At 41.8% G+C, this 57,472-nt stretch overlaps 1 protein-coding gene across 3 annotated transcripts; it reads left to right on the top strand.

Moving 5' to 3' along the window:
• The first annotated feature begins 2,489 nt into the window (after positions 1-2,489).
• Positions 2,490-55,397, top strand: FBXO15 (F-box protein 15). 3 transcript variants are annotated; one of them, XM_075125335.1, is made up of 11 exons: positions 2,890-2,906; positions 4,661-4,692; positions 19,214-19,333; positions 21,554-21,658; positions 24,904-25,146; positions 25,557-25,766; positions 29,706-29,835; positions 30,675-30,757; positions 33,591-33,736; positions 39,255-39,379; positions 44,652-54,366. In XM_075125335.1, the coding sequence occupies exons 3-11, from the start codon at positions 19,239-19,241 to the stop codon at positions 44,919-44,921; spliced, it is 1,407 nt and encodes a 468-aa protein (XP_074981436.1). In that variant the 5' UTR covers positions 2,890-2,906; positions 4,661-4,692; positions 19,214-19,238; the 3' UTR covers positions 44,922-54,366. The 3 variants fall into 3 exon arrangements, with proteins under 3 accessions (XP_074981435.1, XP_048696072.2, XP_074981436.1); XM_075125334.1 differs by lacking the exons at positions 4,661-4,692; positions 44,652-54,366 and adding an exon at positions 54,829-55,397 and having other exon boundaries at positions 2,490-2,906; XM_048840115.2 differs by lacking the exon at positions 4,661-4,692 and having other exon boundaries at positions 2,504-2,906.
• Positions 55,398-57,472: the final 2,075 nt, after the last annotated feature.

The raw sequence follows: 57,472 nt of genomic DNA, 5'->3' as shown, positions 1-57,472 counted from the left end.
TTGTGGTCAGCATGTACATAAAACTCATACACAATCATGTACATATTTATTAATTAAACTCAGTCAGTAAATAACTGTAGAAAGCCACCACTCAAAAACAGCTGTAAAGATTTTACTCAAACTTTCTAGGAAAATTCACACTCAACAGGAATTTGTTTAAAGAAGTTCTGAGCAATGAAAAAGCAGGAGTCATAATGACAGCTGGAATTCAGTCACAACTTTAGTCTCTGCTGCCTCTAGCATGGACGCTATAATGATGATAATAAAAACAATAACAGAATTTTACTTTAAAACATCTTTAAGAATCTATGCTATCCCGTTCGATAAACAGAGTTGCAATCCTTTATGTCCAAACGGACATATTGAGATGGTGTGTCCAAATGGACTATTGAGATGGTGGCTCATTGTTTATAAATTCTTTGTAATATTAGATGTATTTTAATATTTTCTTTAGGCCCTATCTACATAAAACTTTCATTGGAGTTTATATCCAGTGCTTAATAACCAATAATACCTACCATCTTTATAGTGCTTTACATTTTCAAAGCACTTTACAGCCTTGCTGTTAAACTCAGTTGGAAGTCCCATGTAGATGGGACTTTTGGTGCAAAATTTGAATCCAAACTTCTCCAAAATTTGGGGGTTGTGACAAAGTCAGTCTTGACAGACATAAAAGAGCAGTCCTGTTGGATTCTGGGAAGTGGGCTAAAGGACCTCTCGCCCCCTCCCAGGATGAGGTGAAGCAGGTACCCTGCCACAGGGTGTTCAGATGCCGAGTTTTGGTTTACTCCAATATAGCGATGAGGGGACATCTCTAAATTTGGATTCTGGGCTTTCAGTGAATCTATCTCCAGTTAGGTGTAGTGATAAGAACTACATTTCACCTTACATAATAATATATTGGCTTTATACGTATGTCTCCTTCTACTGGGTGAGTGCAATGACTATACTAACCTATTATCCCTCACACTTCTACTTCTGCCAAATAACCTCACACTGAATTTACTCCCTGCTGGTGGCTGTAGTAGGTAGTGCCTGTCTGAATATTACCACGGTTACCCTGAGATCCCTATGTATTTATGTATACAGCTCCATAAGTTCCCTTCTCTGTTACAAATGTAATGGTTTTCTTTGGTCCAGTCTGTATCATGTACCTAGCACACTTTAGGTTGCTGTATAAATAAGTTAAGAAGATCACCAAAACCAATAATAATATACTAATAAAAATACTTTGGTGGTCACAAAACCACAACCCCCAGCATGGTTCTTATGGAGGTACCAATTGCAGCTCGGTAGCTTAGGAGTTTTGCACTTAAAGCTGACATTCAACCCTTTTGTAATGTATAAAAATTATACATTACTCTTTTACTCAATTACTCTTTGAAAATAGGTTGCATTTCTGAGAATTTACAAGTAAACCCACTAATTAGTTTAGGAATTCAAATTAATAAAAAGTTGGGTCTTTTAAAAATTAACTATATGTCAAACTGATTTTTTTTGGTCCCAGATTAGCTCAATAACAATACACAGATGCTTCAAACTCCCCACACAGTTTAAATTCACAGAAATCTTATGCGTAGGCCTCTTTTGGTGGGTTTTAAAGGACTGATAATAATTTTTTCCCAATTAGTCTTCACAAGTGCAAATTTCTCCTTCAGCAGAGGCTGAACAATAAAGTTCTGCTACAGAGAATTCCACCCAGAGCTGCCCTCTTTCAAAACGACTGCCATCTCCCATTGTTCTCAATGAGCCTGAAGTCACCCGTTTTCCTCAAGTGGCCATTCTTAATAGCACTGGGCTCTATGCCTCCTAAAGGGTGTGCGGAAAACAATCTTTCCTGGTTTTACTCTCATCAGAACAAATGGCCAGTTTGAAAGAGGGCACTTCTTTGGGGGTTTCTCTGAAGGAGAAGTTTGATGCAGCAGCCTTTGCAGACAAGCTTTCAGTGATGAAAATGGCAAAAATGAGTCGACCCTTATTAATCCTATATTCTTCTTTCCAAAAACTATCCATTGCACCGAATCTGCTCCAAAGGGATGACAGGAAAGAGGGGGAAACTGGTGTGTGTGTAGGACAATGTGGGGTGTCGTAGGGAGAGGGAGTTGGGCTGTGCGTGTGTACCCAGCCGAATATGGGGTGCAGATGGGAAACTGGTGGTTGTGCATGCTGTGGAAAGTAGAGGATAGGAGGGAGGAGGAGTTGAGGAAGCATGAGCAGGGGAGCATAGAGATGCCCGAGGCAGTGGGCATTTGGGGGAAGCAATGGTGGGAGCACTGAACTGGGTTCTGGAGAAGAGTTCAATAAGCTTGGGGAATGCGCTTATCCTTTTGTTGCCCTCCACGGGGGTGACTGAATCCAGGGATGTTTTAGGGTGCAGTTGTGGGTGGAGGCCCTCTGCACTGGACTGCAACCCTTACGGAGCGTGGCGCTCATTACCACATACAACCCGAGACTGGGGCCTTCTCTGGGCTGAAATTTGGTGTGTGTGTGTGTGTGTATGGGGGGCATCTGAACGCCTGTAACCAGCTGTGCGTGGGTGGAAGAGCCTGGGCTGCAACCAGCAACCTCAGACTAGGGAGAGGCCGCAGCGGCCCGGTCGGCTGCAGCGACCTCCTGCCCAGCTGCGACTCCGCCGGCGCGTGGCGGCGGCACCGGGAAGGCCAGGCAGAGGCAACACCACACGGGCGGGCTTGTTGCCGGGCCGCTTGGAACGCTGGGCCGGGGCGTTCGGGTTCCGGTGTCACCATGGCGACCGGACGCGGCTGGATCCTGCAGCAGCACGGCCTGGGGCTGGCGTGGGCAGCGGCTGCTCCCCAGCGCCTGGCGCCGCCCGCCCTCCCCAGCCGGAGCTTCCTGTCCTCCGCGGCTCCTCCTCCGGGCCCGGACCGCGGCAGCTTCGCCCTCAGGTAACCCCCGGCTGAGCGGCACTCGGGTTCCCTCAGCACCGGTGCCAGGCGACCTGGGCGCAGAGCCGAGTCAGGCGAGTCCCTCTACCTCCAGACGCCGCGTTTAATTGTGCTGCGGTGCCCATGCAGTCAGGCCTGCTCTCGATCTTCCCCCTGGCCGAGGTTGCTCATGGGAGCGTTGACTCGGAACCCTAACGATGGCGCCCCCACGATTGCACTCGTGCCCGATGTGCAAGGGGAAGGAGAGCTGCAAAGTCTGCTGCGAGTGGCAGCTTGTAGATCTACTTCACCTATGGGCAGAGCTTGGGAAAGTGTGGCCACTTCTTATTTCTCCCCAGACGGGTCAGTGCCACCCACTGTGGAGTGTGACCTGATCCCAGCCCCTGTTCCCAGGGTTTGTCTGCTGCACTCACTTGCTGCCTAGTTTGGACCCATTACTGCAACTGCATAGAAAAGTTTTAGGGAAGTAAGTGCATGGGAGGGACTCCCATAGGATGGTCAAAAGGAGAACAATGCCCTTCTTATTTCTCCTCCCAGTCATTGTGACACTGACTGTACTGCTTCAGAATCCTAATAGGTCATGCATTGGTCTTGCTGCCCATGTTGTGCCTTGGGCCATTTTGAAACCAAAGCTTCATCAGGGGCTAGGACACCACAGGTCAATGAGGGATAGGCAGCAGTGGTTAATCAATCTTTAGTGAAAAAGCTTTTTAGAAAGGAATAAAGGAGGAAGCTAGAGCTGGTATTTTTGGGTCTGGTAGTCTAAGGTTTGTAAAACTAGTGAAGCAGAATTGCTGGATCTTGTGGTTTCATCATGAATCTCTCAATGTATGCTGTTTTCTTAAAGTCATAGCTCCTGGAGTCATGCAATTATGTGAAAATTTATAGTTTCCAGACATAACTGGTCTGTAGAAAAGCTTGAAAACATGAACTTTAAAGACTCAAAAACAGAAGCAAATAAATCTCTTCCATAGTCCCCATCCAAAAGTAATTTTAAAAAATGTGATGATTTGGAAAGGCCTGACTTGTGATTTTTTGATCCCTGGGGGCTAGCAATACAAGTGAAGAAAGTGTACTGGCTGCGGCTGCTTACTGTTGGGAATTATTGTCTTTTTTCATGTTAGTCAAAACTATCTTGGTTGGTACCGGTATCTCCAATAATTGAGGACCCAATCCTACAAACACTCACATGCATAAATGGTTGCGGGACTGAGCCTTAATATTGCAAGTCTCATTGACTCATAGACTATAAGGTCAGAAGGGACCATCGAGATGGTCTAGTGAATAAATACCTCCTGCACAAGTCACGCCTCTTTTCTTATGTGTTCAAATCTTTCTGGATTATTCTCTCTCAAGGTATTTTTCATGTTTGTTCATTGCACAAAGATATTTTGTTTGTTTTTGGTTTGAAAGCTTGAGCAAAATTCCGTGAACTGTTTTTGGGTTATGGAAAATGAAACTCTCTTTTCTATTAAAGAAAATTGCTAAAACCACTCTTATAAATGCCTGTAGCAAAAATGGCAGAAGTTTGAAACTATGCATGGATTTTGTACTCAAAGAAGATGTGCTTTTGTCTGGTTTGATTTAACAAAATATGGCTATTTGAAAATTTCATGCTGAGATTATGACATATTTATTTAAAGTCTTTCCTGTGGCACTAATTACTGTAGCATCTGAGTGCTTCACAAACTTATTATTATTTTTTCCTTTCTCAAGGGAATATTGCAAAGATGATATCATTATCTATTTTGCAGATGGGGAAACTGAATCATAGAGGACCATAAGGGTATGTGACACTTCAGTTGTGAAAGTGATCTTGAATAAAATGTAGGGGGAATAAAGTGTCTTGAACCTTGTGTAGTTATTTATTTCTCTGTAAAGTAGTTGTAAAAAGCTAACAAATCAAAATTATCCACTCCTACTGTCGGAGGTGTTTAATTTAGAAGGGGTGTAAAGGACTAAACAAGGTGAAAGGCCAAGCAGATTGCAAAAAAGATGTATTCACTTCACACAGAGAATATATTGTTATTCCTGATTTAAATATGTATTTGATGTAATTCTCTCCTTCCTACTTCCCATAATTGCAGCTTTCCATTACAGGCAAATGTAGGTCCAAGAAAGTTGTCCACATGGAAAGCCAAGGCAGTGTAATCAAACCATTTCTGAAGCAGGTTCAGGATGACTGCTGCTGGTCACATAAGTGTTGCTAAGGAACACCTCAGCTTCTATATGGTTGGGGCGCTATCTTAGATGGGACATTGTAGTCAAGAGGGCCGCCAGAAGAGGCATGTATAGTTTCATATTAAATTGTTGAGTAAGAAAGGGAGTAAAGTACATTCTAAGGTTATATATAAATAATATGAAGTGGGGAAGAGGCTGTGAGGTTATGTCCAATTAGTTTAATTAATTTATATTGGAAAAACAGAAGAGGATCTGGGTCAGGTAAGGGCATGGGGTAGGACTTCAAATTCCTCTGGCCCTGAAAGACCTTATTCCGGGCCTGGGTGGTGAGAACTTTGGATGGAATACCTCTAAGGGAAAACCCAGGGTGTTGTAGGAAGTGATACTGGTGATTTAGTAGGTGATACTTGAGAGAGAGTTGCCTTTGAACAAAAGGCTTCAGAATGGGTTACTTCAGGTACCGGAAGTCTTTGGCATGTGGCCCGCCAGTGTAAGCCCCCTGGCGGGCTGGGCCGGTTTGTTTACCTGCCGCATCTGCAGATTCGGCCAATCGCGGCTCCCACTGGCCCCAGCGGTTTGCCTCTCCAGGCCAATGGGGGCTGCGGGATGTACTGGCCGCTGCTTCCCGCAGCCCCCATTGGCCTGGAGCGGCGAACCATGGCCAGTGGGAGCTGTGATCGGCCGAACTGCGGACGTGGCAGGTAAACGAACCTGGCGGGCCGTGTGCCAAAGGTTGCCGATCCCTGGGTTACTTGGTTGCTAGAGGTGCCATTCTTGGATGTGATATAAAACTGCAGTGTCTCCAGGATGCCAAGCCAGTTTAAATGCATAAATCCAGGTTCTGTGCTGCAGATATAAAGATAGTATGATGTAACTGTTGTACTGATGTAACTGTTGTACTGCATGAGACAGGAGCCTCAGGCAAGGCCAGTTCAAACAAATTTGGGGGCCCCCGCAAAACAAATAAGCACCAAAAAACAAATTCACCACCACACCCTGAGGAACTTTCAAAAAAGTAACTTGATAAAGGCCTTTGTCTGCCAGGCTCGAGATTTGATGAGTGACTTTCTCCCTCCACCTGTCCAGACTCGCGTGCCACACAAATTGCATTGGTTTGAGTCCCAGGGGTTGAAAAAGAAGAGAATACGTACTGTGTTCAGAACTTGCGCATGTGTTTGTGAGAGCTGGGGATATAGCAGATGGAGGTTTCCTGTTAAACAGAAGGTGTGGAAAACACTGCAAGTTTGGTAGAATTATTTGAACCAGCCATCGTCTCTGGTATCCTGCTGTGGACTTTGCAATCTTTTTTTGCTCAGTGTCGCTCTATTTTGTTTATTTCTTCCCTCCTCCTAAGATAAAAAGGGTCACTGTTATGGTTTGATGGCTAGCCTAACATTTGACTTTTGTTGTTGTTGTTGTTGTAGAAGAGTTCACAACATTGTCTTGGCCATACTTGTAAATAATATTTTATTTGTACTAAGAAAATAAGAACAGCCATAGTGGCTCAGACTAAAGATCCATCTAGCCCAGTATCTTACCTTCCAACAGTGGCCAATGCCAGGTACCCCAGAGGGAATGAACAGAACAGGTAATCATTAAGTGATCCATCCTGTCGCCCATTCCCAGCTTCTGGTAAACGGAGGTTAGGGGCTAATAGCCTTTGATGGACCTATCCCTCCATGAATTTATCTAGTTCTTTTTTTAATCCTGTTATAGTCTTGGCCTTCACAACATCCTCTGACAAAGAGTTCCACAGGTTGACTGTGCGTTGTGTGGAAAAAATACTTCCTTTTGTTTGTTTTAAACCTGCTGCCTATTAATTTCATTTGGTGACCCCTAGTTCTTATGTTCTGAGGAGTAAATAACACGTCCTTATTTACTTTCTCCACACCAGTCATTATTTTATAGACCTCGTATCCCCCCTTAGTCGTCTCTTTTCCAAGCTGAAAAGTCCCAGTCTTATTCATTTCTCCTCATACGGGAGCCGTTCCATACCCCTAATAATTTTTGTTGCCCTTTTTTGAACCTTTTCCAATTCCATTATATCTTTTTTGAGATGGGGTGACCACATCTCCACGCAGTATTCAAGATGTGGGCATACCATGGATTTATATAGAGGCAACATAATATTTTCTGTCTTATTATCTATCCCTTTCTTAATGATTCCCAACATTCTGTTCCCTTTTTTGACTGCCGCTGCACATTGGGTGGTTGTTTTCAGAGAACTATCCACAATGACTCCAAGATCTCTTTCTTGAGTGGTAGGGAACAGCCAATTTAGACCCCATTGTTTTATATGTATAGTTGGGGTTATGTTTTCCAATGTGCATTACTTTGCATTTATCAACATTGAATTTCATCTGCCATTTTGTTGCCCAGTCACCCGGTTTTGAGAGATCCTTTTGTAGCTCTTCGCAGTCTGTAATTTTGTATCATCTGCAAATTTTGCCACCTTACTGTTTACCCCTTTTTCCAGATCATTTATGAATATATTGAATAAGACTGGGACCAGTACAGACCTCTGGGGGAACACCATTATTTACCTCTCTCCATTCTGAAAATTGACCATTTATTCCTACCCTTTGTTTCCTATCTTTTAACCAGTTACCAATCCATCAGAGAACCTTCCCTCTTATCCCATGACAGCTTACTTTGCATAAGAGTCTTTGGTGAGGGACCTTGTCAAAGGCTTTCTGAAAATCTAATTACACTATATTCACTGGATCCCCCTTGTCCACAGGCTTGACCCCCCTCAAAGAATTCTAGTAGATTGGTGAGGCATGATTTCCCTTTACAAAAACGGTGTTGACTCTTCCCCAACAAATTATGTTCATCTATGTGTCTGACAATTTTGTTCTGTACTATAGTTTCAACCAGTTTGGCCGATACTGAAGTCAGGCTTACCGGCCTGTAATTGCTGGGATCACCTCTGGAGCCCTTTTAAAAAATTGGTGTCACATTTGCTATCCTCCAGTCATTTGGTACAGAAGCTGGTTTAAATGATAGGTTACAGACTACAGTTAATAGTTCTGCAATTTCACATTTTAGTTCCTTCAGAACTCTTGGGTCAATACCATCTGGTCCTAGTGACTTATTGCTGTTTAATTTATCAATTTGTTCCAAAACCTCCTCTAATGATACCTCAATCTGGGACAGTTCCTCAGATCTGTCACCTAAAAAGAATGGCTCAGATTTGGGAATCTCCCTCGCATCCTCAGCCGTGAAGACCGATGCAAAGAATTCATTTAGTTTCTCTGCAATGGCCTTATCGTCCTTGAGTGCTCCTTTAGCATCTCGATCGTCCAGTGGCCCCACTGGTTGTTGAGCAGGCTTCCTGCTTCTGATATACTTACAATTTTTTTTTGCTATTACTTTTTGAGCCTTTGGCTAGCTGTTCTTGAAATTTTTTTTTGGTCTTTCTAAGGAGTTGAGTACTTAATGTTGTTACATTCCTAAATAGCTAAGAGGCATAGTGGAGGCAAGAAATCCAGAAGGGGGAGTAGGGGAGACTACATATGCCAAAGCCCTGGAAGTAAATTCTAGTAGTCAGAAAAAGTGAGCTTCTCACTTCCTGCATCACTGCTTATGACATTTCAGCTGGTAAGAGTGAAAGAATGACAGCAGGGGCAAATGTGTGTGACAATTGTCAAGTATGCTTAATGTTAAACAAGACTTAAAGTCAATGGCACTTCTAAAAAAAACAAACTGCCAAAACTGCACTGAACTTGTTATGCAGCAGTAAAGTTGCGCAGTTAAAGTTACGAAGTCTGGACGTGTAAATCGTAACTGGATAAAATGCTATTAAATTATTTATTTCTTCGGTATTGTTTTTCTCAAAGTGCTGTTTGCTGTGATATTTGGGACAAGCTTTCTCCTTTCTGTTTGGCCTGATTCATTCAGCAATGACAGAGTCCAGTGTGTTTGACATCAGAGGCCATCTCCATGAAATTTTTCACAAACGATAGATTGTGGCATTACTGAATGAACTGTACAGGAAAAGAATGGGAAAGAGAAATCTGAGTGAACAGAAGCTTAACTGGTATTTACCAATGGAAGTATGGGAAACAAAGGAAAAGATACGTGAGTTAAACAAGATTTCCCATAATAATTGCTAACAGACACGCTGCGACCCATTCCTTCCCCATTTCCAATGAAGGTAAACTCCAAACATCGAATACTGGAATCTCCAAAATTAATATCTAGTCCCGTATCCAACATTCACATTCTGTGACATTTATAAAATTGAGGTTTGCCAAGTTCAACCAGGTGCATGATTGCTAAGATAAGGAAGGAGGGAATAGCTTAGGTGGGGACAGGAGAAAGGCGAAGCATGGGCCCCCTGTGTTCTGTTTTATACCCTCAGTCCAATGTTCAGGCATGTCCGGGGTGGGCATTGCTGAGTCCCTAGGCAAGGTTGAGCAATTCCCCTGGTGTGGCCTTATGCAGGTGAGTCATTGAATTGTAGCTCCCTTGCAGGACAATGGCTGTTAATGGTTGTTTGACACCCACCCGGGTGTTGGTTACTTTCCTTGGCATTATCTCTGGAGAGCTCTGGGCACTTCCCAAACCCACAGCATATTTGTGGGCACGTCTACACTGGCAGAGTTACAGCGCTGGCAGTTACAGCGCCGCTCAGAGAGCGCTGAAGGGGAACCGCTGTTGTGTGTTCACACTGTCAGCTGCCTGTGCAATAGCGTGTTCACACTCGTGGCACTTGCAGCAGTATTCAGAGCGCAGCTATCCCACAGAGCTCCTTTTTCTCTTCTGCCACTAAGACTTGTGGGAAGGCAGAGAGGGTTGCGGGGCATTCTGGGTCCTGTTCCAATGCCCCGTGAAACATTGCTTCGCTTCCCAGCAATCCCTGTGCTTCCATCCGCATTTGGTGCCATCTTTCAACAGTTTGTGTACTGTGCGCCGCGCCTCTCATGGATCCTGAACTGAATGGATCCTGAACTGCTAACCAGTATGCTCCTCGCTCTGACCAACACATCATGAGTGGCAGTGGAGTTATTCCTTAAACTACAAAGTCAAGAAGAGTGCAACATTGATCTCGCCACGCGTAGTAGCTATGACACGAGATTGCTTGTGGCATTCATGGAGGTGCTGACCAGAGTAGAATCCCGCTTTTGGGCTTGGGAAACAAGCACTGAGTGGTGGGATCACATCGTGATGCACGTCTGGGGTAACAAGCAGAGGCTGCAAAACTTTTGGATGTGGAAAGCCACATTCATGGGGCTGTGTGATGAGCTTGCCCCAGCCCTCCAGCGCAAGGACACGAGAATGAGAGCTTCCCTGTCGTTGGAGAAGTGCGTGGCGATTGCACTGTGGAAGCTGGCTACTCCAGACTGCTTCCGATCGGTCGCTAATCAGTTCGGAATGGAAAAGTTGACCATTGGGCTTGTGTTGACGGAAGTGTGCAGGGCCATTAATCGCATTCTGCTCCGAAAGACCGTGACTCTGGGCAACGTGTGTGGCACTGTAGATGGCTTTGCACAAATGGGCTTCCCTAACTGCGCAGGGGCAATAGATAGCACGCGTATTCCAATTCTGGCATCAGATCACCTAGCCACCGCGTACATTAATCGCAAGGGGTATTTCTCAATGTTTCTCCAGGCGCTTGTGGATCACCGTGGTCGTTTCACAGACATTAACGTTGGCTGGTTCGAAAAGGTGCATGACACATTTTTCGGAACACTTGCCTGTTCAGGAAGCTGCAAGCAGGGACTTTCTTCCTGGACCAGAAGATCACCATAGGGAAAGTCTAAATACCCATTGTGATCCTGGGAGACCCCGCCTACCCCTTAATGCTGTGGCTTATGAAGCCATACAAGGAGCAACTTGACAGCAACAAGGAGCGGTTCAACAACAGGCTGAGCAAGTGCAAAATGACTGCTAAGTGTGCTTTTGGCCATTTAAAAGCCTGTTGGTGCTGCCTCTATGGGAAGCTGGACCTGGCTGATGACAATATTCCTATGCTTACAGCTGCGTGATGTACGCTCCATAATATTTGTGAAGGGAAGGGTGAAAGCTTCACTCAGGGCTGGATCGCAGAGGCTCAGCGCCTGGAGGCTGCATATGAACAGCCTGAGACCAGGGCTATTAGAGGAGCGCAGAGCGGGGCCATAAGGATCAGGGATGCTTTGAGGCAGGAATTTGAAGCTGAAAGCTAGTAATATTTGGGATTGCAGTGCTTGTAATGCTAGGAGGTGATTGGTGCACATGGTGCAATAAATGGTTTAACATAATTTTATGTTGCTTTGCAGTGCTCTTTTTGCTTTCAATTAATAGAATAAAGATTGCTTTCAAACAACCACAATTCTTTTATTAAAAGACAACAACCAGGGTAGAGTCAAACAAAAAAAACCCATCAGCAGTGAGGGGGATGAGGGAAGGGAAGGTCCCAGGCAGCTAAAGATTTGTATATGTCCAGGGATCATATCCAGCCTTCTCCTTTGGAGTACAATATAGCGAGTGCTGTGCTTCAGCAGGACCAAACTGCAGAGGGACGCGTGTTGAGTGCAGTGGGTACTGCGAGTCCACAGGGCTGGACTGTGATGGGGCAGGAGTGGAATGCAGCGGGTACAGACTGGAGCCAGGAAGTTGATAAGAGTGTGTTGGCAGTGTCTGAGGGGCGCATGGGAAAGAGTTTTGTTACAGTGGCTGCAGGGGAGGGTGGGCGCAGAGCTGCTCGGTTTGAAGAGCTACTTGTGACGTTCCCCTCTGGTGTTGTCTGGACTAGTGATCTGCTAGGCCACTCCAATCCTTGTCTCTTGGAGCCAGCCTTACCCTGCTCTGCTGTGAGAACCCCCACTCCTGGGCTGTTCACGCACAGCCTCTGGTATGTAAGCTGCTCCCAGCTACTTGCAAGTGAATGACACTAGCCAATATCTCCGGTCCCAGAAACAACCCTAGGAACCTCCATCTTACAGTGTCCCATTATGCCCACTGGACGCTGCAAGCTTATATAAGTTCGTCAGTTTAACAAAGAAATTGATATGTACCAGGCTTGTTATCCCAAGGGGAGTCTCTGACATGCTTCAAACCAAACACACTGCTTCAGGTAGAATAAACAAACAGATTTATTAGCTATAAAGATAGATTTTAAGTGATTATAAGTCAAAGCATAACAAGTCAGATTTGGTCAAATGAAATAAAAGCAAAACGCATTCTAAACTGATCTTAACACTTTCAATGTCCTTACAAACAAATGCTTCTCACCACAGGCTGGCTGGTTACTTTTCAGTCAGGCGCTCTCTTTTGATCAGCGCTTCAATCGCTTGGTGGTGTCTGTAGATGTAGGTGGAAGAAGAGCGCATGGCAAAATGTCTCTCTCTTTTATCATGTCCTTTATTTCCTCTTGGCTTTTCCCCCCAACCCCCTTCAGAGTCAGGTGAGCATTACCTCATCGCAGTCCCAAACTGCCCAAAGGAAGGGGGTGAGTCCCTTGAGGGTCTAACACAGGGGTTCTCAAACTGGGGGTTGGGACCCCTCAGGGGGTCGTGAGATTATTACATGGGGAGGGTCATGAGCTGTAAACCTCCACCCCAAACCCTGCTTTACCTCCAGCATTTATAATGGTGTTAAATATATTAAAATTGTTTTTAATTTATAAGGGGGGTCGCACTCAGAGGCTTGTTATGTGAAAGGGGTCACCAGTACAAAAGTTTGAGAGCCACTGGTCTAACAGATTCATTTGTTGCTGCCTAAGCCAGTGTCCACTGTTCCTGTGAGGCTGGGCTGGATTTGTCCCATCCATGCCTGACGAGGAGTGAACTGCCTCTCTGTTCTTGGAGAGTTTTTGCATGGGCTTTCTTTAAGCCCTGAGGATACATTTTCAGCCTCATAACTATATATGTGAAATTGTAACCTTACTATAACATTAAGAAAAGGAGTACTTGTGGCACCTTAGAGACTAACCAATTTATTTGAGCATAAGCTTTCGTGAGCTGCAGCTCACTTCATCGGATGCATGTAGCTCACGAAAGCTTATGCTCAAATAAATTGGTTAGTCTCTAAGGTGCCACAAGTACTCCTTTTCTTTTTGTGAATACAGACTAACACGGCTGTTACTCTGAAAACTATAACATTACTGTAACAATTATTATAACATCACTATAACAACAATGCTCAGTGTATTATGAGCCTTCCGAAGATACCCAACATGACAAACTTTGCATTGGATACCACACAATCATTTAATAATGATAACATGGGGGTATAAGGGTTCCCCCGAGGTACAGAGCGTCACACTAGTATTGCCTGGAGCATGTCTCCTTGGCGCTCCATAACCTTTAGCTGCTCTGTGGCTTAATTCTGGCGTGCCACTTTCTCCTTTCAGTCCCTCTTCTCGCTGTCCCAACACTCCTTCAGTTCCTGTTTCTTGGTGGCAGAGTGCATCATAACCTCACGCAGAAAATCCTTGTTAGTTCTTCTGGCCGCTTTCTAATTCTGTGCAGCCGTTCAGCTGCCGGTAACAAAGAGGGAGGCTGAGCTCCCAAGGTCATTTTTGTGAAGTTTAAATGCAACATTTTACAGAAGCAGCATTGTTTGCAACATAGACAACACTGATTCAGTGATTTAAAACACAGCCAGTATTCATACACCTGACACTAACTGGCTGACCCCAGGCAAGCACACATGAGCCACAAGACCCCCAAAATGGTGAGTAGCCGCAGGGGCAGGGTAAATCTCTCTTCCCGGATCCTGCTGTACACTGGGCACGTGGCTCTTCGGGAGAACCAGCATGGTAGGGGGGGCCTGATAATCATTCCTGTCCTCACAGTTTCCACAGGATGTGATCATTATGGCAGCACTGTGGCGCGGAAAGTTACCATTAATGGGGCAAGAAACAAAGCAGCTGTGATGAAGAATCTGTGGCAGCGGATTGTCCAGTACCTCCACGAGAGTTTCCTTGAGATCTCTGAGGGAGATTCCCTTGAAGTGAGGTAGTCAATCAACAGCCTGTTCCAATGCTCAGACTAGGCATGCAGTGGGAGACAAGCCTGCTTTCTGCAACCCTCCTGCCCCCAACAACTTGCTTCAGCAATTCGCAAAATCAGATCCACTTACCAGGGGCCTCCTCTCCCGTTTGCGCTTCACCAAACTCCGACAGCTGTGACTGGCTAACCTCTTCTGGCTGCATGCATCTCTGGCCTCCGAGTCATCCTCTGTCTCAGGGTCTCTCTCCCCCTCCTCGTCCAAGATTTCCTCCTCCTGGCTCAGACCACTCTCAACTGGCATGTAAGCCACCGAAGTATCCACAGTGGTCTTTGCAGTGGAGGTGGGGTCGCCGCCGAATATTGCATCCAGCTCTTTGTAGAACTGGCAGTTCGTGGGTGCAGCGCCGGAGCGGCTGTTTGCCTCCTGCACCTTGTGGTAGGCATTCCACAGCTCCTTCACTTTGACCGTGCACTGCAGTGTGTCCTGGTCATGGCCCCTTTCTGTCATGCATCATGAAATCTGTCTGTAGGTATCCTCTCCCCAAATGCTGATGAGGAGCAGCTCGGCATTGCTCCAAGCGGGGGATCACCTGATTCATGGAGCAGGCATGGCCACCTGGAAAAACGCACTGAGACGACTGCATGCATCACCGAGCAAACAGGAAGGGGGGCCAGGGCTGGGCGTACATGTGAGACTCTGTCCCTCTTACTTGCTATCTTTGTGTACCTGGCGTAGAGGGGCAGAATCCCGGGATGTTTCTGGGGCAGGCCCAGCTCTTGCACTGTGTCAGGGTCGGGTGCAGCCTCACCACTGAGTCCGTGTCTGGGCAGGGGAAAGGGCAGGGAGGGACTACAGGGCAATCTCCCACCTCCGTGCAGCCAGTGGCCTGTGTTCCCTACTGCCATGCTGGAGCCTCCACATTTATTGATGGATTGATTTTTATATTTATTCCCTTCTGTGCCAGGTGTGGACAGGCAGGCTCAGCAAGGCAGGATCCAAGCTTGGGGGGATCCAGGTGTGGGTTGAGAGGATTCTGTGTGGGGCAATCTGGGGGTGGGCAGCTCAGTGGGGGATCCGGGTGCAGGGGGGATCTGGATGCACAGGGGCTTGCTAAGGGGTTCTGCGTGCAACAGTAACGGGACTCTGCAGAGGGGTCCAGGTGAAGGTGGTTGGGGCTCAGCGTTGGGGGTATGGGTGTGGGGGACAGAGCTTGGCAGGGGTGTATGGGTGCGAGGGACTCAGTGCGGGGGTCCAGGTGCAGCTGGTTGGAGCTTGGTGGGGTGTAGATCTGGCTGCGGGTGGCTTTTGGGGTGGTGCAGGGGGAGTGGGACTCATTGGAGGAAGGGGTTATGAGTGCGGGAGGGTGAGGCTTGGTGGGAGGATCTGGGTATAAGGGGGTCTGGATGCACAGGGTTTGGGTGGATGGGGGAGAAGCTCGCTGTACAGGGTCCCTCCCCCTGCAGCTGAGGAGCGATGGGTACAGTAAGTGGGGAGAGAGGGGGAGGACAGAGGGGGAGTTTGCAGAACTTCCTTCAGCCAGGGGAGAAATCTGGGGGTGGGTCTGACCCGGCCCTGGATGCAGTGCAAGGGAAGAGGAAGTCCCATCCTCCCCAGCCCATCTGGGACAAGCAGCTGAGCCCGGTACAGGGTAGGAGCCACCAGCTGGGTCTTCCCCAGTCCCTCCTCCTGGCCCACAGTTTTACCTCTCTGCTGGCTGCCCTGGGCCCCCGAAACATACTGGGGAGGGTTGCATCACCGCTCTTGTGACTTCCTTTTGCTTCTCCGTGAGAGAGTCATTTTTCTGTGGGGAAGCAAAGAAATCTACAGGGAACATAAATTCTATGCATGTGCAGTGGTGCATAATTCCCCCATGTATAATTTATATACCTTCTATGATTGCAGTGTGGGGGTTTGTCAGGTTTCATTTTTCTGGAGTGGGGTTCAGCTTCCAAAGGTTTGAGAAACGCTGACCTAGTAGTAATGTCAGAAGACTTTTGTGTTGTGTTCTCAACCCTTCTGTTGTGTGACCTTTGGCAAGTTTCTTATCCATTCTTCACCTCAGTTTCTCCACCTGTAAAAGAGGGTTAGTAATACCCCCTCCCCTTGTAAATCACTTGGACATTATCAGATGAAAGGAGAAATAGCCATTTAAATTATTATTGTCATTGTTTATGATTAGATATATTAGATATATTTTAAAATATTATATAAATAAATATATTATATAAAATATTAAAATATTTAAAATATATTTTAAAATTTTGGAAACAGAATCAATATTGTCACAACTTTTTTTTTAATTAAGTTTTAATTACAACTTGCTATTTTCTTTGAAACAGACTAGATTACTTCTTCTCTAAGAAAAGGTTGTCTCCACTTTGCATATACTCCAGGTTATTGTGGTGAAAATACAGCTACAAAACTGAGTGCCACAAATTGAATAGCTAATGAATCAACCATTGAGGCTGTTATACGCCTTTGAGCTTGAGCCTCTTAATATAATGATAAATGACGCTTCTGAAAAAAGTGTGTGTGGGATCAACATCTGGCATTTAGATTTTAAGTGGCAGGCCAGCCTTATCTATTTTGTCATGAAAGTTTTTCTTGTATTTGGACTGATTTCTTATCGTCGTGCATACGGTGCATGTGAAAATGATTGAATTAGTTGATGAATTAGGGAACTGTGGACTTTTTGTTTTGAAAGATGAACAGTAATAAATGGAATACAAGGTTTTAAAAACAAAGGCTTTAGCAAGGTGTAGAAATAGAGTGGAAGATTTTCAAAAGCATCTTTGGGGTTTAGGAACACATCCCATTGGTTTTAAAGTGGACATATGTTCCTAAATCCCTTGAGCGCTTTTGAAAACCTCCCTCAGAACACAGAAATCTTAATGACATTGCTTCATCCAAGATGATGTAATTTCATCCCTTTTTCTAGACAGTGATATTGGTAACCTGTACACAACTAAAGATTGGTGTTTTCTTTAACTTGTTAAGGGTGAAGTTCTGTGTTCCAGTTGCTGAGCAGTTTTACTGAAAAATGCAAAGTGACATTTTTCCCTTTCACAATTAAAAATGTCAACTTTGATCCAAAATTACCTATTAACAGTAGGTAAGAGACATAGTCACACATACATCTGACCTTCAGGATCATATGTGACATACACTTCGACATGTTATTACTGATTGTGCTGGTCCATTAGAGCAGTGGTTCTCAACGAGGGGTACACACAGTGGTGAGCTGGAGCCGGTTCGCGCCAGTTCGCGCGAACCGGTGGTTAAATTTAGAAGCCAGTTTAGAACCGGTTGTTAAAGGGGTGGGCAAACTCCCATCCGTGCCGTCTGAGCTCTCGGCTGGGGAGGCTCCCCTGTGAATTTTTACTCGCTCGGTGGCACTCCGAGCCTTCGGCAGCGGGTCCTTCAGTGCCGCCGAAGACCCGGAGCTGCTGAAGGAACCGATTCTTCAGCTTCTGGCAGCTCATCACTGGGTCCACGTAACCCTGGCGATACACAGAGGTCTTCCAGAGAGTACGTCAACTCATCTAGATACAGTATTTGTCTAGTTTTATAGTAGTTTACAGGAATAGACTCAATATGGAGAAAAACTTAATTGTTGCTGTTGCTTCACTGCCTCCCAGAATGACAAGGCTCACAAGTGAAAAGCAGGCTCAAGGATCACACAGAAATGCAAGTACAATATTTATATTCCAATCAATTTATTTTATAATTATATGGTAAAAAGGAGAAAGTAAGCAATATTTCAGGAACAGTGTGCTGTGACATGTTTGTATTTTTATGTCTGATTTTGTAAGCAAGTAGTTTTGAAGTGAGGTGAGACTTAGGGTACGCAAGACAAATCAGACCCTTGAAATGTGTACAGTAGTCTGGAAAGGTTGAGAATCGCTGCGTTAGAGGATTGGCTTTTGAAGTGTGCAGTTTATTACTTTTAGATCAGAAGGAAATATGCCCAATGGGATCTTAGGGATTTCTACTATGAAGGGATAGTAATTTGTGAAGGTAGCATAGTACGTAATGAGGTCAAAGTTAATTTTGTTCCTTATCTAAGTTTTATTTCTGCTCCATGACCATAAAATGTTCTTTATTTATTACCTATGTGTATTAAATGTTGTGCTGATCCATGTCCATCCAAATTAGATTTCATTTTAAGCATCCCCAGCATCAGTTGGTTGCCTAGGTATAGAGAGTTGGATTGACGAGATATTTGAATGCCAGCTGGCAATCCAAACTCTGGAGGATTAACAAAGAGAGAATATACGAAGCTCTACTCAATGGCATTACAGAAACAGTGGGTGCTTGGTTGTCAGAGTCTGTTTAGGTTTCTGAGGCTCCATCTACATATTCTATTATTTCTTCCAGAGTTTTTGTGGGGTTTGATGATAATTAAGAATATTATGAATATATAGATACTGTTTTGGAAACTTAGGTATAAAATGTGTGGCAGGTTAAGGTATGTGGCTTTTTTTGCACTTGGCACAAGCATGTTATTTTTTTGTTTTGTGGGAAGAAATGGCAATTTGTCTCACATTTCCAGCACATGTTAAAAACTAAATGCATAAAAACAGCAGCAAAACCCACCTGTCTAGTGATTTAGTACTCCTATTACTGCAAAATATATACTGTTACACAAAAGCAGATCTGAGGTGGTAATATACTTGCACATTTTAGATATGATCCAGATTTATAGCTTTGTGAAATTTTTCTTGGGCTCTGACAAATTCAAAGCCTAAGTTACACTGATTGTTATTTTTATTAACATACCAGAGTTAGGTGGGTCAATAAAAATGTCCTATGCCTTGGTGTTAAACCTCCGTTTACAGTCTGAGCAGCTTGAGTCCTTAGCAGAGTCTCTTCTGTAGCATGATTATGCTGGCCATGTTGCTCTTTGTAACAAGGTGACTGGATTGCCCTCATTGGTAAAACTGGCTATTGTCATGGTACCATTCATCTGAGTGGTCATAGCAGAGCCCTATGTTTCAGCCCCATTTCCTCCCATCAGCTCAATAATTTCACATTACTGAAGTGCTGATTATGAAGTGAAACATTGGCCATATAACATGTCCTTCTGAATTTTGTTTCTGTTGTGAGGCATAGTGCATATTGCTACATATTTTTTTTTCCCCAGTTAATGATCATGTGACTATTAACAGCCTTATCTTTGTCTGTAGTAAGAGGTCAGGAATCTTCACTGCCATGTCTGCGAAACTATCTGAAACCCAAAATATTTGCATTCAAAGGCATTATCAGAAGACTTCTATGAAATCAAAATCTTGCCCATGCATTGAGAGGTGAGTATGTCTGTGGCTTCAATGTGATAATCAAATTTTAAAGAGGCTGTTCTACTCTGAAATATAATCATGTTTAAAAATAGCCTAGTGGAGTTCCATGTTTGTATCTCAGTGACTTCCATATAAAATATTCTTAGTATAAAAGTGGATCGAGTGGTTTATACCAGCCTACCTTGAAGCTTCAAATTGGGCCCTGAGTAATAAACTGGGTCTTTTCTTGTGCATTTTCACCCTTTAATGAAGGTTCTGCAGGCCATGTTAGTCCCTCAGTTACCTGTGTGCAACCCTATGGTCTTGATGAATGAACTACAGGTATATCACTTCTTAAAATCAAAGTTGTTACAGTGTTAGTTTAATAAATGGCAGTTTGTAATTAAACTTTTAAATACTTTCCATGGTGAGAAGTATATTTAGCATAGGGAATTTTAGAGCGATGGGGTATGTAAAATGGGTGGCCTCTTCCTTCAGAACAGGTCTTGAAGATGGAACTGTACTGCTGTGCCTGGTAATGTTACAGGGACACCGTCGACAGAAAAATCACATTTCTCTCTGAAAAATCTTGTACCTACTGTCGTACAAGTAACGTCTGAGATTATTATAACTGGAAGATTAGAGAAACTTCTTTGAGTTTGCTTACTTTGTGCATTTGATAGCACGTTGTGTGCAGCCATTTTCCGCATTTCCCTATGTAGCTAATTATTTAATCACTTTTCCCTGTTGTCTTTCACACAGCAACAGGGAAAAGGGAAAAGCATTTTCTAAAAAAAAAAAAAAAAGAAAAAAAAAAGGAAAATGTTGTTATAAAATCCAAAACTGGTGGATGGGACTCTAGAGCAAGGGAACTACTTGATACTATTTTTAACTCTTTTTGCATCTTACTAGGTATGAAGCTGTATTGGGACCCCAGGTAATTAGTGGGGTGGCTAGCCCACGTTGAAGCCCATGCTGCCACGGCTTCACTGCTTCGGTATCTGAGCTAGCAGGATTAAAGTTTCAATCAGATTCCGTGGTTGCAAGTGACCACAGCCTTAGATGTTGAAATTTTAACATATTTCCCGTAGTATTTAGTGGTATTGATCAACCTGTGTTTGGAAGATCACAAACTGCTGGAGTAAACAGTAGTCTTAAACATGCAGCTTCTTCACAAGAACCACAGCTGACCTGCTCTGACCCATAATTGATTTGCTTGGTCACTTGCAAATGGACATAGACATCAGGAAAGACCTTAAGGTTGCTGATTCCCACAGTAGCTCCTTTGTTCAGTGGTAACTCTGACACCAAGGTACTGCAATGCTCAGAAAAATGAGGACAATAGAAAAAGTTTATTTCAGACTTTTGTACCATACGCAAATGTTAATCTAATGGCCTGTGGCTTCCAACCCCTAGAGTCTAGACAAAGGATTCATGCCCCAGGCTGTGGTTTGCACATTCCAGCAGGTGATTGCAAAGCAACAGCAGCAATGGGATTTCAGGGAAGGCACCTGCACTTCATTGAACAGCCTGACAGCCACAGTGGAAGACAAATTTTGCATTTGGAAGTGCTCTGAGGATGCCTGCAAGTCCTATTGAAGTTAGCGGTAGTCTTTCCATTGACTTTAATGGCAGTTAGATTAGACCTTTTATGAGTACACATGGAGCTGAGGAGAGGTATAGCATCCCACCAAAGTTTGGTTTGGAGTTGGCACTGTTGATAAAGTATCTTGGGACTTGACACCACATTTGAAAAGTGATAGTGAACACACAAGATTCTGGGATACATTTGAGAGGTATTAGTGATGAGTGACTGAACGTGGAGCCATGATATGAAAAAAGACTGTGAACCTCAGGGGAGGGGTGAACAGAATAATTTCACATAATTTGAATGAATTCTGTTACTTTTCAAAACTAAATTGGCTTAAAGCTCAAAAAAAAGTAACATGAATGCATGAGGAACTAAGCGTGCAGTTAACATCTTGTGCCACTTCAATAGGCTGTTGTGAAGTGCAGTAAGCAAAGGCTTTAGATCAAAGCAAGAAATCAAAACTGATAGGGCTGCAGGTTAACACTCTATGTGAGAACACAACATTTTACAAAGACAGGTTTGACATGTGGATTTATGAAGTGGTGGTTTCTCTCTCTCCTGATCACTTTCTTGTGCTGAGGGGTTAAAGGTTTTAGCCACCTGTCAGCTCTGTTTTGCACATAAGTCCAGTAATATTTTCCCTTTTTATTTGTTTTTAGTATGCCATCAGAGATACTCCTGAAGATATTTTCTTATTTGGATGCTGTATCCCTGTTGTGTATCGGTTGTGTGAATAAACGCTTCTATCATCTGGCCAGTGACAAGTAAGAAGGGGGGAAACATAGTAATCTCAATCTCACAGCAGTCAAGTTAACCTGGGTTATATAAGACTTTTTAATTTAGTTTCATTGATGCCAGGGAATTGATGTAAGTACCCAGCAGCTATTTTTCTGTTGTATTGCAATCTGTATGGTAAATTTTCAATATATTGCATGCAGTTTTAGCTGTGTGAGTTCCATTAAAGTTAATGGGACTTACGTGGCTAAAACCAAGCACGCTGCTTTGAAAATTTACCCGTTTGCATTTATTGCTTCATAAGATCCATTTATACTTTTTTTTTCTGATTTAGATAAACCAGCACAGGATGCCGGGCTCCCTCCTCACAGGCAGGGATTTTCACACCTTCCTTTCAGGTTCCTTCTTTTTCATTCCAGTTTTTTCCTGCTTTGTTGCAGGGGGTTTAAGTAGCCAGGCAGTTCTGGTGGTGGTTTCAGCTGCTTCCATTTGTCACAGTGCAATGAATTTATTTTTGATCAAAACAGGAGGAAAAAGCAAATAGAAGAAGGTTTATCGCAGGGGTATCAGTTGAAAGGGCTAAATTCCATGTTTAATTATGGTCCATGGGTCAGAGTATAAATTTAAGACTCAATTCATAGTGATCTCCCACTGATGTCACTGGGAGCTTTGAAGATGGATCAAATGGAGAAGCCAACCTGTATGTAGTAATTAAAATGTTTAGGTATAATTTTTTCAGTACCTTGTTACTGTATTTAGTGTCACTTAGGGAAAAAATATGCTTCCCTGTAGACCCACCCCTATTTCTCCAATTTCTCCCACTCCATTTCCTACCCCATCTGCTAAAATGATATGCACTGAAATTGTTACTGTTGTCACTGAAGTGTCATTGCTGGGCTTTGGAGCAGATACTCCAGTAAGATTAAGGAGTCAGGGAACTCTGCACCTCTGAGTTACGGTCCAAAATGACTGCTTTCATCTGCTGACATTCACTGCATTGATTGCATTTGGTTCACATATGGTAGATTTACTTTGCAACCACGAGGGCTAGAAATAAATAACCTCGGATTTCATTTCATTTTAAAATGTGATTATATCACACAGGCCACATAAATGCAAGGGGGCACCCCTGGTTTAGGGAGCTTGTGGCTTGTAATAATTCCTTTGCCTTTTCCCAGCTACTTTCTTCTGCTCACACCATGAATGACTGCAACTACTGTCAGTGGGAGAGATTGCAATAACTTAGTTTGGGGCATGCCTTCCTCCTAGTTGGTAAATGCTGTACTAGACACCTCAGGGATGTTTTGGACCTTTCTGAGAACAAGGTCTCCTTTCCTATCTCAGCCTCCAGTGCTAAACATTTTCAGCTCTCTGTCCTGCTTCTGGGATTTTTTCTGAATTCTAACTTCTCCATCCTGAATTCCTTTTTCAAATCAGAATCTAGGAGTGGGAGGAAAGAGGAGGAGATCTTGAAAGCTTGGGCTGTTGGTGGTATGATCTTTGCAACCTCTTACAGGGGGCCTCTCTGCAGCTCCCCAGTTGTGCCTCCCAGGCTGTATGCTTTACACAGCCTCAGCTCAAAGAGTTAAAGAGAGGAAGCTTCACATAAATCTTACATGAATTAGACTATCAGACTAATGTTGATTTCCCAGAGAATCCCGTACAAAAGGAATGATGTACTCATAAGACGAGAGAGCTTGGTGGTAGTGATGTGTAGTGACTTACATTAACCACTGAGGGCACGGGAAACAGGCTGATATGAGAGAGACTGACTGTTCTCTTGGACAGAGGTCAGCCTGGGAGCCATCTAAGCCCTGAATATTTTATGGCAAAAGACCCAGAGAAACATACTAGAGCAGGTTAACATAGTTTTCATCTGGGAAAAAGCAGGGACTGGTAAGGAAGACTTGGCTGGCCAGTGGATGTGAAAATCCTGTGGTGAGGCTAATTTCTAAGTGTGAAATAAAACACCATAATGTGTCTCTGGTATAATTACTATGGACTGTGTGGTTGATATTTTGGTAGCACATCCTGTTCATCATTTGTAAAATTGTATTCAGAGGATAAATGGTAACATATTTATTGCATGCTGTCCCCCTTTCCCTCCCCCTCATCTCTAATTTGTATGATTTTAACATATTTTAATGAGGAAAGGACAGCCCCAGAGGGAAAGAATTAGAACATGAGGAAAGAAGGATGCTTTTTAAATGCATACAAAAATGCATGAGAAAGAGAGAGAGATGTTGTCTAGTGCTGCATCACAAGACTAGGGATTGGGAAGTCCTGAGTTCTTAGTCTGGCCCTGAAACAAACTCTTTTAGGCATTGGGCAATCCTTTAACCTTGCTGTCTCATTTTTCCCCTACATAAGTGATACTTATCTACCTTCCTGGGGTATAGTGGGGATTAACTAGATAACATTTATAAAACACTCTAGATGTGGAAAAGTGGCAACTCTTGGGTGGCTTGGAGCCACTGTAGCAGCTTTGCTGGTACCCTCTTCTGGCCATGGTGCAAGGGATGTGCTTGGGACAAAAAGGGCATGTTCAGTACATCCCTGGTATGACCTAGCTGCTGAATTAGGCCTTGGGGACATTAACAGCCAGCACAATTTAAAGCAGCCTTCTAATTTGTACCAGGTGGCTGCCCTGACATTGAGTTGGCTGAGGACAGGTGGGGGAATGCAGCACAAATGGCACTTTTGCATCTTCCTGTTGGTTATTATTATGATGTCCTTCCTCAGTTTTTGTTCAGACAGTCCCACAGATCTTAGTGATAATTGATTGAGAAGGTAATGAGTAATAAGTAGGATGTATCTGATGTAGTATGATGTCAGGTAAAACTTTTTATATCCAACAAAAATATCAAGATGTGTATAAATGCCCTTTGGTTCTCATTTTGTGACTTGTCGTTCCCCCAGCAATCTAAATTCTAGCATATCTGCACTAATACAGAATATGGGGTTTAACAACAAACTAAAAGAAGGGGAAATTATGAATACAGAAGGACAACAGCCATTGAGGCAAAACCTAGATGTTGGGACTTTCTAGAAATGATTTGTATTCCCTTTATCCACCTAAATCAAACAAACCCAACTTGTTCTTAAAGTTGGTTAATATATTTTTTTCTTAATAAGATTCTCAATAATGCGTGAGATGCACATGCAACTGTATATTTTAATTCTGATGCTTGTGGGTCTGTTCTTTACTGGTCTGTGCCCTCACTGGTAATAACTCTTTATGGGATTCACTTTGTCTCTTGAATGTTTTTTCCAGTGTGATCTGGTTCAAAATTTACTCCAGTTTTTTTCCACCTAAAAGAACAAATTGGAAAACTAACTCTGTTGAAAAAACAGCTGTCTTACTAAGCCATGCTATGATTCAGGACAGAGAATTGGGATATTGGAAGAACGAATATATCATGAAACAAATAGCAGCTGGCAAAACTAGAATAATTCAGCTTCTGAAACCTATAAACCCTTACACTGGCCTTCCACTTAAAACCAAAGAGGCTATCAAGTAAGTAATGTCTTGTCATAAAGTGTGTTTACTCCCAGGCTACATTCAGAATGTTGGCGTAGTGGTTTTATATGGTATCTGTATATGGGGAAATAGAGATGCTAATTCAGATCATGATGGGGAGATGCTATCACTATCTGATTAATGTGGTTTAGTCACAAGATAAAACTTAATGAAAATAGAAGTGAAATAAGACATTTCTTTAAGTTTTGCTTGCAGGGAAAAAGACACTTCAAGAGAAATCACCTTGGTTATTTCCATTGAAAGTAATAGGAAGGATACATGCTCTTCTTCAAGGAATCCCCAGGGACATTGCTGACTGAATTTCTAAAGTTCCATACGTTGTTCTTATCACCTCTGGGAGGTTGTTTTAAAAACTTTTTTTATTGTTTTTACTTCCTCGATAACAGAACATGTGATTTGAATTGGGTGATTGTACTGAAGGACAGAAATGGAAAGGAACATGTAATGGAGCAGGTGGACATCTCTTTTAATGACACATCTGTTACTGTATTTTGGTATGGTACAAACTGGCCATGTTTAGACACCTTGTCAACTCTGGAATTATGTGGAGTGACACCATTGCTTCTTGACCAATGTAAAGTTCCCCCCAAGAATGGGTGAGTTTAAATTAAAGTATTTTCATACAATTAAATATTGTTGGAATAGTCTGTGTGGAAATTGCCTGACCTAAAACTGTCCCAACCAGTGAATTATTTTGAGTCCTTCTACAGCCTATCCTAGGAAATCTATTTCTTGTTCTTCATGTCTCCAGAGAGAATAGAGAATTGAACAAAATTATATATTATTTATTTATTATTACATTATTTTATGAACTGAGTAGGTGTGATATAGTGACTGGCCATGTACAATACAGAAAAATAAAGACACTTCCTGTCTTGGAAAACTGACAGTCTAAGCATAGGTATAAATAAGATAGAATGGTAAATCCAGACTCATGGAAAACTTGTAATTAAAAATCCGTGAGAACAATTCTTTGCCTCTATTTAATCATATATATTAATCTAAGACGTTTGTTACACAAATAAGAAAATGTTGTTAAAATATATTTTAACCTGAATTTTTTTTGTTTAAAACAAATGTGTGTATGTTTGGAAAACCTAAATGAATAAAAGGGAGATTTTAATAAATTCTTTAAAACATCCATGATAGGATTTCTTTGGTGTAAGTGGAAGGGTTTCAGAGTGTTAGTCAGTAATTTAAATGTTTGTGTGAGATGTGAAATTGCACACAACAGTATGGTAGTGCATAAGACCTGGAACACAAACGTGTTGATCTAGTGTCATTGTCCAGGAAGAGTGAGTGATGTATGTGGAGAAGAGAAAATATATATATATATATATATATATATATTTAAATTCTTTGATGTTGTTGGTAACATGCCCATTGACTTTCTTTACCCTCAACAACCTCATGTATTTTTTAAAATTGCTGATCTAACTCTTTGTGATCTGTTAACTGAAATAGTTTACAAAGTAAATGTTCTCATGTCTGGAAAGAAGACTTTTTGAGCCTGTCCTACACAATCTGGTTTATTAGGGAAGGCGGTATGTTTGTACCTCTGGGAACTTCCACTTTTAGTTGATTAGCCATAGCCATTGAGAGGTGTTTGGCTATGATTAAAAGAAGACTTTATGCATATAAAAAGTAAAGTGTTTTTCTTCTTATTGGAAAATGTTGGCTTATTTTAGTTTCCCTGGGTAACTTACCAATCCTTGGCTGGAACTATATTAACAAGTATTCCAGTTAACAAATCACAACGAATTAGACTTCTGATTTTTAAGAAAAAGTACATGTGATTGTGAAATTTGTTGTTTTTTCACAGGACAGTCCGTACCATCAAGTTCCCTAGGATTTTTTTTAAAATGGCTCCAGAGGCAATCCTGGCAATTACAGGCTAATAACCCTAACTTTAGTACTAAGCAAATTGTTTGAAACTGTAGTAAAGAACAGAATTACCGTACACACAGATGAATATGATATGCTGGGGAAGAATCAGTGTGACCTTAGTAAAGGGAAATCATGCCTCATAAATCTATTAGAATTCTTTGAGGGGGTCAACAAGCATATGGACAAGGGTGATCCCGTGGATATAATGTACTTGGATTTTCAGAAAGCCTTTGACAAGTTCCCTTACCAAAGGCTCTTAAGCAAAGTAAGCAGTCAAGGGACAATAGGGAAGGTTTCCTCTTGGATCAGCGACTGGTTAAAAGATAGGAAACAAAAGGTAGGAATAAATGGTAAGTTTTTATAGTGGAGAGAGGTAAATAGTGGTATATCCCAAAGATCTGTGCTAGGACCTGTGCTGTTCAACATATTTATAAATGATCTGAAAAAAGGGGAAAACAGTAAGGTGGCCAACTTTGCAGACAATACAAAATTACTCAAGATAGTTAAATCCCAGCAGTCTGTGAAGAGTTACAAAAGGATCTCACAAAACAGGGCAACAAAATGGAGGATGAAATTCAGTGTTGATAAATCGAAAGTAATGTACACTAGAAAACATAATCTCAACTATACATACAAAATGATGGGGTCTAAATTAGCTGTCAGCCCTCAAGAAAGACACCTTGCAGTCATGGATAGTTCTCTGAAAAAATCTGCTCAATGCTCAGCTGCAGTCAAAAAATCTAACAGAATATTAGGAATCATAAGGAAGGGGAGAAAAAATAAGGCAGAATATACCATATTGCCACTTTATAAATCCATGGTACATCCATACTTCGAATACTGCATTGCAGTTCTGGTCGACCCATGTCAAGAAAGATATATTAGAATTTGAAAAAAGTACAGAGAAAGGCAACAAAAATGATTAGTTACTACATGAGGAGAGACTAAAAAGACTCTGACTGTTCATCTTAGAAAAGAGACAGCTAAGAGGGGATATGATAGAGGTCTATAAAATCATGAATGTTGTGGAGAAAGTGAGTAAGGAAGTGTTATTTACCTCTTTCTGCTGTTTTGAACCTCTCTTTTTCTTTTTTTCCTTTCTTGCCATTTTAAAACGTTCTCTACTTTTCCTTTCCTGCAGTTTTAAAACTTTCTTTTTCTCTTTTTCTCACTATGCAATAATCCACTTTCTTTTGTAAATTACTGGAAAAGGGACTAATCTGTATTTACTAAACTTTATTTAAAATGCGTAAAAACCTGTTTTCTTCTGAAAATCATCTAATGTTAACATGTGTGAAAAAACACATAGAAGCAGTCCTAATGCACCCCATAAAAGAAAAACTAAAACATTATTTCAAAATGGCTGCCTGGGAAGTATTTTTTTCTTCCCTAGCTTCCTGGACATCACAGGAAGCTGTAAGTGGACCATGGCAGTAGGCAAGCTGGAAGTTGCAAAGGTGGTGAGTAACTGTTGTAAGGTTCACCTTTCTTCACCTACTGCTGTATTGGTAGATGAAGAAAGGTAATACTGCTACTATCAGGAAATCCAGGAACCATTTTGGATCTAATTAGGATTCTGAAGCTGTGAACTATTTTAGCAGAAGCTAGTTCTCCTCAATCGATAATACAGTCTCTTTGTTCCTACTACGTGTTCCTCCTAAATGTCTCATTTGCCAACAAGCATCCCTTCTTCCTTATTTGGATGAGTTGCTGCTTGTTCATTTTCATCCAGATCCTTGTTCTTGGTCACACACTGGGAGAGTTATTGCGCCTAAAGAATCTGAATTTCAGTAAAAGGACATGTAGTCTTATATCCTAAAAATTACACTTCTGAAGTTCTAGGAATGAAGAACTGAGTATTACAAGCATATTGATATGGTTGGGATGTGTTTGCAGCTGCAATTGCTTGCTGATAGCATCCTGCTTTTTTTTTAAAACAAACACACACACACACACACACACACAAAAACATAGAAGCATGGGAAGAGTGACACTATGGATCTTTACAAGGGTCTTTGTGGAGACTGAGCAATTGCCAAACAATATCTTGTGAAACTGATGGGAAGGATTGAACACACTATAGAGCCACTACTTACATTCCTGCAAGCAGCCAACAATAGGCAATAGTCAATGGTATTAAATATACATTCTACACCAATTTTTCATCCCAGATTGGTAAAAAAAACCTGAAAAATACAACTGTATAGTAAATGACCTTTTGGTTCAAATTTCACTTGTTCTGAGAAAGCTTTACCTTCCTAAATTGCCTGCTTAATGTTGATGAATATTTCATGATTCCCTTTGCTATGGAAACATTTTCTTTATAATGACACATTTGTTAATAAAAGATCTCTCTGGGCATTTAAGAAATTTAGTGAGCATATCAGTTCCTCTTGTTGAACTGTACAGTGGATATGTAATACCAGCCTGTGATAGATTTTGGTAGACATCCTTATTGGAGATTCTCTTCCCACTAGGCTTTGCAGTCCTGCTGGTAAGCTGCTAGTTAGACTTTTTACTGCTTCTCATACTGCACAGTTTCAGAACAATTTGTTTTAGTGCCCAGGGAGAAAATGAAAAGTGGCTGAACTTTCATATTAATACTGGCACTCTCGTGTCTTTCTTTACTCTGCTATGTCTCTTCAAAGACCACGGCGACGTTCCTTAATTGCTGAGTTCAACCTTACTAACCTCACTAAAGTGACAACAATGATTGGTTCTGACATGCTTGTGCAACTTTTCCATCTGAACCCAGGACTCCTGGTGGGTCTCTGGAAGGTAAGACTACATTCAGCTACAGTATATTATTCATTATGGTAGCCTGGAAGGCACAGTTTCCTCCATCTTTCCTTTTTTTTCTTTTGTAAAGTTCAGACATATATATGCAGATAAAGAAGATGCGTGCAAATTACTTCCATAGCCTAATAGGAATCCACAGTCAAGGCCCCCTGTACTATTTTGGAACACCTTCATTTATGCTTTAAAAATATAGATTTCTAATTATTTCAGTGTAACATTCATATGTGCATTGTACGGTTTATTTTCCTCTTCCAGTTTTTGATGTGCCCGGGATTTTTTTAATTGACATAGTATCACAGTTCAAGGGCAAGCTGCACCTGTGATCTCTCCCCCAGACTTTCTGTGGGCACTCTTTCCAAGAGACAGGCCCTGATCTGCATTCTCCCAGAGTGCTACTCTGTGGTTCCCCCGACTTTAGACTGGATCACCAGGCTACATACAACACCACCTATTCTCACTGTACTGTCACAGTTACAGGGCATGAGCTGCCTTAGACCCCTTTACAGTCCTTTATGAGTGCTCTCCTCAGGTGACAGTGCTAATTATAAGGTAGAAAAATAAGATTAATGAATTGTTGCTGATACTGCAGAGAATCTTCCTGTATGGGTAGCTATCCAGTGGTGCTTCATGTGTTCTTGTGCTGGGACAATGTTTATGGTAGCATTCTATGTGACTAGTGGCCCACGTATAACTATTATTAAAATTGTACTAATGCGTTGTGGTAATCTTGCAGCAGCAAAAGAAGAAGCATTTATTTGTGGGCTTTAATGCACAATACTTCCAGGTGAGAAAGGTATTCATTGTAATTAACTTTTCAGAAAGGAAATGGAATTGCTTTTGTTACGGCAAGTCTTCATCATCATCAACTTATTGAGAGAAGCACTTTGGGCTCTGCCACTATGTAAGTACTGGTTTCTCTTTGCCTGTGGATGCTAGGGATGATCTTTTAAATAAAGCATTGAGTTTGAAAATTAAAATTGATTGGTGATCAAGAAAGTTCAGTAACAATTGTAGTTCCCCCTAACCAAGAATAAGAACTCTGTTGTGCACTGGAGTTGCAATAACTGGTTTACAAAATGGCGTGGAATAGGCCTGTGTTTTCCATGCTAAAATGTACTGTGGTGAAGTAATATATTAAAGAGACCCTGTAAACTTAATTACACATGTGTCTGAAACCTTTCACTGTAGCTGAAAGAAATTAGAAATTTTTCTGTATTTTTTTTCTTTTGTTTATTTTCGTCACTTTCTCCTGATGTGTGACAGACCCACAGGGAAGAGGGACATTTTAAAAAATAGGAAAATGTCATTGTAAATCCACAAAAAGTGGCAGGGTGATTTAATTTAGAACCTGAATCTACTTTTAAATCTTATTGAAAAAGTTATTAGATTTCTAGTAGACAGTGTCCTTTAAATAGGTGTATATATAACACTGTATATTAATGCAATATATTCATGTGTGAGTTTTTCCTCACACATGTCAAAATAATGGTTACAATGATTACTATGTCAACTAGCCTTCCTGAGCAGCTCTTTTTTCTTCTTCTTCATACCCTTTCCTCCCAGGCTGAAGGAGCATTTTATCTGGTGTAGATATGATGTCTTTCTCTCCCCCCCTCCCAGCCCCCTTCATTAGGATTCATTTCACACACACAATATCTAGTTTCAGAGGAACAGCCGTGTTAGTCTGTATTCGCAAAAAGAAAAGGAGTACTTGTGGCACCTTAGAGACTAACCAATTTATTTGAGCATGAGCTTTCGTGAGCTACAGCTGAGCTGTAGCTCACGAAAGCTCATGCTCAAATAAATTGGTTAGTCTCTAAGGTGCCACAAGTACTCCTTTTCTTTTTACACAATATCTAATAACTTTCACTCCACTGGGACAGTCATTTATATGGGAAAAAATTTCCAATATGTTTAAGTGACTTAGTTTGTTAAGTGTAAGTGACTTAAGAGCCTGCCTCATTGACCTTCATTGGGACCTATGTCACTTAGGTGCTTCTGAAAATGTTACCCCACACCAGTGATTCAATAATCTGCTTCTTCCACTAGGGTTCAGGCACAGGGAGACTATTTCCCTGCCTGCTGTTAGAACGGCGGTTCTCAACCCGCGGAATGTGGGCCAATTAGAACACAGCTGCGGCCCAGGTCAGCTGTGTGCTTGTCAAGGTTCCTTCCCCACTCTGAACTCTAGGGTACAGATGTGAGGACCTGCATGAAAACCCCCTAAGCTTATTTTTACCAGCTTAGGTTAAAACTTCCCCAAGGTACAAACTATTTTACCTTTTGCCCTTGTACTTTATCCCTGCCACCACCAAGCGTCTAACAGAGATATAACTGAGAAAGAGCCCGCTTGGAAATATCTTTCCCCCCAAAATCCTCCCCAAACCCTACACCCCCTTTCCTGGGGAAGGCTTGATAAAAATCAATTTGCATAGGTGAACACAGACCCAAACCCTTGGATCTCAAGAACAATGAAAAAAGCAATCAGGTTCTTAAAAGAAGAATTTTAATAGAAGAAACAGTAAAAAGAATCACCTCTGTAAAATCAGGATGGTAAATACCTTACAGGGTAATCAGATTCAAAACATAGAGAATCCCTCTAGGCGAAACCTTAAGTTACAAAAAGACACAAAAACAGGAATCTACATTCCATTCAGCACAGCTTATTTTCTCAGCCATTTAAAGAAAACAGAATCTAACACATATCTAGCTAGATTACTTACTAAGTTCTAAGACTCCATTCCTGTTCTGACCCCGGCAAAAGCATCACACACACAGACAGAGAGAACCTTTGTTTCTCCCCTCTCCAGCTTTTGAAAGTATCTTGTCTCTTCATTGGTCATTTTGGTCAGGTGCCAGCGAGGTTATCCTAGCTTCTTAACCCTTTACAAGTGAAAGGGTTTTTCCTCTGGCCAGGAGGGATTTTAAAGGTGTTTACCCTTCCCTTTATATATATGACAGTGCTGAAGACTGCGGATGTGCCCCAGGTTCCCTGCTGCCTGGGGAGAGGGGTCCAGGCTGCCCCACCACCTAGTGTGAGGGGGTTGGTCTCCCAGATGGGGTCCAGGGCTCCCTGCTGGCCCCAGAGGGTCATGAACTCTGGGGTCTGGGGCAGCCGACTGGCCCCACCAGTTCCAGGATCCAGGGTAGCTGGCTTGCCCCGCAGGGTCCGGGGTCTGGGGCAGTTGCCCGGTCCTGCGAGCTCTGGGGGCTGGGGCAGCCACGTGGCAGGGGACTGGGGGGGTGGGCAGCTGGGGCAGCCACGTGGCTGCGGGTGGGGGGATGGGGCAGCCAGCTGGCCCCCGAGGTCCGGTGGTGGCGGCCCACTCATATGTGCCCACAATATGTAATATGTTGAGAACCACTGTGTTAGAGAAAAGCAGGTGGCCAGATGGATGTTAGATTCAGAGTTAATTTGCCCTTTTATATAATGCAGACAAGTCCATCTATTGAAATTTCACATGTACACACTTTAGGTGTATTTAGTGGTAAATTTAGTTAGCTGCCTTTGACTAGTCTTTACAGCACATTAATAAACCTTGTAATGAATATGGTAAACTGTAGTGAAACTTAGAGATTCAGAAATTTTAGTAGAAAGTAGAACACCTTGACTGCTAATTGTGTTTGCCCTTTTTTGAATCTTTTTAAAATGCTTCCTCTGCTGAAACCACTCAGCATTTCTTGCCATGCTAAATTGTTTTTTCCCCACCCGATTTCTCTTGATTTTATTTAAGACAATATATCCTGCCCCCTCATAAACCTCTACTGGATGATGTTGACCCAGAATATGGACTGCATGGCTACCAACTACATATTGATATGCACAGCGGAGGACATACTTACATGTGTGGTACATTTCGCAATCTATTCTGCAGAAAAGGTAGAGTTAATGGAATTTAGATGTTCCTTTAAAAATGGTTTCTGGGTTCATTTCCCCCCATTTGTATTCAACTTCTTTCTGTTAAGGGAGAAAATAGAATAGGCTTTTAGGACAAACTAGTTTTTTTTTTCTTGCATTTTTGTTGTGGAATTATTTTGATGGCTACTGCTGGCAAATTGACAGTCTAGATATTATAATGTCTGTTGCTTTTTTTTAAAATGCAGGCTTCTGGATTAAAAATAAAACTGTTCTTTACGTTTCAAGGCTGAAATTAGGATAAAGCATCTTGGTAACAAACAAAGCATTTCCAAAAACAGAATTAATTTTATAACGTATTAAACAAATGTAATAACCAAGACTTGACTTCAATGTGTTTTTTTTTTTAATTTATTGCTCTTCTTCAATTACTTAAGTTTGCTTTGACTAGATGTGATTTTTAACAAAGCTTTATTGTTCAGATACAATGCAACTTAATAAGCATACTGTGATTCAGACAAAGTATAATTGTTTGGTTTGCTTCTCTAGATTGAGATACATATTGTTATGGCAATCAATACAAAGTTGTGAGAAATTGCATAAGTGTTTGTAAATAATTTACAATAACATTTATTTACTTTATTTATTTAGGCTTAGGCTTAACAATAAAGCATGCCCTTGCAAAAGCTCTGAGAGTTCTAATAATAATTAAACTTACAGTAATAACCACTCAGCAGCATTAAATAATAACATACAAGTAAATGCGGCCAGCTGGCAGCATTAAATAATTAAACTCAGATAACAATTTCCCCAGTCAACAAATAAAACCAGAAAATCCTTTTTTCTCCCCCATCCTTCCCTCCCCCTTCCCCCGCAAGCCCCTCTCAAATTACATGATGAAAAATATGCATTCCTTTTTATGTTGGATGTAGGAAGTAAGGAAACTTTTTTTAAATTTTAAAAATCATATATATATATATATATATATATATATATATATATATATATATATAACAAAATCTATACCCTATGAACAGTTGTTTTTTAAAAACTGAGGTAAGCAATTATTACTGTTTCATATTATTTTTCCAATAAATGGCTAATGCTGATGCTTTGTTACCAAATTTGCCCATTATTTTGGGGTACACTCATTTATTAGGGTTATTCTTCTGGGGGCTGGGGTTCTGTAATTCTGTCAATGTACTGCTTGTGTCGCTTGTGTTCTCAGACGGAGCTCTACTTTCTGCAAGTTCCCTCCCGATGGAACTATTCTGCATGACCTAGGTTCCCCAGGGCTGGGTTCCTCTAGCCCCAGAATTGGACAGACGGACACACACACATATATTAACAGAGCGCGTTTGAGAGGAAGGGGTTAATCAGCACGCCCAAGCTGACCCCGTATAGGTCACTGGACTCAGCAGGCTGGGTCCAGCAGCACTTCCAAGCTGCCACCCTCATAGGCCCCTGGTCTCTGCACGTCCCTATCCCCACTTTCACATTACAATTGTTCTGGTAGTAACCCACTTGATGAGCAAACCCCCCAGGATTTTTGGGTGCTGCAGGGATCTTTAGCTTAGGTACAAGGAGCATTGCTGCAGAGCAAATGGGGAAGCCAAAAAACACCACGAGGGATAGGGGGAGAGAGAAGAGGGAAAGAAGCAACCAGCTTAACCATGCAAGTTATTTATTGCCAGGTAATAATCATACAAGGGGAGCCAAACAAACAAAACAGTTATAATATTAAATCTAACTTAAATTTGATTATAAAAGTCAGGTTTAGAAAACTGATCACACAAGTCAGGGTCAGAAGGCTATATCTAGAGAGAGAGAGAGAGAGATGGGTTCTCACCATTCCGTGAAGCCCGAATCTCAACTGCCTGGCCCAGATGTTGTGCAGATATCCGTCAGCTGCTGTGGTTGTTGTCTCCTGCTTTCCTTATCTGGAAGGCAAAAAATCTTACACTTGTCTGCATAGTACCTCTGCTTGTCCTGAGCTTCTGGGCAGTAAGAATTTTTCTAGTCCACCTATATACTGAGGCTTGAAAAACCCACTCATCACCTAGAGCAGATGGAAATATTGCTTGCGCAAGTGTGGGTGGGGTTGGGTAGCCTTTATTTCCTTCTGTTGGGAGGAGGAGGGAGGTACAGGACAAAGCAGCAGAAGTACCACTGATTCTTCTGAGGAGTGGAGGTGGTATGGGCAACAAAGTGAGGGGGAGCCACTGTATTCCTCCTTGGAGGGGAATGAGGAGCAGATCATGAATTCTGTGAACTACAGGAGGGATGAGGAAGCAGTAAGTGGGGTGGCCCAAGGGTTTTCTGCACACTCGGGAGGAGACGAGGAAGTAGCCCTGAAAAGGGTGGGGAGGAGATTGCATAATTGTTTAGATTTGGACACATGGAATCTATTTTAAGGGGAGAGACAGAATTTTGATGTATTGGGAATGGGAATATGTTTGGATTTGGAGATGTGCCTTTTGTGGTCAATGACCGCAGCATCAGCACAGGGATTTCTAGCCAGGCTGTACACATCTAAAATGCTAACAGTTCTATAAATCTGTGCGTGTGTCTTGGGGTCTCCATAATGAAGGAAGAAGTGCAAAAGGTAGATCTGAATGATTAATGAATTGATTTATTCATGAATGATGAGTTCATTTTTTAAAAGCATAAATTCTCAGTGGCTGTTGTTTGCATCGGATGATTCAACTGGTGTTAGTGAAAAGGTCAGAGAAATGTTCAGAGCTCTACAGAGTCCTGTAAATTAAAAGAGAGCTCCTGAGTCCTTGGAATTTAAGTGCATTGTCTATAGCCAGAACTGCCCTCCCTCAGGAGGCGAGGGTAAAAGTATTTTGGGTAAGATCCAAACTCATGCTGACTTGGTAATGTGGCTGACCCTTTGGGGTCAGAAGAACATTTTGTATATGTGAGCAGAGTTTTTTAAATATCTTCTCACTGTACTGGACCTAGGTGCTGACTGGGGTCTAGATAACTGGAATGAAATAAAGGCGGCTGTGTGATTTCTTTTTGTTTGCTTCTTGATATCCAGTGTGGGGGATCAGAAGCGCAGTTTGTGACTGGTTGGGGAGTTTAACTTCAGTGTTACTCACCAGTCCTGGGAGTATCTGCCTCCCTTTTGCAGCCTGCCTTAACCTTGGCATTTCCAGTGACGGCTGCCCCAGGCACCCCGGGTCACATATATATTTTGGGAATCCTTGCTATGATGTGTTATATAATGAAAAAATTTTCATTTAGGTTAAAAATTTTGCTGCTTTTTAAAAACATCATACATTAAGCCAGGCTGAAGGTAACTTATCTAAGGATTTTACTTCGTTTCTCTAAATCTGAAAGGTCAAATTCCAAACCTAGGTAATATAAATCCAATACAACAGAGTTTAGGTTAGGATAAATACCTACCATTAGCACAGAGAGAACATTAAGAGTTTCCATTTGAAGCTTTTGCAAATGGGACTTTAAAAAACAAAACTGGTTAATAAGCATTTTCCCCAAAGGAATGATATTCACTTATCCACAAGTCATAAGTTTTATCTGCGGTCTCTCTCAATGGGTCATTTATATAGCTGATGGTCCTTAATGGGCCATCAAGCAGGCTAGGCAGTGCTGATGCCAAACTGTCTGGGGGTGTCACCCAAAAGCATAGCACAAGTTTGAAATATAGACATACATACGTATCTATAACTGATAATACAAAGGGGATACAAACAGAAAAAATAGATTATCATGTCTGGCAAATTATAACATTTTTTGCAGATACCTCACATGGCATATCTGGCATAACTCATTACAGTTTTACAATATTAATATTCATAATATTCTCAAGTGTCCCCCAGATTCCGTGCAGCGTCACAGTATAGACCAAAAATTTCAGGTGGTTTCTAAAGGTAAGCAGCTAATTTTGTATTATTGCACCTAGCTTTAGGCACCAAAGTTTAAAATTTTTGGCCATTGTACATAAGGAATTGGTATTTTATTTTGTTCTATAGTAGAACTAGAGTATAGTTTGTTAAAATAGTATGTAATAATACTTTGTCACTTTAATTTAAATTGTTTTCAATGAAGGCTCTCAAAGCACTTTACAAACATTTGTAAATGGAGGGAGAGAACTTCCCCTCTCTGTCTCTCACTGCTCTATTTCTGCATACCATATGCGTCTCACTGAGGATTTTGTTGGCATAAAGTTTTAGATGTGAGCTAATACAAATATGCATTTTGGTAGCTTGCCAGACAGTCATGCAGTACATCAAATCAGTTTGTTTTCAACTTTGTTGCAATGTGGGGGGAAAGAGAGAGCAGCATTGTTTTAAAAAAAAAACCCAGAATTTAAAATTTTATTAAAGCTAACATTAAAAAATTATATAATACATAGGCTGAGAAATGTGTCTGTTCCTCTGGATATAGTGCTTAGATTATCCACAGATACAAAGTTTGGTTTTAAAAGTTGTATGATACACATAGTACATAGGTTTCAGAGTAGCAGCTGTGTTAGTCTGTATCAGCAAAAAGAACTACCTTTTGTGTCAGCGTGGGTGACTCCAACCCTGTATTCGTAAGCGATTGAGATCATCTATGGAAGGCTAGACCTGGTGTTTCCTTTTCCTTCATCAGTATGGTAAAAAACTCCAATGACACTCCCTCCTTCCTTCTTGCTCATGGTGATTTATCAGCCTTAGTATCTCTGCTTCAAGGAGACCTAGTTACTTATGAAGAAGTTCACTTATCTTATGAAGTGATAGTTTGTCCTTGTCAGATATCTATGGATTATTAAGATGAACACCAAAATATAATCAGGCCTCAGAATATTCCATGTTCATTAGAAAGAAACTCTTCATATTTGGGGAGAAAAAACCAACAGGAATTCTTTCCCTCTTGGTTAGCAAAAAGTTGTACCAGATCCAATATAAAGGCTATATTTAATTGTACATAATTAAAACAATATATTTTAATGGTTGTACTAACCAATGAAAATGAGTCTTTCTTTGGAAAAATAACAAGACAAGCAAGAAACATAAATCATTTATTTAAATCAAAGTTTTCCACTTGCTGATATAAATAAATTCTCCCTGGAATCTATATTGGTTCAGCATGATAGCTTGCATCAAACAAAGTGGACAAAAGAGTGATAATGAAGCACCGCTTCTCTTCTCCTTCTCTGATGTTAAGCCTGATGTTTTTGTAGGGATTGTAACATTTAATTTGGGACTCTTTTTTTTTGCATTCTTTTTAACTTTACTGGGTTGGCGTCAGATTTCAGTATTTGAATAAAATGAAAATCCTAACCCCTCCCCATCTTTTGTCACCTCAGAAAATAAACTAATCCTTTGCATCTTTGAGACATGCTGGCTTGAATTTTTCAGCTGGTTGGGTATGAAGAATTATTGGTTCTTGAGGAAAGTATCCCTTTAATGTGCAGGTTGTGAATAGAGGGTTTAAAGAAAGGAAATGTAGAGGTAAGAACATTCCCTGAGTGGCTGACCTAGTTAGACTTGTTGTGCTCTAACTATGCATGTATTGTTAATCTTTTCAGATTACATTCAAAATGGATACTTGAGGCTCACAGTTATAAGTTTAAAAAATAATTCACAACATTTACCTCTTGCTGGGAAAGTTGGCTTCTTCTGGAGAACTGATGTGTTTAAAGGCAGCGTACAGGTAAATCACTAACGTTTTGTTTCTGGAAATAGTTATTTAAAAAAAGGAGTGATATATGCTTGCTAAATGTGTTACAAAGTTATTTTGGGTAGTTTAACTTGTAAAAAAATCTCATAAAATCTAGATGTTATGGAGGTTGTGAAGCTAATGCTGTTCTTGAGAAATGCCTGCCTAGGACTCTGTTGTACTAAATTCCTAAAAGAGGACTGTCCATAAACTACAAACATGCATATTTTTAATAAGGAGATTGAAGTAATTTACTGCAGTACTGCAACAGTGTTTAAAAATAAATTTTTAACATATTTAACTTTTGTAGATTGGAAACCTTTAAATGAGCACATATCTGAAGTAATCTCTCCACAAATCTTTCAAACAGTCCTAAAAATGAATATATACTAAAGAGTTTATGCTTGAATTTGACATTTTATAATATTATTTTGACATAAACAAATATAATTAATAGGAGTTGCCATTTTGCAGTTAGGCAGGATGAGCAGAAAGAAGTACTGTATGATGAGTGAGTTAATATTTGGTTCATACATGTTAAACTGCCTGCATTATGCTTTACAGTGTTCATAGGTTGTCCTGTGCAACAGTGAGTGTAAAATTCAGCTTAATTTTTAACAATTTACTACTGCTGCTGTTGGCAATACCCACTGCAGTTAAGATTGAATTCAAACTTCCATTGAGTCCTCACTCTTCAATTGTTTATAACATCCTCAAATTCCTTTTTGACTGAAATTTCTTATGCTTGGTCTTTGCCCAGAGGTAGGGTTGCCAACTTTCTAATTGCACAAAACCAAACACCCTTGTCTCACCCCCTTCCCTGTCCTATCCCTGAGGCTGCACTGCTTCTCTGAGGCCCCCCGTCCCACCACCACCACTCACTCCAGCCCCCCCTCCCTCTGTTGCTCGCTCTCACTCACTTTCACTTGTCTGGGGCAAGGGGTTGGAGTGCAGGGTCCGGGGTGGGGACAAAAATGAGGGGTTCAGGGTGTGGGAGGGGCTCTAGGCTGCAGGCTCTGGGATGGGGCTGGGGATGAGGGGTTTGGAGTGTGGGAGTGGGCTCAGGCCTGGGGCAGGGGGCTAGGGTGCAGGAGGGGGTTTGGGCTCTGGGAGGGAGTTTGGGTGTGGGAGGGGGTTCTGACCTGGGGCAGGGGGCTAGGGTGCAGGAGGGGGTTTGGGCTCTGGGAGGGAGTTTGGGTGTGGGAGGGGGTTCTGACCTGGGGCAGGGGGCTAGGGTGCAGGAGGGGGTTTGGGCTCTGGGAGGGAGTTTGGGTGTGGGAGGGGGTTCTGACCTGGGGCAGGGGGTTGGTGTGCAGGCTCCAGACGGGTGGTACTTGCATCAGGTGGCTTCCAGTTGGCAGCGCAGTAGGGCTATGGTAGGCTCCCTGCATGCCCTGGTTCCATGCTGCTCCTGGAAGCAGCTGGCATGTCTGGCTCCTAGGTGGAGAGGCCAGAGGGCTCTGCATGGTGTGCGCTGCCCGTGCCCACAGGCGCCGCCCCCGCAGCTCCCGTTGGCCATGGTTCCCAGCCAATGCGAGCTTCAGGACCGGTGCTCGAGGTGAGGGCAGCACATGGAGCTTCTTTGGCTGCAGGGACATGCCGCCTGCTTTTGGGATCTGCTCGGAGCCAAGGCAGGCAGAGAGCCTGCCTTAGGCCCGCTGCTCCGCCGACTGAACTTTTAACAGCTCAGTCAGCAGCACTGACCAGAGCCGTCGGGGTCCCTTTTTGACCGGATGTTCCAGTTAAAAACTGGATTCCTGGCAACCCGACCGAGAGGTGAGATTTCTTCTAGTATCTGCAAGATCAGCTGAGCTTTTATTTTTCTTTTCTTTTTTTTAAGTTTTGCATATATGAAAAATACACTTTTCCCATTTGTCTCAACCAATCAGAAATGTTGTGGTTAGAAAACTGAAAATAGCTGAATCTAGAAATAGCCACATTTAAAAGTTCTAGAGCTATGATCATTTTAAGTCAGAAATGTTATGCACAGTAGATTACTTTTAAACTTCTTTGAAGCTTTTTAAAAGTTTGTGTTGGCTCTTGAGTTTGTCAGCCTGGAGTTTTTACCCTGTTTATGTAGAATTCCTAAGCATGTGTATAAGTCTCATTAACTTCATGGAATTATTCATAGGCTTAAGGTCAATCGGACATAAGCACATGCTTATGTGATTTACTGAATCAGGGCAAAAAGGTCTTGATGGAAGATGGTGAGGAGGAAATGGAACTTGGCGAGGAGGGCAGGTGGTTATACAATGGATGCAGCGGGGGTCTGTGCTCTAGTTGCCTTTTCTGCAGCTCCAACAGACACCTCATCATGTCCCTTTGCTCCCCCATTAGCCTTAGCATCTCCTCCTGCCTCTGCTCTTCGCGCGCACTTAATGGTTTCCTGGCCTCTGCCACCGAATGCCTCCATGCATTCAGCTGTACCCTATCAGTCCGGGAGGACTGCATGAGCTCTGAAAACACATCATCATGAGTGCTTTTTTTTCTCCACTTTCTAATCTGTGATAACCTCATGGACAGAGTTGATACGGGGAGCATAGAAACATTTGCACCTGCAGGGGGGATAAAAAGGGAGAGTACAATTTAAGAAGATACATTTCTGAAAAAGGGAAACTCTTTCACAGTGAATCAAGCAATTCACAGCAGACAGCACATGTGTTTTAGGTACAAGGTCGCATTTTGCCTTTTATATTGAGCACCTGCTGGTATGGTGACACATCACACACGACTGGGCAACAGAATTTGGTTTCCAGGCAGCCATGGTAAGCCAAAGGGTACGCGGGGTTGGCTTCTTCCGCCTTCATAACATATGGGAATGGTTTCAAACTGCAGTGCCCTCCTTTCCCATAGCAAGCAATGCTGGTTGGGTTTGCCATTTAAAAGGAGGGGCTGTGGTTTTGGGGTGGATGTGCAGCACATCCCTCACTTCCCCCCCCCGCGTGGCTATTCTCCGGGATGATCCCTTTTAGCCAAGCGCAAACAGCCCAGCATGAACGGGGTCCTTTTACTGTTCCCTTACAAAAATTCCCCTATTTCAACCAGGTGATCATGAATGATATCACTCTCCTGAGGCTGACACAGAAAGATAAAGACTAGATTTTGCATGAATGTAACCAAAACCCGGGACCATTCACTGCCATGCTTTGTGCTGCAATGATTCCAGACTACTGGTTTGGCATGGTAATGTGTCCTACTGTGGAGGACAAAATAAGGCAGCCCTCCCCAGAAACCTTCTGCAAAGTCTTTCAGAGTACCTCCAGGAGAGCTTCATGGAGTTGTCCCTGGAGGATTCCTGCTCCATCCCCAGATACGTGAACAGACTTTTCCAGTAGCTGTACTGGCCGCAAATGCATCCTAATTCTTCAGGACAAATCAAACATTAAACACAATTGCTTTTAACCCCTGTACTGTAGTTACAAATGTGCACTCACCAGAGGTGCCTTCTCCGCCTTCAGGGTCCGGGAACAATATGCCTTGGGAGGGTATTGGCTCCAGGGTGAGGAAAAGCTCCTGGCTACTGGGGAGAACGGATTCTCCCCTTGCCTGCTGCACATTCTCCTCCTCCTCCTCTTCCTCATTCACAAAATCCTCCTCCGTGTTGCATGAGACACCCCCCTTGCAGATGTCCATGGACAGTGCTGGGGTCCCCCCCTAGAATGCAGCTGATCATAGAAGTGGCATGTATGGGGTTCTGACCCGGAGCGACCGTTTCCCTCCTTTGACTTTTAGTAGGCTTGCCTGAGCTCTTTAACTTTCACGTGGCACTGCTGTGTGTGGAGGACAAAATAAGGCAGCCCTCCCCAGGAAGGATGATTTTAGCGCTACTCCCCTCCTCGGGGAGGAGTACAGCAGTCGATTTTAAGAGCCTTTTAGGTCGGCAGAACGGGGTTGGTTGAGTAGCTGCATTGCTTATAAAATCGATCTAACGCGGCTAAATTTGACCTAACCTCGTAGTGTAGACCAGACCTAAGAAGGGTTAGAAATCAAGGGCATGAGAAAAGAAAATTTGCTGAGACTTCCCTCATGACATCTTGTATGTGAAACTTTGCACTGACTTGATTATCCTATGAAAAAACAAGTGTGAATCAGATATTTCTCTTATGTTTTGAAAAATTGCTTTGTTTTTTTACTTTGTACATTTGGCTGAGAAACATCAGATAGTTTGTCTACATAACATAATTAATACGGTGTGACCCATAAAAATGAAAATGCATGTCCTCGTTCAGTGTACAGGAGTAGTTTTAACAATTCTGAACTCATTGCCAACGGGCAGTGACATATCACCTGGTGTATATGTCTGTCCAGTATTTGTATACCTGAAGAATGCTAATGTACAAGCCTGGAAATACTTCTTGCATCAAAACAAGCAATAATTCTATATGTTGACTCATGTACACCTTGATATTTTATAGTCTTGGATAATATTTTTATACATTTTTTAAAGAATCATTTTTAAGTATTTTATTTTATTTTAGTATATAATTTAAAAGGAAGATTAAAATATTGTATTTGCCACTCTGGGGATCTGATGAAGTGAGCTGTAGCTCACGAAAGCTCATGCTCAAATAAATTGGTTAGTCTCTAAGGTGCCACAAGTACTCCTTTTCTTTTTGCGAATACAGACTAACACGGCTGTTCCTCTGAAATCTGGGAATCAAAGACCTCTCTCTACAGCCTCTGCCCATTCCTAGAAGGTTAAGCAGGGGGATATCTTGCAGTATTTTTAGTTTAAAGGCTGATCTCTGTTTTGTGAACCTCTGTATTTTTCTACAGTCATGGAACTCTTTGCACCTGTTTTGGGATATTGCCTGGTCCATGGAAGTTTAAACTCCATATGTTTGCTCATAATGGAGGGCATCTTGCTATTTTAACTAATAGCACACTAACTGTGATTATTTATAGATATAGTTTTAAATATTTTTTAAAAAATGTTTAAAACGTTGCTTATGGTATTGCTGGTATCCCATGTGATTGCGGGAGGCTACCAATGGCATGCTTAGGCTACAATCCTATTGGTTGGAAACCTTTCCAGTTAAATAGATCGTAGTCCTTTTACAGTGGCCGTTGAAATGCAGTGAATTTTACTTTGACTGTCTACCTATGTGCCAAATCTTGCAGTCTGTACAGCCCTAAGTCAGGGAGAATTTCCCCTAACATCAGTTGTAGTTCTGCCTAACAGTGCAAGGACCATGAGATGTAGCCCTGTGGTAATTATGATACATGCTGCACATAGAAAAATAATGTTTTTTGCTTATGTTTTTAGAACTGTTACATGATGGATGTGACCCTCTTGGATGAAACAGAAAAACCCTTCTGGTGTTTCAGTGCCCCAGTCTACATGAAACTTTCTTCCAAGGCATCCTGCCTTTATGACTATATGGGCCAAAACTATGACTTAAACTATGTGGATTCAGAGGGGAAAGTCCACATTGAGCTGGTTTGGGTAGAAGAAACCAAGGAATACTATATAGTCAATCTGGTTCTTTATCTAAGCACTGAAAAAGTTAACCGCTGGTTTGGAACAAAATACTGATTCTAATAATTTGAGCAGCTACTTTCCCTGCTGGTAATTAGTTGATTTTTTGTGGGAAGGAGGTGGGGATTAAGGTTGAAATGAACCCCACAATCCAGGTGCTACAAGTTGTTTTGTGCTTTATTTACTGAAAACTAGGAAGTGTAGTCACTTCTTTATTTTTATTATTGTTTTCACTTTTGTTATTGGGGAGGGAAGTTTAAACATAAAAAGTAATGGCTTTCCTGTGAAGCACTGTGATGTGTGCTACTCTCTGTTGCAAGTACTGGGCATGATCAGGGTAAAAAGATCAGTGTCACTCGATACAGTATTATCTGGCACAGTCAGATATGTAATGCTGCTTCTGAAACAGATACTGTAAATACGACTGTGTTCTCTCTCCATATTTGTATGTTCTACACTGTTTCTAAGATCTTAAAAACCACCTTGAAAAACTCAACTCCATGAAGTCTGAAGGAACAAAACAATGCCAGAGTGTTGTTGAGTGAGCCTCTGTGCTACTCTCCTTTAGATAATTATGAGAAACTATTGCTAAATGACCAAATTTATGCAGAGGAGGTATTTTTAATCATAATTTATCATTTAAAATTCACTGTGGTAGGGGCTTTAAGGATTTAGATTGAAAGACACAGGGATGACCAATGTGGGGAAGAAGGCTTTTGCCAAGGGAAAGACTTCTATAGACCCTTTTCTTAAAAGTTGACTGCTAAACTGCTGTTGGGTCAGAGGAAAAAATGTAGTTGTTTTAATTTGGTTGCATGTATTGTGTTCCATGTCTGAAAGCACTGAAGCCCTTAGGTAGGAACTGAAAGTGATTTATGTTGGCCCCTAAATAAGGGGTCTGATCTTGTTTTCCCCAGAGGAGCTGAGCGTCATCAGTTCCTAGTGACATAGTTAAGATTCAGTTACTTAAATAGTTGATGGGTACCTAAAATACTGCTTTTAGTATCTATCTGTAGGCACTTGTTTGAAAATTTTGTTTTGTATGTTTAATGTTTCAAGCTACTTGGTTGTACCTTGTGGAGTCCAATCCTGTACGCCTTACTTGAAATCCATTGGGAGTTTTGCCTGAGGGAGATATGTGGCGTTGGCACAATTGTGTCTTTTTAGTAATGTGGATAATGTTCCTGTATAGTTTGTTACAAATAGATACATTTTGTTTTGTTTCCAAGTACTTCCTATTACAGATGAGGTTGTCCGACCATAATTACTTATTTGTTGTCTTCTGTGACTTGTTTTTAACTGTGGCAAAAGTGATTTGCTTTAATATGTGTTTATTTGCCTCCTGTCTCTATAGTCACTTGCATATATGAGCCAGATATTTAAACAATTGCTGAGTTTAAGTATTTGTCCTTTGCATTACAGATATAGTGATTCTTTTTGTTACTTTGATTTTTAAATTTGTTTACTGTTTTCTTTGAATTCAAAGATATTAAGTAAAGAAAATAGAAAAGGTGGGTTGGTTCAGCAATATGTTTACAGTTTAACGTCTGCGTAACCTCGCCTAATCAAGAAACAAAATGTCTGTGCCTTTTTAATGGCCAATCAACATTACTTCTGCTTCTCTGCTTCAGACCAGCCATATTCTTATTCTCCTTCCCCCTCCCCATCCCACTCCCCTGCCGTTGCCTTTCCTGGCTATTTTATAATGATGGGCAGGGCATGCGCAACGGTGTGCAAGCAGGAACATAGGACTCCCCAATAATCATCTCTGCCACTGTCTGCAGCTTCTGCCCTGACCCCCGCCCTGGGATTCCCTCCCCCAAGCTCCTCCTCCCCCATTTCTGCCGGGGGTGGGAGTCGGGCTGAGCTCGGCTGAAGAGATGTGCCTGGGAAAGGCACTCCAGCTAGCGCTCCTGCTGAGCCCTACTCAATGGCACCCAGAGCAGGGAAGCTGGGCCTGTGAGAGGGGGCCTTGGAAGCCTGCTGAGCCCCGTCCCTTCCTCGCCTGCAGCCTCCAGTAAGTATTTGAAGCCTGGGACAATGGCGTGAGGGAGGCAGCGGGGCACAGGGGAATAGGTGGAGAACCTGGGGAAGCAGCAGGGCCTGGAGGCATTGGGTGGGGGGCTAATGTTTAAAGTGCCCCCCCCAAGTAGTCACATATAAATTCCTGCGCATGCCCTTGAAAACAGGGAACTCCTAGGGCTGCCAACTTTCTAATCACACACAACCGAACATGCTTGCCCTGCCCCTTCTCCAAGGCCCGACCTGCTCACCTCCTCCCCCCTCCCTCCATCACTCCTTCCCCCTCACTCATTTGCACTGGGCTGGGGAGGGTCCTGTAACCCTATTAATTTAGCATGTTCAAGAAGATCACTGATAACTGGAGCTGAATGGAGGACAACAATTCAATTCTATGGCAACTCTTGAGATTTTGACCTTTGTTTTTGTTCTGCATTGGAATAACAAAAGCTTTCAAATGTTTTCTCAAAAACAGAATTATGTCCAAGTGTCTGTCTGTGGTTTTTTTTTATCAAGCCTGAGCTTTTTGATTGGGGAAGGTAGAGAGGAGGTGTGTGTATTACAGGTGTAGCCATAACCTGGTGGTTAGGGGGCTGGGTCTAGGAGGCTGAGGCACAAGTCCCTGCGCTTCCTGATTCACAGCAGAATTTTCAATCCCAGATCACTTTATAATCAGGCAGATCGGAGACTTGGACCTGGGTCTCCCATATTCCAGGACAGCGCCGTGATCACCAAGCTATAGAGCAAGACAGAGAGCATTGGACTCTCTTTCCGCCCCCCCGCCACCCGATAAATATTGTATGTTGAAATGGGTACATCTTCATAAAACATTTCAGCTTTGATGAAACTTCATTTCCTTGAAAAATATTCCAATCTAACACCAACGGGTTGTCTGTCTGAGGCTAAACAGTCATTTACTTCTTCAACACAAAGAGAAGTTTCTTTAAGGTACTGTATTAAATTGCACTGAGATATAAAAATGAAATTAGATTGAAAGACATGTTTACTTCTCTGTTTTAGTTTAAAAACAAAGCATTTGGTTTTATAGCATGAGGCATCTTGGAGGAGTGGGACTTGTCAGACTATTATGTACCACAAAATGGATCTTATCACACAGTGGGCACCTGACCATAAGAAATCACAAATCTGAGGGTCCAGCCAGGAATCTTGGTCGTATTCTGAATGCATTTTCTGCAACACAGACTGCATGATTTGGATTAGGAAAGGAAGTTATCCTGATTAATCCAACTCTTTGCTGCTGAAAAACATGCTTTGCAGAAACTACCTGAAGCCTGAATCCCAAGTAAGGGGAAAAATTCATAGGGAGGAGTTGCAGACCAAGCTGGATGAGCAAGCATCTTAAACTGGTGATTAAGAGAAAGCAGAAAGCATTCCAGGAATGGAAGATGGGATGGATCAGCAAAGAAAGCTACTACTTGGAGGTCAGAAAGTGTAGGGATAAAGCGAGAGCTGCCAAAAGCCAAGCAGAGTTGGATCTTGCAAAGGAAATTAAAACAAATAGCAAAAGATTTTATAGCCATATAAATAAAAAGAAAACAAGGAAAGAAGTGGGACCATTAAGCACTGAGGATGGGGTGGAGATTAAAGATAATCTAGGCATAGCCCAATGCCTAAACAAATATTTTGCCTCAGTTTTTAATAAGAGTGGCCGGGTGGCTAATGGGAACAACGATATGAAAGTAGAAATTACCACATCTGAGGCGGAAGTCAAAATCAAACATCTTAATGGGATTATATTGGAGGGTCTGGATAATCTCCATCTGAGAATATTAAAGGGACTGGCACATGAGATTGCAAAACCAATAGCAAGGATTTTTAATGAATCTGTAATTGAACTTGAGGATCATACCTATGATTGGAAAATTGATAATATAGTTCCTATTTTTAAGAAAGGGGGAAAGAGTGATCCGGGAAATTATAGGCCTGTTAGTTTGACCTCAATTATATGGAAGGTCTCGGAACAAATTTGGAAAGAGAACTAGTTAAAGACACAGAGGTGAATGGTAGCTGGGATAAAATACAACATGGTTTTGCAAAAGGTAGATCATGCCAGATCAACCTGATCTTCTTTGAGAAGATAACTGATTTTTTAGACAAAGAAATCTACCTGGATTTCAGTAAGGCATTTGATACAGTTCCATATGGGAAATTATTAGTTAAATTGGAGAAGATGGGGATTAATATGAGAATTGAAAGGTGGATAAGGAACTGGTTAAAGGGGAGACTACAACAGGTCATGCTGAAAGTTGAACTGTCAGGCTGGAGGGAGGTTACTAGTGCAGTTCCTCAGGGATAGGTCTTGGGACCAATCTTATTTAACATTTTTATCACTGACATTGGCACAAAAAGTGAGTGTGTGCTAATAACATTTGCGGTTAACACAAAGTTGGGAGGTATTGCGAATACGGAGGAGGACCAGAATATCATACAAGAAGAACTGGATGATCTTGAAAACTGGAGTAATAGAAATAGGATGAAATTTAATAGTGCAAAGTGTAACGTTATGCACCCAAGGACTAACAGCAAGAATTTTTGCTATAAGCTGGGGACTTATCAGTTGGAAGTGACAGAAGAGGATAAATACATGGGTTTATTGGTTGATCACACGATGACTATGAACCACCAATGTGATGCAGCCATGAAAGAGGCTAATGCAGTCCTAGGATGCATCAGGCTAGGTACTTCCAGTAGAGACAGGGAAGTGTTAGTACCATTATACAAGACACTGGTGAGACCTTGTCTGGAATACTGTGTGCAATTCTGGTCTCCCATGTTTAAGAAAGATGAATTCAAACTAGAAAATGTGCAGAGAAGGGCTATTAGGATGATCTGAGGAATGGAAAACCTACCTTATGGGAGGAGAGTCGAAGAGCTTGGCTGGTTTAGCCTAACCAAATGAAGGGTGAATATGATTGCTCTTTATAAATATGTCAGCGGGATAAATACCAGGAAGGGAGAGGAGTTATTTAAGTGCCAATGTGGACACAAGAACAAATAGATATAAACTGGCCATCAATAAGTTTAGGCTTGAAATTAGATGAAGGTTTCTAACCATCAGAAGAGTGAAGTTCTGGAACACCCTTCCAAGGTGAACAGTGAGGCAAAAACCTAACTGGCTTCAAGTTGAGCTTGATAAATGTATGGAGGTCATGAGAGTGCTTACAATGGCAGGTAGCTGATCTGTGACTGCTAGCAGCAAATATCACCAGCAAGAATCCCAGTGATAGGACACTAGATGGGGAGGGCTCTGAGTTACTACAGAGAATTCTTTCCCAGGTGTCTGGCTGGTGGCTCTTGCCATATCCTAGAATTTCAGGGTTGGAAGGGACCTCAGGAGGTCATCCCAGCCAGGGCTTTGTCAAGCCTGACCTTAAAAACCTCTAAGGAAGGAGATTCCACCACCTCCCTAGGTAACACATTCCAGTGCTTCATCACCCTCCTAGGGAAAAAGGTTTTCCTAATATCCAGCCTAAACCTCATCCACTGCAACTTGAGACCATTACTCCTTGTTCTGTCATCTGCTACCACTGAGAACAGTCTAGATCCATCCTCTTTGGAACCCCCTTTCAGGTAGTTGAAAGCAGCTATCAAATCCCCCCTCATTCTTCTCTTCTGCAGACTAAACAATCCCAGTTCCCTCAGCCTCTCCTCATAAGTCATGTGTTCCAGTCCCCTAATCAATTTTGTTGCCCTCCGCTGGACGCCGCTGGACGCTTTCCAATTTTTCCACATCCTTCTTGTAGTGTGGGGCCCAAAACTGGACACAGTACTCCAGATGAGGCCTCACCAATGTCGAATAGAGGGGAACGATCATGTCCCTCGATCTGCTGGCAATGCCCCTACTTATACAGCCCCAAATGCCATTAGCCTTCTTGGCAACAAGGGCACACTGTTGACTTATACCCAGCTTCTTGTCCATTGTAACCCCTAGGTCCTTTTCTGCAGAACTGTTGCCTAGCCATTTGGTCTCTAGTCTGTACAATGCATGGGATTCTTCCATCCTAAGTGCAGGACTCTACACTTGTCTTTGTTGAACCTCATCAGATTTCTTTTGGCCCAATCCTCTAATTTGTCTAGGGCCCTCTGTATCCTATCCCTACCCTCCAGCGTATCTACCGCTCCTTATGCTTAGGATCTAACTGATTGCCATATTTGGGGTTGGGAAGGAATTTTCCCCCAGGACAGATTGGTAGAGACCCTGGGCTTTTTTTGCCGTTTTTTACAGCATGGGGGTCACTTGCAGGTTTAAACTAGTGTAAAAGGTGGATTCTCTGTAACTTGAAGTCTTTAAATCATGATTTAAGGACTTCAGTTATTCAGCCAAAGGCTGTGGGTCTATTACAGGAGTGGGTGGGTGAGGTTCTGTAGCCTGCAATGTGAAGAAGGTCAGACTAGATGATCATGGTGGTCCCTTCGGGCCTTAAAGTCTGTGAGTCTACATAACTCCTGGAGGCAAAAAAGCAAGTTTGCCAATAGTAGGTTAAATGACCATTTCAAAGCATGAGTTTAATATCCTCATTGGTAGTGTTTTTGACTTAAAAACAAAATAGAAGCCTTCATTTTTAGCAAACTGTGTGGTGTGGAAGGTGCTGGAATGACAGACCCTGAAGTGCGCTATGCACAGACAAGTGCTGCATGGGCAGCAGCAGCTTAAACTGCTTTACCAGTGTGTCTCATGTCTGTATTTGAAGGACCACCTTTAGCGGAGAAAGGATAGTTCAGCTTCCATATCCTTTCAGCCTTGGGCCTCATTTCACTAGGGTGCAGATTAGGTCAGGTTGCATTGACAACTTTGTGATGTGAACACACTTGTCCTCTGAGACCTGGCGTGAAACCACCAAACTCATTTTACACTGGCCACCAAACAGCCAGTGGATGGTTACAACCTTCTACCAGTACTGACTTGAAATGAATTTGTTGTATTAATATTTTATATTTCCAGTGTAAAACACATGAGAACTTTTATTCATTTAAATGTCTTTTCAACTAAAAATGCTAAATTATGCAAAGGAAACAGTGTAACAAACACAATGTAACAGCATAATAAAAACTGGTCAAGAAAATATACTTGCTGTAGTCTCTAAAAACTGATAGAAATCTAATGATCTGCCATTTGTTTTATTAAGGGAGCCCATGGGGAAAGGGATAACAAGTCTTTAATAACCTTATCATTTATCAACTTGCACACAGTGAAAGTGGATAACAGTTAAACTGGGAACACTTCTATTACAGATTAACTCTCATTAGCTACTTGGTCTCTACAAATGTTGAATCCCAAAAGAAACTACTTTCCATTCCAATTTTGTTCAAAACTCTTCCAGGGCATGACAAGTTCACTTACCCACAGCAAAGTTGGGAACAGAATTAACCCTAAACTAACTGACTTTTAATTTTAAAAATTATGTTCCTAGCTGTTAGGGTTGTGAAGATGTTTGGAATAATGTAAATCAATGCAGTCCTGCTGTCTTTTTGGGTCTTCAGACCAACAACTCCTGTGCATTTCTTACTACTTATGAGGGCTTGTCTACATCACCTGCTGGATTGACGGGCAGTGATCGATCCAGCGGGGGTCGATTTATCGCTTCTAGTCTAGACGCGATAAATCGAGCGCTCTCCCATCGACTCTGGTACTCCACCGGAGCGAGAGGCACAGGCGGAGTCGATGGGGGAGCATCAGCTGTCGACTTACCACAGTGAGGGCACCACTGTAAGTAGATCTAAGTACATCGACTTCAGCTACGTTATTCACGTAGCTGAAGTTGCGTAACTTAGATCGATTTCCCCCCCTCCCCCCCAGTGTAGACCAGGCCTGAGTTAGCAACAGAATTAAATTAACACACTCTGATCATTTCCATTTATGTCTCTGCTATTCAGAACCCCGTAGATAGCAACAAAACGGACAAGGATCATCTTGATTTCACTCTGATGGTGGATAGAAAAGCTATAAACAGCACCAAGGGAGAGGAGGGCGTGATGAAAAAAGGAGGCTGGTATGACGGACCTCGCTGGTTTGCCTCTTCACCTCAATCATAGAATATCAGGGTTGGAAGGGACCCTGGAGGTCATCTAATCCGACCCCTGCTCAAAGCAGGACCAGTCCCCAATTTTTGCCCCAGATCCCTAAATGGCCCCCTCAAGGATGACCTGGGTTTAGAGGGCCAATGCGCAAACCACTGAGTTATCTCTCCCCCATCAAAGAAAAGGGCAGTTTGGGGATCTTGATTCTTAGCAGTATGAGACAAACCCAACTTAAAGTTTACCAAGAGGTGGCTGCATAACAGTCGTAATAAATATCTCAGTCACTCCTAGATGTGGCAGCAATACGTTGCTCGATTTTGTGTGTCAGTTTCTAGTGAATGGCTGATGGCTTTACTCTGTCTGGAAACAAAGATTGAGTTTCCATATGCACTCCTATTAATAGGCCTGTGGTTGGCCTGATTCTCTTTACATCTGTTTTAAACTGCTGTAACTATTGACTTCAGTGGAGTTACTCTTGATTTATTTGGCAGCAGAATCAAACCCAGCTTGCATGAACTGGATCCTGTAATGATGTATGTATTGCCTGATAGGCGCGTCCATGTTTTTCAGTTCCTCATATGGTTGCATATTACTGTTTTGTAAAAGTAAAAAATACTATCTTGAAGCTCTATTAAGAGCAATGGGATATGAGGGAAATAGCATCAGCAGTTAAAAGGGGGACAAAAATCAAAGGCCAAAATTATTTTGAAATAATACTTGCTTATTCAGTAACCATTCTTATACCCTTCCAGCCTACGCAGAGTTATAGGGGATGGTTGGGAGAAATCGGGCTTAGAGTCCTCTGTATGTCTTGTCATCTTTTAAACAACCAAAGGGAACTGATAGGCAAAAGAAACCACGTGAGCGGAAAAGACAGCATCCATAAAAATACTTACTGGACACAGAGACCATAAATCAGAGTATTCCATAATTATTTATTATGGAGTTTCTTGCACCTTCCTCTAAGGCATCTGGTATTGGAGTTGTGCTTTTGGCTTAGATTAGATGGACAACTAGTCTGATCTGCTGTGGCAATCTCTATGACATATTATTGCTACTAGTAAGTTAAAGCAAATCCAAAAATGAAGAAAACTTTTTGTTTTTATACATTTTCAAAGACAAACTCATCTAAGTGAAAAAGAGAAACTGCCAGCAATTTTAAGTGTGTATATTTAACTACTATGTTTTAAAAGGGTAATTTACCTGGTAGGCAAGCATAAAAACAGTAGTTATGTTTATTTTATTACATGTATAATAGTGTTCAGTTAATGTAATGAGCTTAAATTGCCTTGAAAAGAGATCAATGGGTACGAAAGAGTGATTTAACCAAAATGATTGTAGCAATTCAGAAATTTGTCTTTTTTTACAGAAAGCTACATCAAAATGTTAACCCTGCTGTTGTCATTGGTGGCCTACTGCATAAATAAATTACTTTATTTGTGTCCTATGGTCTTGGTTTTTTGTACATTTTGCTGTAGAATGTCCTCCTAGATTTGTAGTTCTTTTCATGAATAATGTATAAATTCTCTTGTGCCGTATCCTCAGCTGGTGTAATATCGTGTAACTCCATTGACTCAAATAGAGCTAGAGACACAAGGTGGGTCGGTAATACCTTTTATTGGACCAACTTCTGTTGGTGAGAGAGACAAGCTAGACCTGAGGAAAAGCTCTGTGTAGCTTGAAAGCTTGTCTCTCTCAGCAACCGAAATTGGTCCAATTAAAGATATCACCTCACCCACCTTGTCTCTCTAATATCTGATACTGACACAGCTACAACAACAGTGCCTACACAAATGGAGCTACACAGATTTACACCAGCTAAGGATTTGTCCCTCTTAATTTTAACAGTAAATATCAAGGTGGCGCTGGAACATTTCAGTACTTTATTCCGTCATTTTTCATTCAGAGCGCTTATCACAGGGGCTGCGGGTCACTGGAACTTTGGAGTGTGGCCTGGGGACCGAGGTGTTCTCCCTTCATCTTACCCCCCGAGATGTTCTCCGACTACATCTTCTGCAGTAGCTACTGAGAGCGCCAGATCTGCTTCCACAATGCATACAATGTTCTCAATACCATAAGCTTGCTGGAAATAAACTCATTACAAATGCTATGTACAGTGCTATCTTGTTACACTTTTCCTCCTGTGCTGTGCAAATCAAAATCTTTCTGCTTCTGATTCTTTAGACACTCACACATGTGCTTAACTTTACTGGAACTACTGAAAAACTGTATACATGTACATGCAGGATCAGGCTAAATTTTGTGTGTTATTTTAACAAATATGCATAATTATATTTCTAATTGTGGTAAGCGCATGCATTTAAACACTTTAGAATGACTGTCACAGAGATGTTTATTTTTGATGATAAAACGTGTTAATTTCACTGTTTAGAGTACTCAGTGAATATATTTTGCTTTTTAGTCATCTGAATGCAAAAACTAGAAAGCTGAAAAGTCTTGTTTACCTGTTAGAAAATCATAAACATATTCAATAAAATGTTAATATCTATAGATGTAATTTGTTTTTGTTGAATTATGGTTTGAGTTCTGGCTACAGATTATTCCCGTGTCTTGTTTATTGATTGAAATTAGTTATTTGTAGGGTTATGAGCAGAAAGAAGAAATGTTTAAAAGAATGGGAATAAGGTGACTTGAAATGGCTTAGTATGTCTTTACACTAATACTACATAAGGCTGAACTAAAAATTGGACAGATGAAATAGTTTTTTCCACAAATCACTAAGAACTGGGATGACAACACAACAGAAGAGTTTCTAAACTACAGTTTGTGGTTATTTTTATAGCTGTTGTGAACTGTTAAATTTGATCAGTTAACTTCCTCTCTTCTACCTCCCTTATAAATCAAAATGGAAATAGTGGTAGCAAGGATACTTATAGTAAGCTGTCTGTGATAAGGAAAGATATATTGAATATTAGTGCATCACTTGTTCTTTTCTCATTTTCAAACTTGGTCAAATCCTCTTGGGGATTTTTCTCATCTTGTAGCAGCTCTAAAATGTCTGCAGAGAAGGATCAGAGATACTTTGTACTTACTGCAGGTCTGGTCAACACAGATGATTATAATAAAAGGAGAAAATTATAAGGCTTCTAAACACACAGAGAGAAGGTGAAACTGGAGAGCTTGGACCCTGGATTTGATTGACGTTGTTTCATCTCTCAAAAGTATATTGTGAGAGAACAAAGCACCAGAGCTTTACAAAGTCTGAAAGTGCAGACCCATTGAGAAGGAAATACATGTACTACAAGTCAGAAGTATTGATCAGAGACCAGTGGTTAACATTACATTTGTTCTACATATGGATGATTTCCAATTATATTCATTTCTCTGGGTTTTTGATGATAAGACTCTGTCAAAACAGCTGAGGTCATTAAAATAAAAAAAATCAGCAAGAAAAATGGTTAATAACCAGCTGACTAAGTAACATTCTTTATTCAAATTATTAATTTGTTTTTCAGTGCAAGCTGAAGTAGTGTAAATCAATGTAGCCTTGAGAGAGCAATTCCATGTACAGTGCTTATTAACTATTTCCAGACAAAACAGGTTCAGACCAAATATGGGTAGTATTGGAGTTCTACAATCTCCCTCCGAACCAACCATAACTGCCCTTTTTTTGCAAATAAATAAGATAAATTTACAGTAAGAAAAACTCAATATTTAAAAAAAAATCTGGAAATGAACAATTAAGGTATGAAGTCAATTCCCTATTGCTTTATAACCATTCATTTGTCACTTTGACCTCATCTGACCCACCCAGTCACAGCTTTGTCTCTTTTTTTCTTTGTCAGAGAAATGTGTGGCTGGATGTATATTTCTGATTTCATATATTGTTCGTTAAATGTGTAATAAAGAGTGCGAAAGGAGGATGCTATAGCATGAGCCTATGGCAGAGTTCCGTAGGTTCTGTGTTAGTGTGGGGTTGAGCAGAAGATTGCTTTTGGGAATAGAACCAGCATTTGTCCTGTTACAAAACATGCTGATCAGATTAGTGTTCTTTTGTTATATAAGTCTGTGCAGACCTTGCTGTTTATATGTTTAACTGTATTTTGTAGGAACGAATGTGTGTGGGGGACCGGAGCGGAAGATTTTGTGGTGTATAAAGCTACATATGCCAAAGCAGGGAATGTTGTGCTGAGGAGGAGGTAAAGGGGGACCCAACCAGGGTCACCCTTCTGTCCAGCATCACCCTTTACCCAATACTGTACAGAGGAGATGAGTTCCTTCATGCTGGGGGCACTGCGACCCAGATGCTATCTCCCCATAATGTGGGCTGCAGAGAAGAACCAGCCAGAGATCCCAGCTGGTAGGGGCAGAAGCAGCCAAAGCAGGGACCTCTGGACATTCAGAGAACTCTCTACAGTTTTGACTGGACTTTCTCTGCCCTGTGCTGATGGGCTGTTTGCGCCAACCCTCCTCCTCCTCTTCTCCTTCACAGTCTATGTCCCCTCAGCTTCACGCCACACCCTCCTACCGTCTTGTCCCCTGCCCTGTCCCTCTTCCCTTTTCTTTCCATCTAGCTTATCCCCTCCTAA

This window comes from Caretta caretta, chromosome 2 (genome assembly GCF_965140235.1).
Source record: "Caretta caretta isolate rCarCar2 chromosome 2, rCarCar1.hap1, whole genome shotgun sequence".
NCBI lineage: Eukaryota > Metazoa > Chordata > Testudines > Cheloniidae > Caretta > Caretta caretta.
Note: the sequence above shows the minus strand (reverse complement) of the source record. Positions and strands in the feature narration are given on the sequence as shown.

What these genes read in the sequence shown, in the direction of transcription:
- FBXO15 (XM_048840115.2), top strand. Translation starts at nt 2,746, where the DNA reads ATGGCGACCGGACGCGGCTGGATCCTGCAGCAGCACGGCCTGGGGCTG. An exon ending in ACTTTGGGCTCTGCCACTAT is followed by an intron (nt 30,758 to 33,590) that starts GTAAGTACTGGT and finishes ATTTTATTTAAG; the next exon opens with ACAATATATCCTGCCCCCTC. An exon ending in TGTTTAAAGGCAGCGTACAG is followed by an intron (nt 39,380 to 44,651) that starts GTAAATCACTAA and finishes TTATGTTTTTAG; the next exon opens with AACTGTTACATGATGGATGT.